General features: G+C 42.2%; 2 protein-coding genes across 2 annotated transcripts; one reads left to right on the top strand and one right to left on the bottom strand.

The window, feature by feature from the left end:
* The first annotated feature begins 2,298 nt into the window (after positions 1–2,298).
* On the top strand, positions 2,299–7,278 carry LOC131312671 (uncharacterized). The gene is made up of 4 exons (XM_058340591.1): positions 2,299–3,130; positions 3,265–3,381; positions 3,486–6,536; positions 6,581–7,278. The coding sequence occupies exons 1-3, from the start codon at positions 2,819–2,821 to the stop codon at positions 6,333–6,335; spliced, it is 3,279 nt and encodes a 1,092-aa protein (XP_058196574.1). The 5' UTR covers positions 2,299–2,818; the 3' UTR covers positions 6,336–6,536; positions 6,581–7,278.
* A 6,703-nt stretch (positions 7,279–13,981) lies between these two features.
* Positions 13,982–36,641, bottom strand: LOC131313429 (C-type lectin receptor-like tyrosine-protein kinase At1g52310). The gene is made up of 5 exons (XM_058341728.1): positions 36,440–36,641; positions 36,259–36,322; positions 16,194–16,619; positions 15,325–15,895; positions 13,982–14,734 (listed from the first exon to the last, which is right to left on the bottom strand). Exons 1-5 carry the CDS (start codon positions 36,506–36,508, stop codon positions 14,203–14,205), a joined length of 1,662 nt encoding a protein of 553 aa, XP_058197711.1. The 5' UTR covers positions 36,509–36,641; the 3' UTR covers positions 13,982–14,202.
* Positions 36,642–72,089: the final 35,448 nt, after the last annotated feature.

Genomic DNA, 72,089 nt, shown 5'->3' with positions numbered 1-72,089 from the left:
CTCAAGTCTCTGAACGTTCTCTGAGAATTGTTAATTCAACTTGTGTTTTAGATCTGTGCCTTACTTCTGTGCATGTATTTGTGCAAAAATGAATACTTGATAAGGTGCTTGGTAAGAAGCACAGACACTTCCCTGGACCTCACGAATATGTATCCCGGAGTTGTCGGACATGGACACATATCCAACAAGTGGAATAAGGTGTCCGCATATTTTTTTTATTTTTCCGCAAGTCGGACATGTTTCGGACAAGCTCAGACTCATGACAGACACTTTTCAGACACGTTATGGGTCAAAATACAATTTTCAAAACTTCAACAGAGTAAAAACTATTATCTTTCATCCTAAACAGGATAAGGAAGTAATACTCAAACTAAGGTGTAAAACATGTAATAGTATACATAAAACATAAGCACAAATACGTTCTCTTCCTCTCTGGTATGTATCAATGTTAAACAAAAACCAGAAGCCCTAGATATCCATGGGGGAGAGAGCCATGGTAGAGATCGACTGAGAGAGACATAGGAGAGAGAGATTTCGATCATCAAGAACTTGAAATCAAGAAGAATCTGTTCGCTGCTTCTTTCTCATACAGTCATAGTAGAAGCCCTAGTTCAAGTTTGGATTTCGTTCTCTGTTCTCTTACATGGTCTCTGCTTTGTTTAGATCTTGATGGACTTTTTGTATCTTTAATGTGAAAAAATAAAATATTTCACATAATATTTGAACTTTATGCATATGTAAGTATTTATTTACTATTTTTACTATAACGTGTCCCCCAACGTGCCCATGTGCTAGTTTTTGGGAAAATCACATGTCCGCGTATCTATGTTGTGTCGGTGTCCCGAGTCCGTATCCGTGCTCCTTAGGGTGCTTGTGATGATGACTTCTCAAACTTGATTCCTTTGTCCTCATCCTATGCGGGGCTTCCTATGACAAGCCATGTGCTATCGTTCTGCATGGGCCTCCAATGGAAAGCTATATTCAATTTCAATCTGCCTGCATGGGAATGTATATTTCAATCTTCCTATCAAAGCCATAGCTGTTCATAAATTGTTCTTCTAAACTGATGAGGTCATATATTGGAATGTATGTTATTTTTCTCAGAATGGTAAATTCGATTGGTTGTTTCTCTCTCTCTCTCTCTCTCTCTCTCTCTCTCTCTCTCATCATCATCATCATCATATTCATATGGTTATAGTACACTGTTTATGCTGCTTCATGCAATTGGTGCAGCAAAAGGTTCAAATACTGGCAATTTTAAACCATGAAAAATCGATAGTTATTGCCAGAATTCGTAGACATCCAGGAACGGGTTTTGTCCTTTTGTTTTGGCTATGTAAAAGCTCAGATAGTGGCATGGGAGGCCCATGTCAGACATTCCATGCATGGGAATTATACGCATGTATTTATTTGACATTCTGCTTGCTCATTCACCAAGTAGGCTTGTCTAGTAATGTGTGAACTCTATAGCAACTCATAGTACTCTGTTGTTGGCTATGAAGCACGGATACTCCGAAACTAGTCACGTACGAGTATCGGATACGCGAGGGATACGGATACGCGCCCGATACGCCCCGATACGGCAAATAAGTATCCTGCATTTAAATTAAATATTTTTTATTTCGGATACATTTCGGATACGCGAGGGATACGTGGGGGATACGGCAGGATACGTTTAGGATACGGCGGGGGTTAAAATGAAATTTTTTAAAGAATCAAGTACAAATTAAAAGGGAAAAATTGTAATAATAGCATCACTAAAAATATAAAACTTGGGAAATTATGCACATCGATAGATCATTCCATGAACCGGTCAATATTTTCCTACCCTAGATCGCTTGAACCTTTGATCACAAGGTTCTCTCTCTATTTTACTGGTGTGGGTTTCTATTGTTTACATTATATAATAAATTATATCTAATACATACACTGGTACATAGATATATATGTGTATATATATGAAGTATATTATATGCATACCGATTAGTCTATTGCCTACTATCTGTATTTTTTTTTCTTTTTTACAAAATTCTAATCTTTTGGATGATAAGTTCCTACTCTTTTGAGATTGACATGTACTTCATGCTTGGTATTAGCAATTCAACTACTCTTTTATTTCTTATGACTTCACTTTTATGCCTAGGAGACTAATAATTATAAAAATGTATAATTTATACAGCCGTATCGCCGAAGTATCCGTATCCTATTTTTTTAGGTTTTGACGTATCGCCGTATCCATATCGTGTCGTATCCGTATCCATATCGTGTCGTATCCGTATCCGTGCTTCATAGGTTGTTGGGTAGTGTGGTTTATCTTAGTCTCAAGTTACATGGACTCGCCGGGTGGGGGTGCTGGTGCATGCCCAAGTTTTTGACCTTATACTCTCAGTTTTTGTCTAGTAATGTGTTAACTCTATAGCGGCACATTATACTCTCTTGTTGGATAGCATGGTTTATCTTAGTCTCAAGTTACATGGACTCGCCGGGTGGGGGTGCAGGTTCATGTTTTCAGTTATCGGAACTGTAATTGAAATCCAATGAGATTGTGAGAAATGTGGAGTTGCTATATTCTCATCCATGGAAAGACTATAACCAATTATTTTCTAGCTATCGGAACTGTACTTTCCATTCTTTCATCCTATAGTAGTTTGATTTTTGAGGAAGAATAAACATGTCTAGGATAGAATGCATACTATGAAACACCCTGTAAACTACTAGTACTATGGCCTCATTTATGTGTGATGATACAGTTTTTCTTTCTGTTTTGCATCGACTGCACTGAGATTTAAGTTACTGTTCATAGCGTTATTATCACTCGATGATTCTATGGCAGTGTGTAAGATTTTCAATGGAATATGAAGTGGAGTACGATGTTCTGGGAAGAGTTCCCGAGTGTGGTGCAATCTTCATGTCTAACGCTTCAACAAAAAGAGAATGTTTTAGACGGAAACTTTTAGGTCTTCCCTCTGCTCAGGCAAACTTTGTAAAACAGATTAAAGCAGGAATGGTTTTGTTTCTGTTTGAATATGAGAGGAGGGAACTTTATGGTGTGTTTCGAGCATGCTCTGATGGGTCAACAAATATAGTGCCCCATGCATTTACTTCGTTCGGGAAGCAGTTCCCTGCACAGGTATGGATGCCTCAACTCTTTTTAATCCAAATTTTTGTTTGAAGAGAAGTCAGTGGAATTAAGTTGCTATGTTGCATTAGGCATGGATTTTCTTGCCAATAAATTTGTAGATCTGAACCTCACACTCTTTGCAGGTTCGTTTTACCTCAATTTGGTATTGTGATCCGCTTACTGAATATGAATTTCAAGATGCTATCAAAGAGAATTACTATTCAAAGAAGAAGTTCAACTTTGGTCTGTCTGAAGATCAGGTTTGGTCCATCCCCACCAAGCTTGCCTAAAATTGTCTGAAATATTAGTTCCTGATATATTAATCTCCCTTTATTTTTTCCCTAACCCTGTTTTGCATGTGTAGGTTCGTAGGCTTCTATGCTTGTTTAGTTCAAGGAAATTACAAAAACCACACAGACCATTTCAGAGACAAGTCAGCAAATCAATGGGAAAAGAAAGGAGCATAGCTGGTGATGACTACTATTTTCTGAGAAATAGGGCAGAAAAGTTTGTTGAGGATGATAGTCTTGTCTTAGGCACTGATGCAAAGTATCCAGGGAACGCTTCAAGAAACAATGGAAGAAAACTAAATAGTAATATTATTAAGAATGATGGGATACAGAATGATCTTAATGGGAGCTGCTGTCAAGGGTATGATATCTTGACTGAGCCACCCAGTGTCTCTTTCGGTAACAGAAGAAATGATGATGATGACAAGTTTTTTATGCAAAATAGTATGGCATATTATCATGACTTGGACCAAGGACGGGTCATCCACATTAAACACCCAGGAGACTCGGTTAACTCCGAGAGAGTAGCTGAAGAAAGAAAGTTTTCACTTACGAAACATAATATGGGCAGCAATTCTGGTCCCATTGCCTCGCCCAAGTACTTTTGGGAATCTTTGGCTAAAGTCGGAAGAGCCACTGATAATGGCAGATTTTCTCAAGTGGGTATCTTAGGAGACAAGTATACTCCAAACCATGTTTTTGGGTTAGTCACATCAACGGGTCACCTTGAGAACTCTACAATTCAAGCAAGAGCATCTGATGATCGTGAATTTTTTGCGAATTGCGGAGTAGAAAATGACTATAACTTTGCAAATTATCCTGACCCAGCCATCTCTGCTGATCCCCCTCTATCGGGTAGACTAAGAACAAGTGATAAGGAAGTGTTCTTTGGGAATGATAGGAATGAGATTGGACAGTATTCGGACTATGGAATGGGTGAAGTGAGAAATGAAAGTAGTGATGGCAATTTTTTAAGGAGTAATAGGGTGGATGTTCCAAGTGAAAATTTTGCAAACCGTCTGGACTGTGCAAGTATAGCAAATGATCATGACCGGTTTTTGGCAAGATTGAGTATGGAAAATGGAAATACTATTTATTTGAGATATCCCTTGGACAAAACAAAGCGAGTTTCTGATGAAGGCATCCTCAAAAAGACTGACGGATTGGATAATGCGTACACTATGCAAAATTCTTTCCGACTTCCAAATTTTCAAGCATCAACCAGTGTATGTCAGTCTAGACAAAGTACTGCGATCTTTTCAAGGAATTTGGAGACTAAGAATTCATTCTGTCAAGATCAACCTAAGCTTCGGTCCGCATTACCTCCTTCAATGGAACAAAAAACCTTCGGTTTCTCTTGTCCAACATATCATGATGCAATGGTTACAAGGACTGTTCCCTACGATCCTGAGGTGGCCGGAATTCATTGTAGAAATCTATCGTCTTTTGCTGTTGATTGCAATTCTTGCTCAATCCAAGATATGCCTTTGCATCAGAATTCTAATGGGAATCGTCTCACGGCTTCCTTCATAGGGTCATTGCCGTATTTCTCTGAGGCAGAAGATTTAAGCCGGCGTCATGATGTTGCCTCTGGTTTTGGAAATAAACTTCCATTGCCTACCTCTCCCAACTATTACACTCATTCTGGCTTGCGGACCAACAGTTCGTTGTTAAGTGCGGAATGTCATGGAAAGATGGAAGCAAAAGCCGCTAGTCAAGAAGTCTACAATGGTTCACTATTCCCAGAGGCAACTTCAACTTCTCCACATTATTCAAGGAGCGATATGTATGAGAGGCAAAACGGGAGCCCTTTCTCCGAGTTTGATAACCATGCCCTTACATCGCAAGGTAGATATGAACAAAAAAGTCCACAGTATGAGAATAGTCAAGTATTAAGAGTCGATGATGCTTCCTTTAACAAAAACAAAGGTTATTTGCATTCTTGTTCTTCCAATGGAAAATCTAATAATTGGGATACCCAATACTACTACCAAAATGCCAAGGGCAAGCCCACTGATTCTAAGAGCAAGAGAACAAGTGTATTTGCTCGCTTGACTTCAGAAGTACATGCACGAGAAAGTTCCGACGTTTCCTGCTCGGCAGAAGAAGAAAGCAATTTTTACTTGCAATATGATGAGTGCGATATGGGTGCATCAGTGGATCAGGTTATGGACGAAATATTTGAGGGGAGAAAATCTTCATTAGTTAGAAAACGTGATATGTTGTGTGATAGGTTGAAAATGCCGACTTCGAAGATGGAAGATGACGTTGAGCATGTCATTGAAGTGAATTGGAACGAAATAGTTGAAGAGACACGAGTTGTGAGTTTTAAGCGCAGGAGTGAAACCAAGAAGATAAAGGACAATGCCTCGGAAAAAACTTCTGTTGACACTTCAGAGCATGAGAGAGAATGTTCTTTTCAGAAATCGGGGAGAGAGGGATCGGAGGGCACACAACATAAGAGGAGAAAGTTGGTTAGGCCAGTTTTTGGTAGAAAACTACAATTGAATAAAGGTTTGAGCAGTGATGGAAGTCCAAATTTGCAGGTATCATCTTCTGGTCACATTGATGGTACTGGAAACTTGGATGATTCAGCTAAAAGCCGAGATAATGAGGATTGTTCATCTCCAAACAGTATGTCAGTTCAGTTGACATCTCTTAGTGGTTGTAAAGGTAAAAATGCTTGCATCAAACAAAGTTTATACTATGGAGGGAAAAAGTATTTATATTACGACAGAAAAGAGTCATTTGATGGAGGCACTAAGAGAGCTAGCACTTCAAATTTGCAAGTATCGTCTCGTGAAGGTTTCAATGCCAAAGAGAATACAGGATGCTGCATTGGGTTGACTAGAAGCCATGAAAGTGATAACATATCATCTCAAGATGGTGGCTTGATATGTGTGACCAATCCAACCATTTGTTAAGCTGGTAATACCAATTCAGGCCCTGTTTCTGCTAAACTGCAAGTTGTAGACTACAATTGTGTTTTGTCCGTATTCAAAAAAAAATTCATGTTTTTTAGTTTTGCGCCAAACTTTTATGTATTATTGCTTTGTCTCAACGAGAGGAATCGGAAAAATAAAAAAATTATGACTTTTACCTATATTTTTTAAGGAAATATCCAGGTTTTTTCTTAGATATTTCCACAATTTTTTAAGGAAATATCCAGGTTTTTTCTTAGATATTTCCACAAATACTTGTGTAAAAGTCATAATTTTTACTTTTCCGATTCCTCTCATAGAGACAAATCAATAATATAAATAAAAGTTTTGGGCAAAACTAACAAACGCGATTTTTTTTTTGAATGAGAACCAAACAAAAAAGTTGTAGTTTACAACTTATAGTTTAGCGAAAACAAGGCCTCAGACTGTAGAGAAAGAAATGTTGTAACTTGTGGGGTATCAGGAGAAGTGATGGGGGCAAAAATGGGAGAATAGTTGTACCTGAAAGTGGAATAGAAGACCTAACTGCTTGAAGGATGGGAGCTGCGTAATACACACACTTTCTCCGTACACAGACCATATGCATAAGTATGGCTGTACTCTGGAAGAATTTTTGTCTGGTATTGGAGTGTATTTAGAAGCTCCCATGGTGGTGGTCAATTGAATCCTGAGGGAAAGAAAATTTTGTGCGCTCTCTTTCCAAGCATGCGGTGAAGAATAGAAATGGTAGGAACTTGATTCCGACCTTATGAGTTTTCAAGTTTGCTGAAAATTCTCTGCTGAAGAGAGGGCTTTGTGGTCCTTTCTGTGAACAAATACTATTTGTAATGGGTACTCACTATACGTACTTTCTAGTTTTTGTAATTATTCAGGTTGTTAATTTGATTTCACCTTTTGTCGGAAATGGGAAAGGAATTCTAAACTCTCATTTTTGTGTTTGTTGGTAAAAGAATATATTGACATGGATGTTTTGTTATGAGGTATACTGTACCAAAGTTACGAAGTATTGTGTTGTTTACTGACTATGACACTCTGTGTGGCTATCTTAACTTAGTTATGAGGTTTTATGGCTGGTTACGAATCGTTATAGTTTCTTGTTTTGAGGCTTTTGTGATGCTTTTTGTTATGAGATTTATGGTGTTTATGTCATGAGCCTTGGTGTTTTTAGTGATAGACCGTGTGGTAAACTTGTTACAGAATTGCTTGTGGTGCAAGCCGTTTTTGAGGTGTGTGGGATAGGCTTTTTTCTATCCTATCCTTCAGTTATGAATTTCTTTTTCTAAAGCTGGCAGGGATTTTACCGGTTTGTATCCTTCGTAAATTAAGAACAAATTTGCAAATATGGTGCAAACATTTTTTGAGGAGCGTAACATAAGCTTTCTTTTTCATATTGATGGTTTCCTTTCACTAAAACTGGCAAGTACATGCTACACATTCACGAGGTTTCTGAATTTATTCACCAGTCTTTTGTTTCATTATTTCCTTACAGGGTAGAAAGAATCTGGAGTAGATTTTGAAATTCTTAATAATTTATTGGAAGCAAAACAACTTACTCATTTTTGAAATACAAATGAAGGCAAACAAACGAATTTTTTACAGTAGCACACACCCACTGTTAAGTTCCATTTAATAGGGTGTGGGGCTGTTTGGGAGCTCTATTTTTGGATTATGCATTGTTACTTTTCGCCATATTTACAAATTTGTCCCTAACTTATGAAGGATACAAATCGGCAAATTCGCTGCCAGTTTTAGAAAAAGGAGTTCATAACTGAAGGAAAGCCTATCCTACACACCTCAAAATGCATTTTGCAAGATGAACAATAGAACGTAAAATTCAAAAGTGTTCTTTGGATGGGCGCTTCGGTTGTGATGCTTCCAGAGTGGTTTGGGAGCATCATACTCCCAAGTCGTTTTTTTCTTATTCTATGGTAAGTGTTGTCAGTAATGTGATAAGTGTTGTCAACAAGTATAGAAAGTATTTCTTAAGGAAGTGTAGCCATGTAACATAGTAAGTGTTACCTTAAGAAATGATATATAAAACATGTTTATGTGCCTTAATACTACTTTTTTTAGTCAAATTCCTAAAACTATCTCGTTTTTAGCAAATTCACCCTACTTTTTGTGTGTGCTTTTGATCTAAATGTTGTAATTTACCTACTTTTCAATCTAAGGGTCCATAAAATACCACTTCGGAGCATTGTAGAAGTTTTGCTTCGGATGAGGTTTTTGGATCCTGATTTTGTTTTCACATACAAATTCTTCTATATAATTATTATGCACGTATTCTACTACTACTTTTACAAATTTTGATTAGAATTCAATTCTACAATCTATGATCTATGATCTAGAATTCAAAAAAAAAAAAAAGACTTTCATACACTATGCTATGTACGGGCCTAACCTTTTTTTTTATTAAAAGGATACGGACGTAACGTGTGAATAACAACATTGATACAGATTAATATGGTGAACTTTTACACACACAAGAAACTACAAAAGCTACAAGGATTGAGGATTCTAAGATCAAAACTAATAAAAAATTTACAAAGGTGATTTAGGTTCGTAGATTTAATAAGGGGTATGTAAATATCCATCATTCCGATCACTTGGACTTGTGTTCTCATCCCAGTCACTTTTGAGGGTTATGTTTTCATCCCCAAATTCAAATAAACCCAATTTTACCCTTGTTTAAACTAACATGATTACTATGCATATATAGCAAAGAATTACCTGAGACATCCTACGGCAATTTTAAGGGATTTTAAATCAAAATTAATTTGGAGCTCATTTCCTGCCAAAATCAAAAAAGATCTCTCTCTCTCTCTCTCTCTCTCTCTCTCTCTCTCTCTCTCTCTCTCTCTCTCACTGCATCAGTGGCGTCCCACATCGGTGCCATGCACCCAACGTGCCGGCCTCCTCACTCTACACACCCACAAACGCTCACTCAGGCCCACCAGGTTCTTGTTCCTTAAAAATTTTGTTTGGCTAACGAGAGCGTCCAGGATTTTTTCCCCCATGCTAATTTAAGACAGATTGTATCATACTGATAGTCTGATATTTTTCACCAACTGCAAAAAATGCAATTTTCCGTTGATGAAGTGATCAATGCATAGAGAAGGAAGAAAACGATGAAAACGCATTAAATGTGGAGCTTCGATCCAATTAAGATTTCCACAATTAATTCCTCTCTCTCTAGACTTCGATTGCTAAAGGGCTAATGAAGTTTAGATCCATGGAATTAAAACTCTGGTTTTATATCGACATCGGTATCGTCATCGCCGTCGCAATCCTCCATCTAACCTCCATTGCCAAGACCCATTTCGCATCCTCCATTGTTGTTGAGAAGAAAATAAAACAGTGGAGAAGAAGACAATACAAATAGAACGGTGGACAAGAAGATGATTGATGAAGAAGACAATACAAATAGAATGGTGGACAAGAAGATGATTGATGAGGCTCGAGCACCAAAAACTCTCGCCAGAGCCTTTAACCACTCGTCGGACATTAAGAGCGGATTCATGGTGTATTTTGAATAGTGTGATCGCCGGATATCAGATGCAGATTCAAGGTGTATTTCGAATAGTGAAATTTTTGTGTTCATGGTGTGTTTTATTACCATGGTGCATTTGCCAACTCAAATTTGTATTTTATGATCATAGTGTATTGCGAATAGCGTGATTCATGATTCATTATCAGATTATGGTGCATTTTCCAACTTAGATTTGTCTTGTCAAATGTAGGGTTACCAAATCAATCATGATTGTTTTGGTTTGATTAAATTTGAAACATAAAAGTAATTAATCATACTCAAATTTACCATGAAAATGTGTGAAAATACCATAATTGTTGGTAAGGTACATCCATTCCCAATCATCACTTTTTTTAATATTGTGCATTCCTTCCATTTTGAAATCACCATTAAATATTATTAGAAATCAAATCCCACCAAGATAGGGGACAAATATACAACTACACCTACATATATTCATCTCAATCCCCTTAAATTAGGAAACACTAAATGTGTATACATGTAGATATCACCATAAAGGATAATCAAGGTAATTCACACATTGAGAGGATGGAAACATAATTATGAAAAGTGGACGGGATGAATACTTAAATGATATGACTGATTGGGATGAATGAGAAGAAAGGGTTATGGTTTTTAGCCAAATCACTTATTTTGATTGAATATTTTAGTAAGAAATGGAGAGAAAAGTAAAAAACTAAAATGTTTTGATTAACTTCTTCCCTCTCTCACTCTAATCTCACCAGTGGCGGAGCCAGAAATCTCATTCAAAGGGGCACCTTTTTGCAAGAAATAAAAAAATATTATTGTAACATATAATAAAGAAATAAAGCTTCTAAACATAAGCAAAAGAGTCTAAATATACATTACTAAATTTCTTTCCAACTAACCTGACGAGTGTTTCATCTTGAAGCTCTGCATGATGGCTTCGTTACTAAATCTATTAAAAAAATCTCGCTCTGTGTATCACCAAGTCATTGCTTAACCATTGATTATTCATTCGGTTTCGCATTGATGTATTGTACAATTTTTACTTCAAAATGTAGAAAATAAGTTGGATAGATTCAAAACATACCGATTCGCTATTTGCCTCGATGAAACACGCATTTAATTCTTGAAGAAAACTATTGTTTTCGTTTGAAATCCACAACACAACACAGTAGACAAACAATAAATCCAGCACCCAAAATTTTCAATTCCTCAATGTTTTTTGAGTAGGTTGTAGAAAAAGAAAAAGAAGTTGTAGGTAATGAAAATCCCGGGGGAGGGGGGCGCACACATTCCCTCCATCCTGAATCTCACAAAAAATGGTGAGATTTGGAAAGAAATGACTCTTTTCTTATCTCACCATCCAAAAGGGCTGTAAACTTGAACTGATTTCTACACATATATATTATGAATACCAAAGAGAAGTCAAAGAAATCTAACATGGAAAAGTCTATTTTAGCATGCAATTTCTCACAATACAAAACGACCTACCCAACCATCGATCTCTTTATATATGCTAGGATAACACTAACCTTAAAAAGCCGGCTTCAGCCAATTGTAAAGCTTCCCCTTAAAGTTCCACGCAAATTCGAATCACGCAAACCACCTTTGGAGAAATTTAGTAGAAGTATAACTTTGTAAGTGTCGTCTCTTTCCGACTTGGCCTAGTGAGAAAGCCGGCTGTACGTGTACTGAATGTCTAACACAGAGCCCTCTGTTTATACGAATGAATGTGTAAATTAAAACAGAGCAACATTTGTTGGAGATATGAGAGATAATGATATGATGATGATGGAGAAGAATGATTTTCAGAAACGGCAATTGATGAAATGAGTGATGATGGGTTTGAGAGGGTAATTGCAGAGGCAATATAAAAGTCAAGCTCAAGTCTTCTCTTTATGGTCTTTCTTTACCTTTTGCAATAAATCGTCACTGAGAGAGAGTTGACGTGGACCGTCTACACATGTTGCTTGCAATGGGCTCGGATCCAGTCCATTTCCTCCTATCAGTTCAGGCCATTTGGGTGCATTCAAGCCATTCAAAACAATCCAAAAGTGTTTTAGACGGTTCAAATTTAAAAAAAGTTATTTTTATTTTTATTTTAAAAAACCTCTTTAAATCTAAGCCGTCCAAAACATTTTTGGACGGTTCAAATGCACCAAATGGACTGAACTGATCCAGAGCAAATAGACTAAATCCGGCCCCGCTTGCAACGACATAGTTTTGAAGCCCTTCTCTGTAATTTTTTTAGAATTTTTTTGGGCCGTTCCTCCCTAGTGTATTTCACGGCTCAGCAGATTCTTTTGAAACCTTGTGTTGTCTAGGTCCAGTTTACTATTTTACCCTATAAAGTACAATCACAAATACTTACACAAATTCACTTTCATTCATATTAAATATATGTGTAAGTATTTTTGGTTGAATAATAATTGATTACCCTGTCTCTCTCGTCTCTCATTTACAGCATTGCAGTCCACTTGTCCGGCTCTCCCTCTCTCATCTGGCAATATTAAATGTACTCTCTCTTCTCCCTCCCCAGGTGAGTTCTCCCAAACTTTTGAAAAATAAGTTACAACAGGAGAGTCTCGGCGAAGTCTCTCAAGTGCTTCTCTCTACTCTAGACAGAGAAAGCCCTTCTTTTCTTTTTCTTCTTCTGCCGTCTCCCCCTTCTTTTTCCCCTCCTCCCATGGCGGCTCCTCCACCTCCTTCCTTTCCATTTTCTTCCCTTCTCCTCCTCTCTTACTTCCATGGTTGTGAGGTTTGAGACTCTCTTCTTGGAACTAGTTCAACAACGACGATGACGGTGTCTGCAACGGCTTCAGCCTTCAGTTTGCAGCGGGAACGAGCTCAAGTTGATGCGACGCGTCCATCCAGGAAAGTTTGCTCTGTGTCTATACCTGACTACTCCAACCCCCCTTCACGTGTGTGATCGACGGGTCTGACTCCAATTTTTTGGCTCCATGCGGTTTTTTCTTTTTATTTTTTGTTTTGTTTTGTTTGGTGTATTTTGTTTTGTTTTTTATTTTTTGTACTTTCGGACCGATAGTGTCCGCTTTTATTATACTGTGTTTTTCTTTTGTTATATATAATATATAAATCAAGTTTAATTATGGTCAAAAAATGAAAAAAAGAAATTAAGCTGATTTTGTCCTTATTTGAATTTTTTTTCACATTTGTTAATTTTGTGCCAAACTTTTGTAAATTATTGATTTGTCTTGACAAAAGGAATTGAAAAAATAACTTTTTTTTACTTTTACTCAAATATTTTGAGAAATAACCATTTTTTAGCAAAATAACTCAACTTATTTCACCTATTTTGCTAAAAAGTGATTATTTCTCAAAATATTTGAATAAAAGTATAAAAAATAAAAAAATTACTTTACCGATTCCTCTCGTCGAGACGAATCAATAATTCACAAAATTTTATTTGCTTAAAACTAACAAATGCAAAAAAAATTCAAAATAAGGATAAAATCAACTTAATTTCTTACAATGAGTTTGGAAGAACTCACCAGAGTAAAATATTTTTGTTGTACATATTTGCTTTTAAGAAAAACATATACTCCCTTCGTCTCCTTTTTAAAGTTCAGTATTTCATTTTGAGTTGTCCTTTAATAAGCGTCCATTTTGTAAAGTTAATGGGTGTTAGTGTATTTTCTATTTTGCCCCTAAAAGCAGATTTCATTTTGAAAAGTTAGTAAGTAAAAGTGTAATGATGATGTCTCCATAGAGGGTAAGTAGGAAAAGTGGAGGTAAAAGTTGATGTGAAAAGTGTAATGATGATGTTTTCTTAATAAAATGGAATTACGAAGCGGAACACTTAAAAAGGAACGGATGGAGTGGTTTTTTATACCTACTTGCAATGTGTGCAGCGCCCACAAGTCAAGAGACCCTGCCGTGCAACTCACAGCAGGGGTGCTGACCTCTAAACAGCGCCGTTTTGGTCCATAGATTTGCACACAACTGCCCACTTCACGAGTTCACTCAGTGTCAACTCAAAATGGAATCCAATCTGTGACCTACACAGGATGGGTACGTGAACTCGTCCTACGGGTTGGATATTTTTTTATTCCAACATGAACAAAGAAAGATCAGAACACTTCCAAAGAAATTTAGGGTTACCCCCGGAATAAGATTTGCATAATTAACTTAGCAGTACAATAGGTTCAGATGAAAGTAGTATTGATTTCTCCAACAAGCAAGTCCATCATACAAAACTAAATCAGCCGTAGAACTATGTTAGCAAATAAACTAATCTTGAGTTATTCGAATCAACATCAAACCATTTTTCAAGGAATAGAAAGCACAGGAGCTCATGAAAATGATTGACGTTTAGTTCAAAATCGAAGGCTGAGCCAACTGTAGCTGATGAACAACATGAGACATTCTAGGGCGCATCGATGGGACATGTTGGGTGCAAGCATAAACAAGGTCCACCACTTTTTGAATGACTCCAGCTTCAGGAATTTGAGAAGAAGTAGAAGATGAAGAGGATATAAGAGGATCCAAGAGCTCTGGGTAGCGGTGAGCCTGCACCAAAGGTGTGGCCCACTCGAATATACTTTGCCAACCCACAGAATCAACAGCCTGTGCTGGTCTACGCCCACTAACAATTTCAAGTAGAAGCACTCCGAAGCTGTAAACATCGCTCTTTGTTGTAAGCTCGTTTCTGTACACAAACTCTGGAGCGAGGTATCCGTATGTGCCCCCAGCCATTACTGTCCTCTCATGCATCACTTCCCATGGCACAAATTTGGAGAGACCAACTCCCATAAGATGGGCCCCAAAATCTTCGTCAAGCAGCACGTTACTTGCACGGATATCACGATGCACAACCTGAGGTTTGACCTTGTCATGCAAGAACCTGTTTCAATACATCAAATGAATCAATGAAGTAAGTACTGCTACACAGAAATTTTCTCAAGTTTTGTTACCCAAGTATACATTTAAACATTAATGCAAGATAGTATTATATAAGTACAGGTCATATCTAAGACTGAATCTGCAATTTTAGTCATTACAGAGACAAAAGATTTACATCCAAAAGACAGAGATAGAAACCTCTTATTGTTTTCATGAGTTTTCAAGGGCATGGGCTTCAAATAGCATTGAAATACACCTAGACACAGTCACAAAAGAACCGCGGCAATTGGATGCTCGAGTGAGAAAACTTGTTTTACAAGTCACCGTATTGCCTTGTTTTAGCTATGGTCATGTGTTAAAGAGGATAATATTTTGGAGAATGATGGGCACCACAGCAAGCACATCTTTTCAGAATATATTTACCGTCTGTGAATCTCCTCTTCCAAATAGGGTAATATGGCACTATGGTTGAAACATATGCCTGAAAAGTTTTTGCTAACCAAATTTTCTCAGAGAAAACATGTAGCTTCAAGAGCAAGATAAACATATACAGTACAATGAAGAAGAAAAAAGATGCAACATCCTACGTACGCAATTCCTTGAGCAAGAGATGTGGCAACTTTCATTCTCATGGCCCAATCCAAGCTTCTGCCCCCCCTAGGTATGTGATGTAGCCATCTATCCAAGGGCCCATTTGCAATAAACTCGTAAACAATGTATCGGTCACCGTGATCATAGCAGCATCCTTTTACAGCCACCAAATTCGGATGATGAAGCCTGGCAACTCTTCCAATCTCCGAATAAAATTCCTTTTTCCTCTGAAAACTAGACCTCTTCAACCTTTTAACAGCCACCCTTGATCCATCAGGGAGAAGACCGCTATACGTCCCACCTGTTTTGGCATCCCCAAGAAGACGGTTTCCTTCACTGAAATTCTTAGTAATAGACCTCAGTTCCTCACTGGTGAAAACTTTCCATGATGGCGGAACTAAAGCAGTTGCAGCAGGATTAGATAGTTTGCGAGATTTTCTGCGCCTCTTGCTCCGCTTATATACAAGGAGCCAAATAACGACAGCTAGTGTAGTACAGAGAATCAATCCACTTACAACAGCGAGGATAATGAGATAGTCCATATGGCAATGCATATGGTAACATTTGTCCTCTGAAAACAAAGGGACAAAAGAAGTTTCTCAAATTAATGAAGCAAATCCAGAGAAATCAACGTTTTAGAAGAATTAGAAAGTGGCATACCACCATGAATCGTACTTCCATATATTATAAAGACAAAAAGGAAATCAACCATTTAGAAGAATAAGATAATGCCCACCATGACCTGTACTCTCATATCTTATAGAGACAAAAACGATGAATAAAAACTGAAAGAAGGTGCGGAAAGCTTCAGTGAAAAGTTACCATGACGAACAGCAAGCAAAAATGTAAAAGGAAGAGTCATCACAAACCTATATCGAGCATGCATATGAAAGAATGAGTCCCATTGCATCTCTCAGCTACAAGTGATGCGGTTTCATTAGTCACCAACGTACACCACTCATTTGAGGTCTTGGCATAGCATGATAAATTGGTGCAATCAGAATGTAAAGGTGCTCTAACAATGATAGAGTCATTCCACTCTGATGTATTGTCAGACCATTTCCAACCCAAATAAGCTTGAGAATTGATGTCTCTCCCTCCAACCCAACAGCCATTAGCAACATCACCGCACATATTTTGAACAAAGCTTAGTTCCTGAAATGATGTAACAGCTGCCAAGTGTCCATGATAACCATTGCATTGGGTCTCCGACTCATTCCATGACTGAGGGCTTGCCATATATGCAAAGCAATTTGTCTTACTTGGGTTGGTAACCCAACCAGAAGGGCATGGTGCTGTTCAAGAAGAAAATTCTAAGATTTAAGCTTATTGAACATGTCCATAACTTTTACAAAGTATAAAGAAACCCAAAAACTGGTTCCCCTCACACATATTTTGACACAAGTTTTTTTGTGGGACCCATTTCGGAGTCTCATGCAAATGATCAAAACCGTTCAATTTGTTTAAAACCTATTCGTAAGGCTTCCTGTAAAAAATCAACTCATTTGGATATTGGTAAGTACTTAATCGGTTCATTCATTTGGTTCCTGTCAAATTGCCAAATTTTTCAGAATAAAATTGAATGAACTGATCAAGCCCATACCGATACCAGAATGAGTTGATTTTTTATAGGAACTCTTCAAAACCTATTTTCAAAGAATTGAATGGCTTTGATCATTTGGTGTTAACGGATCCGGCCCCGCATATATATACAGACCCTTCCTATGAGGGATCACTCATTTTGCTTAGGTGTGGACCTCCCATTTCTGGATCGTATTTTGATGATCTGAACCGTTCAACTTGTTTAAAATATGTTTTTAAGGATACCTCGCGAGAAATCAGCTCAAAATATGACTGGAAAGTGCTTGATCCAAATAGTTTTTCATAAAACTTGACAAGAACTGTATTATGAAAAACTATTTAGATCAAGCACTTCTTGGTCATATTTTGAGCTGATTTCTCGTGGATTTCCTTAAAATCATGTTTTAAACAAGTTGAACGGTTCAGATCATCAAAATACGATCCAGAAATGGGAGATCCGTACCTAAGCAAAATGAGGGATCCCTCATAGGAAGCGCGCTCTCTCTCTCTCTCTCTCTCTCTCTCTCTCTCTCTCTCTGTATATATATATATATATATATATATTCAATCAGGTAAGGGCGCCCTTACCTTGTTAAGGTAAGGACCTCCCATTTTCCGATCGAATTTCGATGATCCGAGCCGCTCAATGTGTTTAGAACGTGATTTTAAGGGTACTCGCAAGAAATCGGCAAAAAAAATGACCGGGAAGGGCTTTATCCGAGCAGTTTTTGTTTGTTTTTTATCGAACGGTTCAAATAAAAACTGTTCGAATGAAGCCCTTCCTAATATTTTTTTTTGCTGATTTCTCGCGGGTACCCTTAAAATCACGTTCTGAACACATTGAGCGGCTCGGATCATCGAAATTCGATCGGAAAAATGGAGAAAAAGGGAAGCCCTTACCTTAACAAGGTAAGGACGCCCTTATTTGAAGGGGACTGTATGTATATATATATATATATACATATGTATCGGGGCCGTTCCGCTCACAAAATAAATAACACAACAATTGATCAATTTCAGCCCTTGCTTTGGATGAGTGAAATTAGATCTCACAACACAAGTACCCTTCTCTCATCTCAACTCACGTGTTCTCCCCCTCTCCACCCATCGACACCTTTGTTCTCTCCCCCACTTTCTCTTGTACCCGCCAAATCGAAACCTCCCCAGCAGAGCATTCCAAGTCCGCGAGTGCCGAGTATGTCCGTGTGTTGAAGACTCAAAACAAATTAGAAACCGGTAGTACGCACTCAGCTATGAAGCACGGATACTCTACTTTGGCCTCCATATCACGTATCGTATCCGTATCGGATACCGACACTCTCGGATACTCTCCGGATACGTATCCGCTACGTTTTTTAAAGTATCCTGCTTTTAGATTATTTTTTGGTATCTCGAAACGTTTCGGATACGTGTTGGATATGCTCGGATACGTTTTGGATACGTGCGAGGGTAAATATGCTATTACTTAAAATATATGGATTAAAATAATTGCAGTTAGAACTATATTTTTCTTTTTCCCCCACCAATCGACACTAGAAACACACGGACGATATCCTCTCTTTCGTCTCTCATCGAGTCTCTCATCTCTCTCGACAACCTTGTAAGTCTCTCTCTCTCTTCTCTCTTCTCTCCTCTCTTCTCTCTCGTTGTGTGTATGTATATATATAAGTAGATGTAAATATCTCTCTTGGCATGTGAAATGGTGAACTTGTGTAATGGAAAACTTTAATCATTAATGAAATTTTAGAAATTAAAAATTATATATATATATATATATATATATATAATATATATTTTATTTACTTTTGTATTCAACGTATCCCCCAACGTATCGTATCCTTCTTTTTGGAAAAATCGCGTATCCGTATCACATCATGTCCGTATCCCGTATCCGTATCCGTGCTTCTTAGGCAGTCAGTTAGGCCCATCGCCCATGGATGATTTGTTCCAAAACTTGGTTTCTCACTTTCCTTCTCTCAATTCCCTAGATTTAATTGCTCCGGTCGTAGGTTTAACTTCCGGAGCAGTAACTCTCTACCTCTCTCGCTTCAAGTCCAACCGTAATTCTCAAGTTTCCGATGTCGGCAAGTGGAGACTGTTCTCCAGCCCGACACTTCTACGGTGTCTGTAGATGTCTTTCGAGGGAATTGATTAGCTTTTGAATGAGGAGAGGCATTTGGCGAGGTTGAACAGTGAGAGGATTCAGATGAGGTTGAACGGTGGTTATGATTTGGTGGATGAGAGAGAGAGAGAGAGAGACTAGTGTATCAAAGAGTTTGCGTGGGTACTTTCGTACTGAGGACGGTGGAGAGAGTGAAAGGAGAGTATTTTTGTTGTGGGATCTAATCTCAGCCGTCCAAAGCAAGGGTTGAGATCTATGAAGCACCGACACCTCTAGAAGTCGAAGAATCGCAGTGTCAAGACACGGGGACACCGCGGGACACCTTGGAGATACGTACGGGACACGCCACGTGGCGTGTCCCATATTTTAATATTAAATTTTGAGGGGGACACGGCGGGGACACCGATGGGGACACGACAGGGGCCAAACTGCAATTTTTTAAAAAATTTTGGGGGGCCAAACTGTAATTTTCGAAAAAATTGGGGGTCAAACTGTAATTTTTTTTTAAAAAAAATTTGGAGCCAAATTATTATTATTTTTAAATTTCTGGGTGCTAAACTATAATTAATTAATTATTTATATATAAATAAATATACACGTGGCGTGTCCCCCGCCGTATCCGTGTCCCCATTTTTTTAGAATTCCCGTGTCCCGGTGTCGGTTTTGGTGTCCGTGTCCGTGTCTGTGTCGGTGCATCATAGGTTGAGATTGAGAGTCAATTATTGTGTTATTTGTTTTGTGAGCGTAACGGTCCCGTACATATATACAGTCCGTCTCCCATGAAGGGGTCCGCATCTTAGATAAAATGCGGACCTCCCCATTTCTCTCATTTCCCGATCGAATTTCGATAATCTGAACCGCTCAATGTGATCAGAACATGATTTTAAGGGTACCTATAAGAAATCGGCAAAAAAAATGACCGAGAAAGGCTTGATTTGAGCAGTTTTTATTTGAACCATTCAATAAAAAATTGTTCGGAGGAAGCCCTTCCTGGTCTTTTTTTTTGCCGATTTCTCGCGGGTACGCTTCAAATCACGTTCTGATCACATTGAGCGGCTCGCATCATTGAAATTCGATCGGGAAAGGGAGGGTCCACATTTTAACTAAAATGAGAACCCCCTCATGTGAGCTTCCATTAAGGGATCCCTTAACTTGCTAAGTTAAGGACCTCATGAGTTTGACATTATTCCCGATCAAATTTTGATTATCCGAACCGTTCAATGTGTTTAAAACATGATTAAATCGGAAAAAAATATGACCGGAAAGGGTGATCCCAGCAGTTTTTTGTAAAAACGCTATAAATGCATTTTAAGAAAAACTGTTCAGATCAAGCCCTTCCCAATCAGACTCTCTCTCTCTCTCTCTCTCTCTCTCTCTCTCTCTCTCTCTCTCTCTCTCTCTCTCTCTCTATCTATCTATATATATATACTCATATATTAGAGAGAGAGAATAGAGAGTATATATATATATAGAGAGAGAGAGAGTATATATATATATATATATATATATATAGAGAGAGAGAGAGAGAGAGAATAGAGAGTATATATCTATAGACAAAGAGAGAGAGAGTCCCCTGCTTATAAGGGCGTCAGTGGACGTCCCATATTCTCCATTTTTCCGATCGAATTTTGATGATCTGATTAGCATTTCTATCAAAAACTGATCTGATCTATCCCTTCCCGGCCTTTTTTTTTTTTTTTTGGCCGATTTCTCACGGGTACCCTTAAAATCATGTTCCGAACACATTGAGCGGCTCAGATCATCAAAATTCGATCGAGAAAATAGGGCGTACTTATAAGGGTGCCCTTATAAGAAGATTTGTGTGTATACACACACACACATAGAGTCATTTTCAGATGAGGTCCTTACTTTAGTTAAAATAAGGACCTCCTCGTTTCTCCTATTTTCCGTTCGAATTTTGATGATCCGGGCCGCTCAATGTGTTTAGAATGTGATTTAAGGGTACTCGCGAGAAATCGGTAAAAAAATTGACCGGGAAGGGCTTCATCCGCAAACTAAATCGCAGCTGCAAGCAAATACATAAAGTTCCTTCTAGATTTTAAAAAAAAAGATGGTTTCATCAAGTTCCTTTTAGATGAGAAATTTTTTGGTCATCAGATTGGATTGGGTTCATGAAAATCTTATTTTTTGGCTTGTTTTCATGCCATAGAAAATAGTTTGCTAACACACCCGAGTATATAAAGTTTTTAGACTCTCTCCACACATCCACTCATGAACAAAGTTGTGGTTACCACTGGTTAACCTTCACTATTGTAGTTTTTTTTTTTTTTTTTTTTTTGGGGGAGGGGGGACTTATTTTGAGGTTGGCTAAATAATCCCGGCTTGAAGGAGTCGTATTGAATTAGTTGAGAGGAAAAATGATTCATTGTTAGCTTAGATTTTGTTTAGCTTTTTGTTGCGGAGTGCCTTCAAGCCCGTGCTCATCCACTAGTGTGTGTGTGTGTATATAGGAGCCGGTTCCCCTCACACAAAAGTTTACACAAATTTTGACACAAAATTAATCTAAGTTCCACGTAAATGTTCGGAGCCCTTCAATTTGTTTAAAATATGTTTTGAAGAGTTCCTATAAAAAAATCAACTCATTCCGACATCGGTAAGGGCTTAATCGGTTCGGTGAGTTTTATCTTGTAAAATTTGACAGGAATCAACTAAATGAACCGATCAAGCACTTACCAATAACCGAATGAGTTGGATTTTTATGGGAACCATTAAAAATACGTTTTAAACGAATTAAACGGCTCCGATCATTTGCATAAGACTCCAAAATGGGTCCCTCAAAAAACCTGTGTCAAAATTTGTGTGAGGGAAACCGGCAAATAGTGCATACTAGAATACCTCTTGCTAAATGCAAATATGTCATGACAGCATCAGACAAACCAAGGTTGTCAAATCGAGAATCAAAATGGTCCTTTTCCGAATTGTGAATCGAATTGAATTGTGATTTGCTCCGATTCAGTCATGATTTCTATAATGCATGGAAACATGTTTATTGTTTAGGGTAACGAAAATGTATGCTATAAATGGAAGTTTTAGACCTAAATTAGTAAAAAGCTTTCTTCTAAATGATGATTTGATAATAATGTGGATTAATAGGTAAGCTACTTCTATTGCAACTTCCAAGAGATGAAGATCCGTGAATCCTACTTATATATACATATATGTATATATACACACACACACAAAACTTCAGGTAAGGGCGCCCTTACCTTGTTAAGGTAAGAAACCTCCCATTTTTCGATCGAATTTCAATGATCCGAGCCGCTCAATGTCTCCAGAACGTGATTTTAAGGGTACTCGCGAGAAATCGGCAAAAAAATGACCGGGAAGGGCTTCATCCAAGCAGTTTTTGTTTATTTTTTATCTAACGGTTCAAATAAAAACAGCTCGAATGAAGCCCTTTCCGGTCTTTTTTTTTGCTGATTTCTCGCGGGTACCCTTAAAATCACGTTCTGAACACATTGAGCGGCTTGGATCATCGAAATTCGATCGGGAAATGGGAGAAAAGGGGTGGCCCGCAACTTAATACGGTAAGGGCACCCTTACCGTAAGGGGACTCTATATATATATATATTGTGAAAAAGAGTTAAAAGTACAAAACAAACCTTTAGAAGGTCTATAGGGTGGTTGTATTCCATTTTTCTTTGTTATCACTCTCGTAATAAATCTCCCCTTCTTATTACCTATAATGCTACATGAGGAGAAACATAGACTAAACATGGCATATAATGATACTAAAGACCTTAAAAAAAAGTTTGAACCCTTTTCCAACAACCAAAAGCAAAAAAAGAGTTGAAAATGAATTCGTGAAATTTTAAGCGAATCGAATGATTCACCGATTCAATACACCGATCCACAAACTTGGATCGCCAATTCACTTACGATTCACTGCTATTTCTAATTCACTCAGCCTATTCAAAACGATTACCCACTGAATCGTATCGAATCGTACGATTTTAACAACCATGCGCGCCAGACTAACAGGAAGACTTTATAGGACACAAATAAAAGCATAAGTTAAAGAACTGTGCTACACACACAGCAATCTGTGCACAGATTGTGCACAGATTTCATTGTGGAGCCCACCACAGGTCCCACACAAATCATCCGAGCCGTTCATTAAATGTAAAACATTTTTTCAAGGGTCCCCGTAAAAAATAAGCTCAATCCAATACCTATAGGTGCTTCATCCAACCATCTAACTTTTCATTCAGATTTCCGGATAATGAAAAGTTATATGATTGGATCGAGCACCTATAGCTATCGGATTGAGATTATTTTTTACGGGGACCCTTGAAAAAATGTTTTACATTTAATGAACGGCTCGAATGATTTGTGTGGGACCCGTGGTGGGCCCCACAACAAGATCTGTGCACAGATTGTATGTGTGTGTAGACTTTCTGTAAGTTAAAATCTACAAACCAGAGGTATGATAATTGATCCAGATCAATAAACCAAGTAAGAACCCAGGTTTTTTGAATCAATGACAAAGATGAAGACAAATTTAAGTCGGTCAAAGAATGCTGAGTTCAATGGGATTGACCGGGGGACACCATGCCTCAATGGAATTCATGATACGGATGTAGAACAAGTGGGATGCCACAAAGATTCACTTTTAGAACTATGTGACCCGTTGATCCTTGATATGAGCTCCTCTTTGATTGGTTTGAGTGTTTCCTAGCCATCTTGCCCGAACTTGCATAGTGAACGCACGATTAAGACCTGGCCAAGGTTGCCCGGTAAGGCCCTCCGGCGAGAGGATGAGATTGTGCAAAGAACCAAGCAAAAGACTAGGGGTTTAGAGATTGAGTAGCACGTACCTCTCTAGGGTTGTTTCGCTTGGTATTTATAGAGTCTTGACTTGCTCTCCAAGTACAGGCATGTGCCTTGCTCGGGTTGACTGACGTCACTTGATAAGATTTGGTAACCGTTTTTTGTGTGAGTTGGCACTCCCATGTGCGCCCATCATTATCTTTTGGCATAACGGCTTCAGCGCGTGAGGTGACATGTGATGCCGCGATTGGCCGAGCCCCATCCTTGGTCGAGCCTGAGGGCAAGTGACTCGAAAGAGGGATGACACCGACGGAGTGGATGGTCCTAACGGTGGCCGAACCTGAAGACCTTTCCCCTTAGCCGAGGCGTCGAGTACGTGTGGAACGATCCTTCCCCAGGCCCCGGTCATTGCTGAACCTGAGCGTGGATACAGCTGACTCCCTCGAAGTTAACCTCAGTCTATGCCTGCTGGACATGGGGGCCGAGTCATTAAGTTCGGCCAACTACAATAGCTCCTCAATCTCTGACGACGCCATTGTTTGGTAGGGATTGAATATGAGCCTGGCTGAGCTTCAGAATTCGCCGAACCCAAATGATTATGGATGTGACGGCCATCTAACCAAACCTTACCACCTCTTGTCTCCTTGGAGAAGCAGCAACCGCCAGAGTCAAGCCCCAATGGAAGGGCGCCAGGTGTCATCTCTCATGTGGGTGTAGCAGATGAAAAGAAGTCTGGCATGCGCTGGGTAACTGCATGGTTGTCCCATCAAGGCCACGTGTTAGACGTTGATTGGTCGTCGGTTCGATGGTGTAATAATGAGCAGGAAATTCGAAACCTCTCCCCTTCCTCTATATAAGGGACGATGGGAGGAGAGAGAAAGGTTACAACTTCTTCCTCTCTCTAGAACTCGAACTCACAGAGCTTCTTCAGCTTTCCAATCCTCAGATCCAACTTTCACGATCGAATCCGCTCGAAATCTTCAGGTATGTCTTCGATTCATGTTATTCTTCACTTTTCTGCAATTCACTTTGGTTTTCATCGTTCTTTAGCGTTTTCTTCGAAGTTTTTGTTCTGAATGAACAGTATGAAGACAGAGATGAACAGTGATGTTCATCCCTATCTTCAACTTGTTCTTCATGGCCCCAGTTCTGTTGGTTGGCTCTGGCCGACACTGGATAACGCCGAACCCCTTAATCTAAACTTCGAGAGATTCCCGAGCCTGTGTCTGTAGAGTAAACTAGGGTGAGCCAGTACGGTAGCTGAACTTAGTGAGACCCATGTCTTTTCGCCGACAATGAGGTTCCTCATTTGATTTCCTTTTTGCTTTGTTAGGTCTAGCTCACCCGGTGATTGTAATCTCTTTAGACTCCGAAAGCTCAGGAGATGATTCCAGCGACACGCAGATCCGAGAGTGGTTGGATAGGAGTAGGAGTAGGAGCCGACACCAGAATTCCTCCACAGCCTTGAATATGTCCATTGACTCCAACATTCGAACGCCGAGTGCGGTTATGAATACGGGGGTGATGAGTTCCTCACCGAGCCTGAGATCTTGTTCACACAGCCACACCATCCGAGGCCGAGCCCTAGAGAGGAACGAAAGCTGATTCGAGGTTCCACTTTGGAGCCGAGGCCTCGACTTCTGCAAATTCTGGGTGTGGTGCTGCCCTTGCTGTGGATAAAGAGGTCGCCGACCTCTACGAGAGGGGTCAAGTTTGCCCCCCACGCCCATTACTTTAGCGGTGATTCTGGAGAATACGAGAGATTCTGTCGAGCGTATAATATTCCTGATGACTTGGTCGTTAGCCGAGTGGCTAGTGATCAAATCAAGGATAAAGGTATGCACAAGCCCGAGCATATCACCGTCACCTTAATGGCCATTTGTGAGGCTGGGCTACAGTTCCCTCTCCATCCGTTCCTTAGGGAGCTCTTGGCTCGGTTTAGCCTTGTTCCTCATTTTTTTGCCATCAATAGCTTTAGGATTGTGATGGCCATTATTGCATTAAAGGAGATTCATGTCCTGGAGTTTACTGTCACCGACCTTTTCGAAACTTACATCATGTCTCGGCATGGTCGTACCGAGCTTAGATACCTTTCGATGCGTAGGGGTAAGGAGCCGTTGGTGGATAGGCTGCCCAATACTGATAAGTGGGCAAATTTTTATGTGGAGGTACACAGTAATTACGAGTTCGGTGACCAAACTTACCGTAAGGATCACGTACCAAAGATAAAAGACTTCAAAGGTTTCTTAACTTTCTTCTTTCCTTTATTTCGCCGTGCCAAATTTCCATTTATTGAATTGGTTCGTACCCACTATGTATTTTCACCTTTTTTACAGATCACCGAGCCATCACCAAGACCCTGCAATCTCTATCTGCAATCTCTATCCACTAAGAAGAATGTTGACGTTTTCAGGTCGCAGGCTTGTCGTGACGCGCCGACGCTGCTGAGTTACGTCCCTACGTACAAGGGCAAGCTCAAGAGGAAGGATAATGAGGTAGGGAAGCCGAGCAAGAAGGCTGGGACTTCGAAGAAGAGTGGAACAAGGGAAAGGAGCCAAGGTTGAAGTTCCCAACTTTCAGGAAGCCGGCCTCGTCTTGGTTTAGCCAGAATCAGGAACTGTGCTCCCGGGTATTGACGTACCTCTCTAGACCATCGTACCTAAATTCACCAAGGAAATGTCAAGGAGGAACACCGTGCGTGTCAACCTGAGGGGAAATGTGCCGGCGTCGCCGAGCGGATCCAATCCAATCGAGCCCCAAGAAAAAAGGCAAAAGGTGACACATGACTTCTTCCCCACCAAGCCTCAAACCCCAGGCCCGTCAAAGAAAGAGAAACCTAAAGCATCAGCTGTTGGTGGCTCGAAGGTGGTTCAAAAATCAGTCAGTACCGTGGGGCACGTGGTTGCTCAGGAGTTGCCCCCTCCTACGCTTTGGTAGATGGGAGGCTGGTGACAGTTGAAGACAGCGTCAAGGCCAACCCCGGTCTTGCTGTTACAATGCTTCAGGGACTCGTCCTGCCGAAGGATATGGAGAAGGTTCCTCAGGACCTTTAGCTGAGCTTGGTCCACGCGAGTGCTTATCTGGTGCAGGTTTGTCCGAGCCTCACCTTCTTTGTTTTTGTTCTTTTTATTATCCCGAGCTTGACGAGTCTTCCTTTTTTCAAGTTGGGCAGGTTTTGCTTCATGCCTCAAACAAGGCCTTACTTGCAACTGCCGAGAGGTCTCGCTACCGCAAAGACTTGAAAGCGGAGCGTGACAAGGTCAAGGCATTGGAGCAGCAGCTGAAGGTGGCCGAGGCCAAGACGGGGGGATTGGAGGAGGAGAGAGACGAAGCTCTTGGTAGGGCGAAGGCCGCCGAGTGTGAGTTAGGGAAGATGAAAGAAGAGAAAAAAAGAAGCTGAAGGAGGCCGGCGCCAAGGGCTACCAAGCTGGCCTTGATTGAGCGGGTGAGGAATATAAAAGGGATGCAAGAAAGATGGTGAACAAGGAGGTCATCTTGAGGTTGCCGATCGCCTATAGAACAGGGTACAAAGATGGGGTGGTTGCTGCAACCAGAGTTCCTCAGCTGGAGGCTAACATGAATCTGACCAAGCAGATTCCAGCACCTGTTGTGCCCGAACTCAACCTTCCGTATATGGACGAAGAGTGCACGCCCCTTCCCCCCGAGGAATTTCCCAAGAGCGATGAGGAGATTGAAGATGTTTCTGGTTCGGATGCCGAAGGTGGATAGAGGGCCCAGGCAATTGCTGTTGCTGATGATGCTGGAAAAGAAGCTACGGATGCCAATCCAAACGCCGAGGCGGAAAATGTTGAGCAGATCTGAAGATAACACCCGCAGGTGCCGACTTTGGGGTGGTCGGTTACCGTAGGTAGCAACCCTTTTCTTTTTAGAACTTGTCTCTTTTTTTTCTTGAATTTTATGGACTGGACGGCTCCTTACGCTGGAGTTTGTCGTGCCAGATTGTAATAGTTTGTGGAGGTCGGTATCAAACGGTTTACCGCGCCATACCTCCCTGCTTAGGAAATTTTGCAACTCTTTATTGTGAATGAATGCCTTGATTGAATTCCTGTTTGCAATGCTCTACTTTTATTTATGCCTTGGAAAGGTTTTGGTTATGCTGTTGCTTTGAATATTATGATTGTAGCCCCCACTTTGATTTGAGTTCAGCTTAGAGCCGAGCTTTGACCAAAGTATAGAAAGCTTACCAAGTCGAATAAAGGTCCCTGCATTTGGTTGGAGCTTCGGCCAAAGTGCCAGCCCCTAGCCACGGTGCAAAGGACTTAAATGTTTGAAGTTTGTGGGTGGTTTGCTTACCGAACCGTGAGTGTAACCGAGCTGTGGCCGACCTTTTTGTCTTGCCAAGCCAAACCGTAGCCGAAGTTCCAGCCGTAATGTATGCCTTAGGCTTGATGGACCATATGTCCAGGGTGCTTTTAGGGCATCATAATGGCCAAAGCGGTGGCGCAAGCGCCGTTTGTGGGTGTGACCGAAGTCATCGTTTGTTGTTGTCAGCAAGTGCTGATGTGGGTTAAAATTTAGTAAACTAGGAAAAGTGAAAGTGGAGAATTTCATAGAGAACATAAGTTGCCGAGCAAGACGTTGTACTTGTATTAAAAACGAGGACGAAATACAAGTTGGAACGAAGTTTCCCGAACTACAGTTACACTGTCATGAACATAGATAAGGGCCGAGGCTGACGCAACACAAAAAGAAAAACAAGGCTTGTGGCCGAAACAAAACATAAGTTAAGATAGATAGTGGCCGAAGACATGGCACACTAGTGGGGTTTATCACATGTATGCCTTTTACAAATTCTGGGCATTCCACGGGTTGGTGAGGACCTTCCCAGTTATGTCCTCCAAAACATAAGCTCCTTCGCCAACAATCCAGACCACACAAAATGGCCCCTCCCAGTTTGGTTTAAACTTTGTCTTCTTGCTGGCTTGCACAACATTCCTTCGTACTAAATCGTCTGGCTTGAAGATCTTGGTCCTCACACTGCGGTTATAGCCTTCGGCGGCTTCTTGTTGGTTCTCTGCAAGTTTTAGCCGAGCGTCATCACGCTTCTCCTCTGCTAGAACCATCTCTTGTTCGACAGCTTCTTCATTGGTTTTTGGGTCGAAATGTTCTATTCTCAAGGTGGGAAATCTTGACGCCAAAGGGATTACGACCTCCATGCCAAACGCCATGCAAAATGGTGTCTGGCCCGTCGATCGCCAAGGTGTGGAGCGGTAAGCCCACAGTACTCGTGGCAGTTCCTCAGTCCATTTTTCTCTTTTGGAGTTAAGCCGGCGCTTAATCCCAACACAGACTGTCTTGTTCATTGCTTCGACTTGTCCATTTCCTTGAGGGTATGCAAGGGTAGAGTTGAACAAGCGTATTCGAAATTCTTCACAAAGGCTAATGAGGTCCTTATCGACAAATTGGGTCTCGTTGTCCAAGGCGATGGCATAAGGGACACCGAACCTTGTGACAATGTTACGCCAGACGAATCTCCAAACGTAGGCCTCAGTGATTGTGACCAAAGGCTTGGCCTCAACCCACTTCGAGAAATAATTTGTTGCCGTTATGGGTATTTGAAGCCATCTAGGGCAGTTGGCAACTTTCCAACAATATCTAGCCCCCATTGAGCGAAAGGCCAAGGGCTGGTTATTAGGGAGAGATTTTGCGCTGGCTACTTAGGGATGGGGGAGAATAACTGGCATGGTCAGCATTTGCGAACAACTTCTTCGCAATCCTTCTTCATGTTCTTCCAAAAATAACCTTGACTCATCGCGCGTTGAAAGAGAGAACGACCGCCAGAGTGACAGCCGCAGCTACCTGAGTGAAGCTCGGCAAGAATTTGTGGTACTTGTGTTATGTGGATAACGAGGAGGTACGGCCCAGAGATGGATTTCCTGTAGAGTTGGCCGCTCTCGGAGAGCCAGTAGTAGGCGACCTTATTTCGGATACGGTAAGCTTCTTTTTTGTCTGTCGGGAGAGTGTCATCTTCGAGGAATGCAACAATCTCGTCCATCCAACTTGGACCGAGCTCTATGTTGACTACTTCTGGAGTTGTATCGAAAGTTGGGTGGTCAATGCTGCCGAAGTTAATGGTTCGGAATTCAGAAGCTTTGAATGCCGAAGCGAGGCTGGCGAGTGCGTCGGTGTGGGCGTTATGTTCGCGGTTGATTTGCTCAATCTTGAAACTCTTGAAGTGTTGGATGAGCTCGGCCACTGTTGCTTGGTATTTCAACATCCTGGGGTCCCGAGCTTTGTAGTCCCCCAAAAGCTGATTGACTATAAGTTGGGAATCACAGAAAACGGCCATGTCATCGACCTTCATCGCTATTGCGGAGCGCAAACCAGCCAAATGTGCCTCGTACTCGGCTTCATTGTTTGTGGCGGGGAAGTCGATGCTGATAGAGCTTTCGTGAAGTGTCCCGCAAGGGGAGGCCAAGACAACTCCTGCCCTCGCTCCATTGTTGTTTGAAGCACCATCAACATGGAGGCACCATATGTCGCCTTGGAAAAGGTGCCAAGGCTGTTGGGCTATTTCTTGTTCGACTACAGGTTGGGGTGGTGTGGGGGTGTTAAGGATGTTCGTGTCTTTTGGAGTCAATTCAGCTATGAAATCGGCGAGAATTTGCCCCTTAATTGCAGTCCGTGGCTCAAAGCGAATGTCAAAGTTTGCCAATTCAACAACCCACTCGGAAACTCTGTTGGAGAGGTCGGCTTTCCGAAAAAGGCTCTTGAAAGGGTGCTCCGTTAGGATGGTGATTGTATGGGACTGGCAGTAGCTTCCGTGCAGCTGAGGCAAGTGCAAGTGCAAGTGCTAACTTCTCAAGAGGGAGGTAGCGCGTTTGCGCGGGTAGGAGCGTTTTGCTTGTGAAATAGATCGGCATGTCGTCGGCGCCTTCTCGCCGAACCAATGCTGAACTGACAGCGTGAGCCGAGATGGCGAGGTATAGGTAAAGAGTCTCAAATTCTTTTGGTTTTACCATTAGTGGAGCCGAGCTCAGGTAGCCTTTAAGTTCAGCCAATGTTGTATCGCAATCTGGAATTCATTCGAAATTGCGCCAGCTTTTGCCTTTCAATGCCTGGAAAAATGCATGGCACTTGTCTGATGATTTGCTGATGAACCGGTTTAGAGCCGCCACCATGCCTGTTAGTCTCTGGACTTCTCTAATTGTTCGTGGTGGTCTTAAATCTGCAACGGCCTTGATTTGGTGGGGGTCGGCTTCAATACCACATTTGGTGACCAAGTGTCCAAGAAATTTTCCCACCTTACGCCGAACGCACACTTTTTTGCTCTTAAGTGGAGCTTGTGAAACTTTAGAATTTCAAAGACATCGGTCAACTCCCGAGGATGGTTGTACTCCTTCTGGCTTTTGATGACGAGGTCGTCAATGTATGCTTCCACAGTGTGGCCGATCTGGGCGTGGAGCATTTTGAAGATGGCCCGGGTGAATGTGGCACTGGAGTTTTTAAGCTCGAAGGGTATGACTCGGTAACAGTAGATGCCATATGGAGTTATGAACGCCGTCTTTTCCAATGCAATCTGGTGGTAGCCTCGATAGGCATCTAGAAAGCTTAGCCGAGCATGGCCGGCCGTGGCATCCACCAATTGATCGATTTTTGGAAGTGGGAACGAATCCTTAGAGCAGGCGTCATTCAAATTGGTGTAATCGACGTAAACTCGCCATTTGTCAGTTCTTTTTCTTCACAACCACAGTGTTTGACAACCATGTGGGATATTGCACCTCCTGAATTGCATTGGACTCCAATAGGCGGTTGACTTCGTCCATGATGGCCTCGGTGTGTTTGGGAGCCGAGCGCCTTGCCTTTTGAACAATAGGTTTGGAATCTTTCTTGATGTTGAGTGAGTGGCTAATGAAGTCCGGATCGACTCTTGGCATCTCGTAAGGGGTCCATGCAAACACTTCGATATTGTCCTTGAGGAATTGAAACATTTCTTCGCGCTCGGCGTCACTGAGAGAGGACCGAAAAAAAAAAAGCGCGAGCTGTCCTCGTTGATTGGCATGGATACGAGGTCTTCGATTGCTTTGTCCTCGGCTTTTTCGCCAACATCTTCAATGACTGTCGAGTCTGGTACATCGACCCATTGGACTTGCTTTGCTTGAGTGGTGAACGGCCGAGACGTAGCATTTTTTGGAGGCGACTTGATCGCCACGTAGGTCTTCTTGTCTTCTGTTTGTGCCAATAAAGTAGACAACCTGGTGGTAAGTGGAAGTGGTGGCTTGCATATCGTGAAGCCAGGTTCGGCCAAGGATGGCGTCGTATGGGCTCGGAACGTTGACGACGATGAACTTGACGCTCAACGTTTTTGAACCATCGACGACAGGAAGGAAGATGCGGCTGAGCAGCCAGACGGGGGTGCCATTAAAGCCAATGAGGGGCACCTCCGCCAGCTATAGGGCCGACTCTGGGAGATTTGGTTTCTTGAAAAGGTCTTAATACTAACCTCCGCCGAACTGCCTTGATCAATAAGGACTCGTTTAACATCGTGAACGCCAATCTGAACGATAACTATGAGGGCGTCGGAGTGAGGGGTTTGCACCATTTTGAGGTCACGCTCGGTGAAGGTGATCGTCCACTTTGGTAAGTCTTGCAGGCGTGGTTGCTTTGACCCAGAGCCCATCGAGAGTATCTGCTTAAAAGTGGAGGCACGATCAAGATCGGCGTGAAGAGTGTCCTCGGTTTCTTTGGTTACTGGGCCATGGATGACATGGATCGTCATTCGCTGCTCACTGGGGTTTGGGTTGGTGAGAGCCTGGCAGGCGGGTGTCTTGGCTTGGTCAATATACTGGTCAAGGTGACCTTGAGACGTAAAGCGCTCCAAGAGTGCTTTGTATGGGGCGCAGGCTGTGGTATAGTGGCCGAGCTCATTGTGGTAGGAGCATTTTCCTTGGGTTTTGATATGGCTGAGCCGTGTCGGTGCCAAGCTTGCCCGTCGGCCATTCAAACCAAGGTTGTCTCATGATCTCTTTGAGGAAAGACCAAATTGGTTCCTTGAAAACTGTTGATTCGGCTACATAGTCGTGTTCCTTCGGTGGACGTTTTTTTCCTTCCTAGATGTTTTTGACGTGCTTCTTGGGCTGGGATTGCGTGATGGGGATTGGTGCTGGTGGCTGAGGAGTGATCGTGGGCAAAACAGCAGCTGGGTTGGGAATCCCCTGAGCTGCTCGATCTGCGTCTGCGTAGAGTTCTTCAAGGGCACAGAACCTTTCCACAATCCTCATTAGTTCGCCCATGCCGTGTGGAAGACGGATTGCAGTTCATCTACGATCTTGCTGCCAGACTCCAATCTGTTTTTGAAAGAACGCACGACCCAATACTCATCAATCCCAAGGATTTCGTTGAAAAGTTGCCAATAACGTTTGGAGTACTACCTGAGCGTCTCCGTCAGGAGCTTCCGCATTTGAGATAGGGATTCAAGCTCCTTGGTCGTTCTGTTGCTGGTGATGAAGCGGGTATTAAATGCCCGTTCAAGGTCGGGCAAGTTCCAGATGGATCCAGCGGGCAATTTGTTGAACCACTGGAGTCCAAGGGAGCCGAGGCTGGCGGGGAACGCTTTGCACTTGATTTCATCCTTCGTGGTACATAGTTCAATGGTCTGGCTGAAATGGATCAGGTGCGTGTAGGCTTTGCAGGTGTTTGGCTCAAATTTTGTGAACTTCGGCAAATGGAAGGTGGGTTCGGCCGTTGTGCTGATTATGTGAGCTGCGAAGGGTGAAACACCGAGGTCCTTCAGTTGCCATTCAAAACCTGGGCGCGGTGGCTTGTCGTGCCCGTCGGTTCTTGTCTATCTTTGGAATCTCTGTCTGAGGGTTTTTCGTGGTCTCTGTGCCGAGGCTTCTCCTTCATCTCGGTATCTGCTTGGTGAGGTTCGTCAATAGACTTTTCTCTTTCACGGCAGACCTTTGGGTCGTCATTCTGTCCTCCGACGCGGAGGCCTTTCCCATCTCTCCGAGCTCTCTTCTCATTTTCCAAGTTTTCAAATGGAATTTCATCGAGGTGCTGGGAAACACGGCGCCTTGTCTCAAGGGAGGCTCGGCTCCGCTCCTGGTGGCTTTTCGAGCGATGCGTCGCGGAGGTTGTTGGCTACCGATAGAGGATTAGTTCCCTTGCGTCGCCCTTCTCGGATGTGAAGCCAATGCGGTCTTTCACGAAACCGCAGTAGCCCGTTTCGAAGGGCTGCTCCTGCGACGGTGGAGGAGGTGGTGGGGGAGGGGTTTGCCTTCGTCGCCTCCTATCTCCAGCAAATCTGAACGTAGCAGATCTGAACGTAGCTGGTGCGACTTCTTGCATGTGTTGCTTCATTTGAGCCATCTCCGCCCTTAGAGCCGCGTTGTCTCTTTCATCGTCCTGTCGCTGCAACAGGCGGATGTAAACCGCCGTTACATCGTCCTGAGCCGGAGACAGCCCAGAGCTAACGGGAATCGAGATGGACATGTGCCTTTCCAGGGGTGGAATGATTGGATTTCCGTTGGCATCTTTGGCCCCCGAAATGGTAACGTCCGTCAAATCTCCGCCCATCGTGGCTGAGGCTATGGTTCTTGGGAAGAGGAAGGTGGTACGAAGGAAATTCGAGCCGCTTTGAATCAGAAGTGTTTCACGTCGGGTTCACCAATTTGTGTGGCCCGTTGATCCTTGGTCTGAGCTCCTCTTCGATTGGTTTGAGTGTTTCCTAGCCGCCTTGCCCTAACCTGCACAGTGAACACACGACTAAGACCTGGCCGGAGTTGCCCGGCAAGGCCCTCCGACGAGAGGATGAGATTGTGCAGAGAACCAAGTAAGAGACTAGAGTTTTAGAGATTGAGTAGCATGTACCTCTCTAGGGCTACTTCGCTTGGTATTTATAGAACTTGCTTGACTTGCTCTCCAAGTACGGGCATGTGCCTTGCACGGGTTGGTTGACGTCGTTATGACGTCACTTGATGAGATTTAGTAACCGTTTTTGGTGTGAGTTGGCACCCCCATGAGCGCCCATCACTATCTTTTGGCATAACGGCTTCAACGCGTGAGGTGACATGTGATGCCGTGATTGGCCAAGCCCCTTCCTCAGCCGAGCCTGAGGGCAGGTAACTCGAAAGAGGGATGACACCGACGGAGTGGATGGTCCTGACGGTGGCCGAACCTGAAGACCTTTCCCCTTAGCCGAGGCGTCAAGTAAGTGTGGAACGATCCTTCCCCAGGCCCCAGTCATCGCCGAACCTGAGCATGGATACGGCTAACTCCCTCGAAGTTAACCTCAGTCCGCGCCTTCTGGACATGGGGTCCGAGTCATTAAGTTCGGCCTACTACAAGAACTAATCTAGGAACTTAATAATCCTCCTCATCCCATTTTGTCTTCATTTGCTTTTTGATGCCCAGTGTGATAGAAAGATCAACTTATTTTTGCAATGACCTACGTAGATTCCACCTTCAACAATAACATTTTAGATGAATTCAGTAGCAACTCAAACCTAACACTCCTAATTTGGATGACGATTCTTCAGAAGTGGAGGATTCAGCATTCTAATTTTCTGCGGTTACCATCAAACCTCATACACTCAAGAGACTGAGATGGCTTGTCCTTTTGGAAAAGAAACAGCATTCTAATTGGATTGCTTTTTTTGAAAAAATAAACCAAAGGTACTCTTACTTAGAAGAAATTCCTGGAAACCACGTCATGGTGGTGGAATAGCATGGAGCTCTGAGTCCTGCTATAAAGTGATCTTCCTAGGTTAGCTCACTTTCACATTAAAAAAAAATTTGAAAAGAATCTACTAAGTTTTTACCATAGGGTTGTTTATAAATTCAAAATCTACGTCAATAGCATACACCTCAACCTCACCCTCCCAGACCACTAGAACTCACGCCTTCGATGTTGCTTCACTATTAATCACCCTTATTTTTGTCATCCCTGTAAGATAGACGTACTACTTGGTTTGAACATTGATTTGCTGGAAGTTGAAGATTGACCTCTTTCGTCTGCAGCGCATGTTCTACTACCAAGTTATATACTGATTCAGCTACCGTGTTTATGTGCGCATGCATAAAATAGGTCCAATTTTTTGTTTATAATAAAGCTCCCACATTTCTTGGGTTATACTTTTGTTTCGGAAACATCTCCATTTTCAAGCAGATCGTAATGCAGCATCGAGACAAACACCCCCAAACCCCGCGCGAAAACTACCCCACTTGAAATTCCCATAGTTATGCCACTAAGCTAAATCAACAAGGAAGTTTAACTACTTTTACCGGAACATCTCACCCTGGAAAAATCTGAAGAGTCACCTACTTTCTAAAATTGGGACAAACAAAAAACAAAATTTTGAGTTCCTAATTCCTATACACAATGGATTACATTTGGGCAACTAATTTTTACGAAGACCGAATGTAACTACGAGAAATCGCGTTCAAGGAAGAAAATATCAGTGAAAGAAATGGCGCACCTTCACTGCGGTTTTCTCTGTCAGAAGGGGCAACAAATTGCACACTAACTGAATTGTTGAGGACCTAGAGTAAAACCATAACATTTATATTCGTGTATGCTTAAATGAGACCAAAAACAATGAAATCAACTCAAAATCGCACGAAATAGTTGAAACACAGGTAATGAGTCGGACTACTCACGGAGCTGGAAGCGCTAAGGGGAAGCACAACGCAAGCAATTACAAGCAGAGAGAGAAGACTTTCTCCCATCGCCGAAGAAATTAGTATAACGATTATGCTGTTAGAGTACTCCGAGAAGACACAAAACCCTAAAAGTGTTGCATTTAGAGAGAGAGAGGGGCAGAGAGAGAGAGAGAGAGAGAGAGAGATGTTAATATCTGGCGGTCAGACTGAGTTTTGGGCATTAAATTCGTAGGAAGGAGTGTTGGTAGTGGGTACCGTTGGTCGTTGTTTTTCCTGACAGGAGAGACTGATGCATTCATTTGAGGTCCCATTCAGTTAAGATTATTATTATTTTATAACTTATTTTTTATTTTACGAAATTTATTAATCTCTCATAATATATTTTATTTAATTCAAAAATTTTATAACTTATTTTTTATTTTACGAAATTTATTAATCTCTCATAATATATTTTATTTAATTCAAAAAATAAGTTTTAAATAAATACTTATTTTTAGTTAAGGCCCCGTTCAATTAAATAAGTTAACTGGCTTATTTTGTTGTCCTTATTCAATTTTTTTTCGTATTTGTTAATTTTTTGTCAATTTTTTAAAAATTATTGCATCGTCATGACCAGAGGAATCTAAAAAGTAAAAAATTATGATCGAAACCTAATTTTTTTTAGCAGAAACACACCATGAATTCAACTTCTCCAAACAGACAGCAGTTTGGCTTGAGAGATTTCGTCGGTGAGAAATTGTAACAATATGCAGGCTATTTGGGGTTAATTAGATTTTTGGAACTCGCAATGCTGAGGGTGGGTTCCAGAAACTTTCTTATATTATAAGTACTTATTTTGAAATTTCTCAAATAAAAATGAAAAGGGTTGTTTCACAAAGCCCAAATAAGTTCGTAATTCACATTTTCAAACTCTAAAATAATGTAAATGAAAATTAATTTTTCAATTTTTTTTGCACCGTATTAAAGATCTCAATGAGATATATCAAACAACATACATATTGATAGGAAAATTATTTGCGTAAACACATAATTTTTGAGCTTGAAATTATTTTTTTTAAAAATAAATACTTATTTTCCTTTTGTGAAACATGCCTTACCATTAAACAAAAAATAAGTACTTATATACGTTCTGGAACGGGGCCTAACTGTACCGACACTAGTTGGAAAAACGGTCATATGTACCAGCTCGAGATTCAAAAACATATTCCACTTGTTTTGTTTCAAACTAGACTCGTAGAGGTTTCTAACGATGGTTTCTAACGATGCAACCCGTGCACCATGATTATGTCCGAGCGATAATAGATTTGCATTTAAAGTTGATCAAAAATCTGTCTTTGCACCAATTTTGCTATTATTCTAAGTTATAATCGCGAAGTCGTAGTAAGATTATTTGAACTCAATTTTAATTTATGACCTATCAATTCGAAGAGGAAGAAGTCTACTTTTCAATAGTTTAAGGCTGCATTCTCTTAGACTTAACTTAAATTTAATTTAAATCTGAAAATTTTGTCCTTATTTGAAATTTTTTCGCATTTTTAGTTTTGCACCAAACTTTTGTGAATTATTGATTCGTCTTGATGAAAGGAATCAGAAAAGTAATTTTTTTTTACTTTTACCCAAATATTTTGAGAAAGTGCCAAAATTTTACTTTTCTGATTCCCCTCGTTGAAACAAATCAACAACCCACAAAAGTTTGTAACAAAACTAACAAATATGAAAAAATTCAAATAAGACCAAAATTTTCAGATTTAAGTTAAGTTCAAAAGAACGTAGCCTAAGGGTCATTCTTAAATTCACGTTACTTTATTGGGTATAGTCAAAACAATACACCTTGGCCACAAACTTGGTCTCTATTCTTGGGAATTCTTGTATCTAAATCTCATTGAGTCATCTTTGGAGCATTGAAACACATCATCTACCAGTTTTATTGCATTGGTTGCATTTGATTTCATATTAGGAATGAAGATTAAGAATTAGGAGGGGATATTAGACTTATTCATGCATTTTACTTGCATTACAACATGAATTGGAGCATGAATTATACTAAGTGTAATGTCATTTATATCCTAGGTTTGGGGGATATGTCTCCACCTCAAGATTGAGAAGGGGGCTTCTGCTTGTATCTTTTTGAATTTATAAGGTGAGTGTGATGTTACATTGGAGTGGTAAGCCAATATTAAGCCTATACTTTTTTATGCAATGTTGGATATGGATCAAGTTGCTTGAAAAGTGTTTTTATTTCAAGAGCATGCCATAACTTTAATGTTTGTTGGATTCGTTTTCTTCTTAATGTACACAAGAAGGGTACATAAATCGTCTGTTTGTTGTACACAAACAAAATATATAAATTGTTGGAAGTCCCCTGTTTACAAAGTCACGGTACCATCATAACTCCCGGTTGCGATGGAAGCGGGGGCTCTGATGTGCTTCATGGCACAGCACCCCCAACCTACACCCCCAAACGGTACCGTTTGGGATTAAAAAAAATCTTAAGTTTTCAATTTGCAATCCTAAAGAGCAGAAACGTGATTATGAGAGCCTTAGAGATAAAATTTAATTATGCCTCTTTAAAATAATATGATCAGAATAATAAGATCTTCACACTGATTCAAACTGATTGAAAATTGGAGCAGTAAATTTTTTAACCATATTTTTTAATATATAAACGATCTAAAAAATTAAGTGCTCTAATTTTTAATTTATTGAACAAGTGCGAAAATTTTATTATTCTGATTATATTATTCTAAAAAGACATAATTAACTTTTGTCTTTAAGACTCTAATAATCACGTTTTTGCTCCACAAGATCCTAAATAAAGAGCAGATGCTTAATTATGAGAGTTCTAGAGACAAAAGTTAATTACGATCCTTTAGAATTATATGTTCAGAATAATAAGATCTTCGCACTTGTTCAAACAGATTAAAAATTGGAGCAATTAAATTTTTAATTTTTTAGACCATTTTATATATTAAAATATATGGTTAAAAAATTTACTGCTCCAATTTTCAATCAGTTTGAACCAGTGTGAAGATCTTATTATTCTGATCATATTATTCTAAAGAGGCATAATTAAATTTTATCTCTAAGGCTCTCATAATCACGTTTCTACTCTTTAGGATTGCAAATTGAAAACTTAAGATTTTTTTTAATCCCAAACGGTACCGTTTGGGGGTGTTTGGGGGTGTGGGTGGGGGGTGCTGTGCCATGAGGCACAGCAGAGCCCCCGCGTCCCGGTTGCGATGGAAGCAATCCTATGGCTTCTTGAAAAATTGTTGCTTACTTTATGGTTTTGTGAAAAGTAGTATGTTTCTTGCTATATATGATTGGAAGTATTACTCGATCCATGTTTGCGCTTGTAAACTGTTTTCATTCTTTCTGCATGAATGGAGCAGTAACACTCACTAACTATTTCAGGTGACTGAAGTAGAGGTTTAGTCCACTACTGGTCTGAGAAGCTGTAGGAGTTGAGATGAGAGTCAACTTGGTGTTCTTTTTGGCTTTGTACACTTTGTGATATTTTTAGGGAGAAGTTTGTAACGTGGATGCAAAACTGATCGTGTATAGTTCTCTTTTGTTGAGTTTGTCTTAGAAGCTAGATGTAATCTACTTAGGCCCCGTTTCGGAATGATAAATAAGTACTTATTTTTTAAGAAGACAATTTCAAGCTCAAAAATCATGTGCATACGCAAATAATTTTTCTATCACTATGGATCTTGTTTGATAGATCTCAATGAGATCTTTAATACGGTGCAAAAAAAAATGAAAAATTATTTTTCATTTATATTATTTTTGAGTTTGAAAATGTTAAATAATTACTTATTTTTTAAGAAGGTGTTCTGTAACGGAGCCTTAGTCGACTTTTGTCATGTGTTTGTGGAAAGAGCTTTATTATGGATGATACTTAATCTTCATCGAGACAGATTATGCTAACCCTTCTAGGACGGGTCGTTACATCATGTGAGAGGAACATTAGAAATAACCGCTGTAACTAAATTTTTCTCCAAGAACAGACATTTCAAAGACAAATTAGACGGGGGATGAAAGAAAATGAAAGATGGATTCTAAAAATAGGGTATGTTTTCCTCCAAAAAAATTATCTACATCTTTCTGTCACCATTAGATACTCCATGTGGAAGTTTTTGGTTGAAAAAATTAGTTATTTGAGAATGAATCAATTTATAACTTTTTTTTGAAAGGCAAAAAAATTTCATTAATCTTTAAAATTATTACAAAGATTAATAGGAATAAGAAATGATGGTATCAAATTTCTAACTCGAGACCCAAACAATCTTCAACGCTAAGAATAATTCTATACCCATTCCCCAAGTTTGGCAAGCAACCAAACACGAAAAACTTATTGGGACAAAGTTCACACCCGTGGGCCTAAAAGCCCAAATAATTAAATGAAAGATCAAACACCTAAGGGTCTAAAAGCCCAAATAATAGAACAAGCCCAACCAATATAGCTCAAACAAAATCCTAGCTACTGCCGACAAGATCTGCCGTTAACACCTCCACCATCCACTGCCAGCCACCATGGCAAAAGGATAGCACCACCCCAACCACCACACTAGATAGCCCGAAGAGCCACCTAAAAGTCGTCGCTGCCGCCGCCCCACAAGCCATTAAGCTAGAAACCAAGTGAACTCAGGAGAAACACCAGCAGAAACACGCGAACCAAAGCAACCATGCCGAGACACGCGAATCAATTTATAACTTGTCAGCTAATTAACGTTGAGAAAATATAACAGTGTGAAAGCAATGATCTTTGGGCGACCAATTAAATAACTCGCAATTAACAAGTCGTCTTATAGTGACTGGATAAATAATTCGTACTAATCAGTAAAAAGAAATAAAAAAAATAGCTACGATTGCCCACAATCTTTGTTTTTAAATTGGGCAAAAAAATTGGAAAAACAAAAAGTAAAATGAACTAATTGGCCAAACGAAACGTTTACAGCTGAACCAACTGGGGCTAACTCAGTTGGTCAGGACTCTTGCATCTCACTAGGAGGTCAGGAGTTTGAGTCTCTCCACCTGCGTGTGGGTGTTTTTCTCTTAGAGGACTTTTCTTCTTACCATATAATGGGTTTATTTCTTGAATTGCTTGACTTGTCAGATTTTGTTGTTTCGTGGACTCTCTCACAATTGATGTAGTATCCCGGGTTTGTACTATGTACTACATATCTAATGTAAAATGATCTTTTTCTATCGATTGAAAAAAAAAAACGTTATAGCTGTAAACCGGCTCTCTCTCTAGAACCCTTTCCCCTTCCCCTTGGTTCACAACTGCTAAGGTTTTTGCCGGGGGGTGGGCGTCCTCCTCCTCCTTTTTTTCTATAGAGACCCATAAAATTTTAATTATCGAAATGTTCTATAAATGTCGAAATTGAGAAAAAGGTGAATAGTATGATGATTAATTGATGTGGGGTTTAAAGCGATAGAAAAAGTGGAGGATGTGTGTCTGTGATTTGCATATGTGTTGGTGTATATAGGGGTGAGTGTGTGTAGGAGATCACAACACCCACCCATATCTCTCTCATCTCTCACGGCTCCTGTAACAACCCTGATTATCTCTCACGGCTCCTGTAACAACCCTAATTTTTAGTAAGTAAAAATTTCGTTAAAAATTTGAATTTTATTTTAATACTTGCATTTGCTTCCAAAAATTCCTTTTGTATTTCTAATAATCCGGCAAGTATAGTTAGATTCTAACCAATTAGTTAGAGGGACCTAACTACCAATTCATCTAGTTACTTCCTCCTAACCCTAGATGAGCCTTTTAAACCTCCTTGAACCTTTTGAACCTTTCAAACCCTAATGAGACCTTTTGGACCTAAGTTATTATTACACACACACACACACACACACACACACACACACATATATATATATATATATATATGACTAGTCAATCAAGTCATGCTTGTCATCTTGGATCTTTACCCATTGGACGATAAAAGTTAGGGAAACTTTTATCCATTCATGCTTGTCATCTTGAATCTTTACCCATTGGACGATAAAAGTTAGGAAAACTTTTATCCATTGGACAATATAGACTTTCCATTAAAAAGATATCCATGCTAGATTATTAAGTACAAAGATATAGTTATATATAGGTATATATATACACATACCTAAATGACATATGGTATTATTCTAGTGTATATAGTACCTCACCATTTTATCTATTAGTCAATAACCACTAGGGAAATTATTACCCGTTGGATATAGCATTAGTCTTGCCAACAAATACAAGGATTATTTAATTAAATCATTTCCTAGATTTCTCATGGGATGATATACTTATATATATATATATATATATATGTATGTACTATATAATATATTACCCTAGGATATCCTAGGTACATAATCTAATATTTTAATGGAGCATGTGCCTAATAGGACTATTTTAATAGGGAATTTAGATCTTATAATTTTTTTATTGGATATTGGAAATCTACTGAAGGGGGATGAAAACAATTGATGCTTCGGATCACCTTGGATTGCAACGGCTTATTCGTGCCTCTTCACCGGAACCCTAATTCGTCGTCTGAACCCTAATATGCAAAATAGACAGGGGGTGAGTGCACCTTTGCCTCTCGTGGCAAATGCCCTCCGAAGCCTTAGTTAGTATCACGTACTAGCAATCAAACCCTAATTATCAGTAGGAAAGCAATAAGAATGCAGTGTATTGCGTACGTTTTACCTCTAGGTTTACTCTGTTTATATAGACATTCGTATGCTTGGCGCCCAAGCATCCCTATTGCCATAGGATTCCCAATTCGTATAGGAAACCCAGGATATCAAGGATTCTCGTTTCCTTTATCAGCTCATTAGAAAAGAGTCCTTTTAGGATTCTTTTCCATTATTGACCGAACATCCCATTCTCGTTGGGTTTCTTTCTCAGACCCTATATTCTCGGGATCTTATTCCTTAACGGAATACCACTGTTTTCTGGATTCTTCCAGAATGTTCCCTATGCTCCAATACTTGACTGAGGTTCTTTCTTTTGTTCGGCCATCTCGTTGCCGAACAGAATTCCTGGACCAGATACTTCACATGTAACTTGGTCCTAACATAATCAGAATGTCTCTAACTGCCGAACAGTTTAGTTTACACCACTGACTTCTCATGTCAATGGCCTTTAATTAGCCATACAGACTGCATGGATCAACGACTTTCCATATCATTGGTCCATATCGCTGTTCACCGAACTGATCGGCGATAAGTCCTATCGTACTTACCATGTGCTCCCAAATATCACGTGTTCGGCAACTAAATGTATGTGCTCGGGAATACCTCCTTACAATTGCTCCTCAGCTTCATCTTTTTACCACTGTTCGGGGGCAATATATGAAGCTTAGAAACAAAATTTTATTCAGACCTGACTCTTCTGATCCCATGCAGTCATAAATTCAATATTTCATTGATGCCTTTTGGCGCCTCCGTCATTATACCATTTCGGGGTAATGACTCCACGTGGCACGTTTCGTATGCCTATCATTAATTTCGAACTGACGTTCTTTGAAACGGCGTCAGAACAGACTTTGCTATCCGTTACTTTAACCTGTAACGGTGTAACAGGAGACGTTTCGTCTCCGTCACTCGCCCTTAAACCCCTGAAAGGGCTCCTTTTGGGTTTTCACGCAAAACACTCGAACTTTCAGTCTTTCTCTCTCTAAGCTTTCCGCCATCTGCAAATTCGATTGCTTTCCAGGAAATCGTCACGGTATCTTTGTAAGATTCTCGTTCTAACTCCATTTCTTCTGCTTAGGTGTCCATCTGAGATTTCATTCTCAGATTTTAGGCCATTTCTAGGGTTTCAGTCACGCCCATTCTTACTTTTACGTTTCCTTCGAGTATATCCATGGCGGATGAACATGACAACCCTCCTAGACCTAGTAAGTTTAGAAAGTTCTGTGATACCCCCACCGCCATGGCGGCTTTTAGGACGAATTATAACGTTCCTGAGAACGTGGGGCTCGAACTCGCCTCATTAGGTGCAGACAGGGATGGCGGTTCATGGGATAGAATGTGTATCCCAATTGTAGCCATTGTCGAAGGCGGAGTTCGTTTTCCCCTTCATCCACTACTTCGTCAGATCCTAAGCTGGTACCGTCTAACCCCTATGCAAGTATCAACAAATGTGTTTAGGCTGATAATGGGAGTAGTTGCTCTGAATAGGATTTTAGGGACCCAGCTAGGAATTTGGGATATTCAGTGGTGGTACAGTATTGTACTAAACCCTGAGTACAATACCTACTATTTCAAAGTTAGAAGGGCAGAAAAGCGTCTCGTGCTCAACCTGCCAGACTCTGCTCGGGATCATGAGATTGATTTCCTTTATGTCGCTGGAGCCTTTGAGCCACTAGGAGAGGATGGCCAAGTGCTAGGGCTCCATTGCCCCCACATATGGGGCCATCCACGTATGCTCTTGCTTTTTAACTTTTGCAATTTTTCGTTTACTGCTCTCTCATAGCTTTTCTATATGTCTAACTTTGGTTGTTTTCAATTCGGATCTCGCAGCTGAAAACGCTAACCATCGTCCCAGACGTGTACCGAGCAACATCCGAACAGAGGACATTAACAAGGTCCTTAAATATACAGGAGAGCCGGGTACCCGAACAGCTGGTCGGGGTCGAGACGCTGACATATTACTGGGATACGATCCCGCGTACAGAGGCGTGATTGACAGGAGGCTTGCCCACCCCAGCACCAGTGCCGCCTCGACTTCAACTGCTCCTCAACCAAGAAGTCAAAGAGCCAACACTAGAGTAACGGTAGCCGGTCAGCTGGGTGAAGTCCCTATTTCAGAAGGCATTCCACTACCACGCTTGATACTCAGAAGATCTACGCGTGGAACTGTTTCTGAACAACTGCCCGAACAGCTGGTTTCAAATCATGATACCAGCCAATCCTCTTCTTCTGGCTATTCTCAATCTCCTCGAGAACCAGGTACTATGACTCGTCAACCCTTTAATCTCAGTACCCTTCTCACTGTCTCCACTAGGGGACGTGGTGGTGCCCAAAGGGCGGCCTCAACTGGTGCCCCCCCCACGATCTCGTCGTACTAGGGGGGATCAATCCGATCATCTTCCTCTCCTCGGGAACAAGACAGTTCCCTCGAGGCCGTCGATGCTCACCGGGACAAACGTCCTAGGAGTGAAGAAGTTGGGGATGCTTCTGCCCAAGCCGCAGCCTCACTTCAACAACCCTTTTCTCCAAGCACTCAAGTGCTTCCACAAAACTGGGCACCCCAGCTTATTAGGGGTGATCGTCCAATCCACATTGGCGATAGTGCCAGCTCTTCAGATACAGCACTTGCACTCGCCCAAGGACTTCTTCTCCCCGTTGATATGCAAAAAGAGAATGAAGCCACACCTGACCGGCTTGTCTCCACTGGTCTCGTCAGTGGGATCAAGGTATAGTGTTCTCGTCACTAATAGGAATACTTCAAGTTCCTTTCGTTTTCTCTCAATATCACCTTGTTGATTTCCTTGCAGTTTATTCAAAAGATGATCACATTGGGGCAGAAGTTCCAAGATGCTGACACTGAACGGGTCTCACTGTTAAACAACAACACCAGGTTGCTCCGCACTATAACCAGACTAGAGAGGGAGAGAGACAAAGCCAAGGCCGACTTTCAAGAGGCTAAAGACAAACTTGGGACTGCCGAAGACAACCTTCACCAGGCTTTGGTAGAGTTTGAGAAAACAAAAGCATCTGTTCATGAGGAAGGCTACCAGAGAGGGTTTGATGCTGCAACTGCTAGCTATGTCGAACAGATGCCTGCTATTCAAGACCAGATCTGGGCTGCTTGCTGGGAAACATGTTTAACGAAAGTTGGCATTGCAGATGACTCTCCTCTCTGGATTGAGAACGAATTGCCAAGCAGCCAGGCTGCAGCTCCCTAAAATCTTGAGGTGCCCTTGGAAGATGATGTTGAGCAGCAAATTGAGGATTTCGCTGGCACAGAAGAAGATATTCCATCTGGATCCCAACCAATCCAGTCTCCTGTTCGTGATTCAGTTGATGAACCTATCAACCTCGAAGAGAATCCAACTGGCAGTGTTGCCACTGCTGATGTTCATGCAGAGATTCCGAATGAAACCGCTCCTGAGGTTCAGAATCTAGACTAACAAGTTAGTTTTTGGCATAAATAGTTTGACTGGTCCTGTGTGACCATAGTATTTCAACCCTGTGTGGTATCAGTACTGTCTCTTAGTATGGTTCTTCTTTGGATAATACAGGTATTCGGCCCTTCGTGGCACAACTATATGACCTGTTCGGCTCCCCTTGTTTTTGTGCATCTATCCGGATGCTGACTAGTTTAATCTTAAGTATTTCGTACTTTGATCCTGTTTTGCTTTCAATACGTAGCAAATTTTGTGAATCATCATCGCCCGTACTTTGTCAGGTACTTTTTAAATGCTCTAAGTATCTCGTACTTGAGAACGGCAGTTAAGTTTCACGTACTCAAAAAACTTCTAAGTATCACGTACTTAAAAATACTTATGTTTTGATAACGTTTAAGTTTCACGTACTTAAAAATCCATACAAGTGTTTCATACTTGTTAAGTGTCACGTACTGATAAAATGGTCTAAGTTTCTCGTACTTCAATAGTTGTGGCCAACATATACAAGCCAATTGTTTTCCAAGTGTCTCGTACTTTAAATTCCATACAAGTGTTTTCATACTTGTATTCGTTAAGTTTCACGTACTTAAAGAATCATACTTGCGTTTAAGTTTCACGTACTTAAACAAGGCATACAAGTGTTTAAGTTTCACGTAGTTAAATATATACCCTGCTCCCCAATACGAATGAGGGAAACTAATCTCGTAGTTCGTATTTTTCAAACAAATACCAAGAACACAACAGTTATACTAAAAAGTGATTTTACTCATAATCTGTAAAAGTCAAAAGGGCGTTATGCGTACCCCTTGCAACTAGAATAATCAAAACTAGAACAAGGGAATTATATTCGTAATCCCGACACAAGTACGTAGTGCAAGTCTAAAACAGAACTTAATGCTTCTTTAAACAAAGAATTTTCGTAGATTATGGACATTCCAAGGCCTCGGAAGTGGATTACCATCCAAATCTGCCAATTTGTAGGCCCCTATACCTACAATCTCGGTAACTCGATAAGGGCCTTCCCAATTGGCCCCCAACTTGCCTTCATTGGCCACATTGGTGTTGTCGAGCACTTTTCGTAGTACGAGGTCCCCAACACCAAACTCTCGAGGGTGAACATGCTTGTTATAGCTCTTCATTAGCTGCTCCTGGTAGGATGCCAGATGGACTAATGCCCTTTCTCTCCTCTCCTCGGCGAGATCAAGCTCGATTTCAAGGGCCCTGTCATTATCTCCACTTTCAACTAAAACGGTCCTGTTGGTCGGCAGACCAACTTCCAGAGGTATAATAGCCTCTGTTCCATATGCCAATGAATAAGGGGTCTCTCCCGTAGACCTCCTGGGCGTTGTTCGGTGAGCCCATAAAACTAACGGTAACTCGTCTGGCCATTTCCCTTTGGCTTTGTCCAGCCTTTTCTTGATCCCATCAAGAATTGTTTCATTGGAAGCCTCTGCATGTCCATTACTTTGAGGGTAGGCTAGAGTTGAGTAATAATTCCTTATTCCATACTGAGCACAGAATGCTTTGAATTTCTTTTGAAATTGTGATCCATTGTCTGTAATCAATGAGTAAGGACCCCAAAGCGAGTGATAATGCTTTTCCACACGAACCTTTCTATCATAGGTTCAGTGATTTTGGCCAGTGGTTCTGCCTCAATCCACTTAGTAAAATAGTCAGTTGCCACAAGCAGGAATTTTTGATTCCCAGTCGCTTTGTGTAGTGGACCCAAGATGTCCATCCCCCATTGAGCAAACGGCCAGGGACTTGTCAAAGGCACCAAATCCTCGGGCGGGTGTTCGAATCATTGGTGAGAATTTTTGACACTTCTCACAAATCTTCACATACACCTTTGCATCTTCCTGCATGTGTGGCCACCAGTAGCCTTGGGTAATTGCTCGGTGGGCAATGGATCTGCCTCCAGCATGGCTCCCACATGTTCCCTCGTGGATTTCATGAAGAAATTTCTACACCATCTCAGGATGCACACATAGCAATTATGGCCCTGTAAAGGATTTCTGTATAACTTATCCTCTGGGGACAGCCAGAACCGAGCAGATTTGATTCTTATCTTGTGAGCCTCCTTTTTGTCAGAAGGGAGTATCTCGTCTCGTAAGAACTCCATGATTGGGTCCATCCAACTTGGTCATTGGTTCACGTCCAAGACCAAGTCTACGTTCCTCCCGATGCTCAGCTCCTTCAGATATTCTACTGCCACTTTCCTTTTGAACTCAGTTGGGACAGCTGTAGCCAACCAAGCTAATGAATCGGCATGAGCATTCTGTCCAGAGCTTATCTGTTCAATATATACTCTCTCGAAGGTATCAAGCAAGTCCTTGGCTGCCTGTACGTAGGCCATCATCTTTTCATTTCGAGTTTCATATTCGCCGGACAGCTGGTTCACCACAAGCTGTGAATCACAATACACCCTAACCCGTTCTGCTTTTAGGGTCTTTGCACTCATCAACCCAGCCAAGAGTGCCTCATACTCAGCTACATTATTTGATGCACTGAATCCAAGCCGAACAGATAGTTCAATCAGCACTCCTTCAGGAGGAAAAATGACAATCCCAATCCTTGACCCTGTGTTACATGCTGATCCGTCAACATACAGTTTCCATTCCGAGGGATCCTGTTCAGCTGGGGGTTGATTCTTTATGGGTGATGTCTCTGTTGCCTGCTCCTTTCTCGTAGGAGGCAGGGGAGCTACAGTGGGAGAAAACTCTGCCACAAAATCAGCCAATACTTGGCCTTTGATTGCCGTGCGTGGCTGATAATCGATATCGTACTGGCTCAATTCAACGGACCATGTCGAGATCCTTCTCGAGAAGTCTGCTTTTCGTAGCGGTGATTTCAATGGAAACTCAGTGTAAATCATAACCTTGTGGCTTTGGAAGTAGTGTGGCAGCTTCCTTGTGGCTGTCCTAAGTGCCAGGACAAGCTTTTCTAAAGGCAGATATCTCGTTTCCGCATCTAGCAATGTCTTGCTAACATAATAAATAGGGATTTGTTCCATCCCTAACTCCCTTAACAAAATTGCACTTACTGCATGCTCGGAAACAGCTAAGTACAGAATTAAAGACTCACCTTGTTGCAGTGTTGACAAAAGCGGGGGTTCGGCCAGGTACTTCTTCAGGTCCTAGAAGGCTTGCTCACATTCCGCTCCCCATTCAAATCCCTCCCTCTTTTTCAATAACTGAAAAAAGGGTCTGCACTTGTCACTTGACCTGCTGATAAACCTATTAAGTGCTGCAGCCATTCCAGTCAGCCTCTGGACTTCCTTAGTGGTTCTGGGACTTTGTAGCCTCTGTAGGGCAGCAATCTGATCGGGATTAGCTTCTATCCCTCTCATGGTTACTAAATGACCCAGGAACTTTCCTGAACCAACTCCAAACGCACATTTCGAGGCGTTGAGTTTCAGTTTATATTCCCTCAAGATTTCGAAGACTTCTTTTAAATCAGTAATATGTCCTTGCTTATCTTGGCTTTTTACCACCATATCATCTATGTAACTTCCATAGTCTTTCCAAGCAGCTTCTTGAACATGATGGTTGCAAGTCTTTGGTATGTTGCCCCAGCATTCTTTAGCCCAAACGGCATAACACTATAGTAATACAACCCTCGTGGTGTGATAAATGAAGTCTTCTCTTGATCAGGCCCAAACATGGCAATCTGATGATACCCTCGATACGCGTCGAGAAAACTCATCCGCTCGTAACCAGCGGTTGCGTCAACCAATTGGTCAATCCTGGGCAGAGGAAAACTATCCTTTGGACATGCGTTGTTTAGGTCTGTGAAGTCTACGCATACACGCCACTTCCCATTCTTTTTCTTCACTACAACGGTGTTGGATAACCATTCCGGGTAGTAGACTTCACGTATTGCTTTAGCTTCCAGTAATCGATCGACCTCCTCAATTACTGCATCCACATGCTGCACGGCTGCCCTCCGTTTTTTCTGAATGATCGGCTTGTGCTGAGGATCAATGTTTAAATGGTGACAGATCACACCTGTATCCACCCCGGGCATTTCCTCAGGCACCCATGCAAATACATCTATATACTCCTTCAGAAATCTTATTGATTCAGCCTTTTCGTCTGCTGGTAATGATTCTCCAATTAAGAAATATCTTTCAGGATCAGTCTCGTTGATCTGAATCTTCTCCAAGCCTTCAACCACCTTTTCAGCCGGACTTCTCCCAACATCCTAGATGGTTGGTTGATCTGGTACTTCTAACGTATGAACATGGTGGACCTTTGGGGCTGTTTTGATGATGGAAATCAAACACTGTTGTGCCACTTTCTGGTTGCCTCTAAGTACCTCAATCCCATTTGATCCTGGGAACTTCACCATCTGATGGTAAGTCGAGGAGACCGCCCTCATCTTGTGCAACCATGTCCTTCTTATAATCGCGTTATAGGAAGAGGGAACATCGATTTCTAAAAAATCTGTCCTCAACACCACTTACCCAGCCCGAACAGGTAGTGTTACCTTTCCAAGGGGCCAGACTGCTCCTGCACCGAAGCCGATCAGGGGTGTTGTAGATTGCTCTAAATCTGTTTGGGCCAACCCCAGCTTCTTGAACGCATCGTAGTACAACACCTCTGTACAACTTCCTGAGTCCACAAGAATCCTCTCAATGTCATATTCCCCAACTCGTAGGGTTACGACCAATGCATCGTTGTGGGGTATTTGGACCTCTCCCAGGTCATCATCACTGAATGCCAAGCTCTCATTGCAAACATCAGTCTCTCGCCCTCTCTTGTTTCCCAGTCGCATCACGTGCTGATCGTGCTTGACTTGCCTTTGTAACAGCCGAACCTCATTCCTTGTATAAGGTGTGGCCAATCCATGTATCATATGGATTACTCCTTTAGAGTTCTGCTCGTAACCCAGCTCCATGGCTTTTCCTTTCTCTTTTGGATCCTCCTGGATAAATTCCTTGAGATAGCCCCTAGAGACCAAATCATCAAGGTGCCTCTTGTACATCTCACAATCCTTGGTCATGTGGCCCCAATCTTTATGGTAACTGCAGTGCTGATTCGTAGCACGTTTTGCATCTTTGTCTCCGCCTAGACTTGGTGGCCATTTAAAATATGGCTGATTCTTTATTCGATAAAGAATCCTATAAATTGGCTCCTTCCAAACTGTAGTGATAGAAAAGAAGGATTTAGGGTCGGGAGCTTGCTTATCCTTGTACGGCTCTTTCTTGGCCTGCCCATACTCTCTTCTCTCTCTATAAGTCTTGGGCTCTGGCTTATCCACTTTTTTGGCAGATACCTTCGGCTGTTCGGCAACCGTCCTGCCATCCTCACGGAGTATGTCATCCTCCATTCTGGCGTGTTGCTCTATCCGTTCCATCAATTTGGCCAGAGTGGCTACTGGATGTTTATTCAACGAGCGACGCAACTCTCACCGAACAGGAAAACCAATCTTGAAGGTAGCAATTGCGTACTCCTCACTGCAACTTTCAATCTCGTTGAAAGTCTCCCAGTACTTCTTTGCATAATCCCTGATCTGCTCGTTCTCCTCCTGTTTCATGGTGGAAAGACTCTCAAAGGTCTTTGGGGCTTTTCTGCTTGTCAAGAACCGAGCAGTGAATTCCTCGGCCAACTGCCTCCATCCTCGTATGGATCGTGGGGCCAGTTTATGAAACCAGGATAAAGCCACATTGCCAAGACTGGAGGGAAACATCTTACACAAGATGGAATCATCCCCTTCATGCATAAGCATAGCCTGTTGATAATGTTGTATGTGAGCCACGGGATCCGTATTTGTCTCGTAAAGTACGAACGCACCGTGCTTCACTCTGCTCGGCAACCTAGCCTCTTGTAACCTCTTTGTAAATGGGGAGGCCGCAATATTACTTAATGCTTTCTGTGCTGCTTCTCGTGCAGTCACAGCTCTATCCTCGAACTCCTTGGACTTGTGAGCCGTGGCTTTGGCCCAATCAGCATCAGGTCTCTCGTACCTGTCTCGATGGTGTTTCCTTGTTTCCTCCTCTTCGGGGGTGGAACTTCTGTCTCTGCTCCTCCCTTTTCGTGAAGAAACCCTTCTCTCGGGTGTTCGGGTCTTGCTCCTCTCTTTACGTGGAGAAGCCCTATGTCGCTTTGGGGTTGGACTTCTGCTTCTGCTCATTCTTCCTCGTGAAGGAGCTTTTCTGTATTGTACCACAGCATACCCACTGCCTCTAGAATTTCTCCGAGATAGTCCGGAATCCTCCAGATGTTCCCTGATTCTTTCCAATTCCCTGATCTCATGCTCTCATTTTTTAATCAGACGAGCATACTCCTCGACTTCTTGCCTCTTTTTATCAAGAACGTCGTCACTACGGTGCACACTCCTGGAGTGCGCGATTGATTCATCCCTTCGATGGGATTTACTCCTTCTCGTGGATCTCGAAGCCGTCTCTCCATCTCTATTTTTGGAGTTGTAATGGACGGTAAGGGGGCGGTCCTTACTCGTGGTCCTCCTGTGCCCACCCTGGGGCTTTCTCGGAGCCCCAGGTGGTGATTTGTCCCTTCCTTCATCTAACACATCTTTTGGGTCGTGCGGTGTTGCTGGATTTACCTCCACCATGGTCATATTTCAAAAGGGAACTCTTTCGTTTCCCACAGACGGCGCCAATTGTAGGGGGATGAAAACAATTGATGCTTCGGATCACCTTGGATTGCAACGGCTTATTCGTGCCTCTTCACCGGAACCCTAATTCGTCGTCTGAACCCTAATCTGCAAAATAGACAAGGGGTGAGTGCACCTTTGCCTCTCGTGGCAAAGGCCCTCCGAAGCCTTAGTTAGTATCACGTACTAGCAATCAAACCCTAATTATCAGTAGGAAAGCAATAAGAATGCAGTGTATTGCGTACGTTTTACCTCTAGGTTTACTCTGTTTATATAGACATTCGTATGCTTGGCGCCCAAGCATCCCTATTGCCATAGGATTCCCAATTCGTATAGGAAACCCAGGATATCAAGGATTCTCGTTTCCTTTATCAGCTCATTAGAAAAGAGTCCTTTTAGGATTCTTTTCCATTACTGACCGAACATCCCATTCTCATTGGGTATCTTTCTCAGACCTTATATTCTCGGGATCTTATTCCTTAACGGAATACCACTGTTTTCTGGATTCTTCCAGAATGTTCCCTATGCTCAAATACTTGACTGAGGTTCTTTCTTTTGTTCGGCCATCTCGTTGCCGAACAGAATTCCTGGACCAGATACTTCACATGTAACTTGGTCCTAACGTAATCAGAATGTCTCTAACTGCCAAACAGTTTAGTTTACACCACTGACTTCTCATGTCAATGGCCTTTAATTAGCCGTACACACTGCATGGATCAACGACTTCCCATATCATTGGTCCATATCGCTGTTCACCGAACTGATCGGCGGTAAGTCCTATCGTACTTACCACGTGCTCCCAAATATCACGTGTTCGGCAACTAAATGTATGTGCTCGGGAATACCTCCCTACATCTACCTAGATTACATGGGTACATATATATATCATATTATATAAAAGCCTAGATTTCCTAAAGTACATAATTTATTTGTTTAATGGAACATGTGCCAAATTGGATTATTTTAATAAGAGATCTTGATTTGGAAATCTAGTACTTGTGTACTTTTATATACTTAGTCATATTTATATACATACTTATATATGTACTTGGTACACAAGAGAGAGAGAGAGAGAGAGAGAGAGAGAGAAAGAGAAAGGAAAAGAGGGAGAGATTGGATTGTACCTTGGCTTGATCTTCCATTGTACTTTGATTTGATTTTAATCCATGGTTATTTACTTCTTCAAGCAAAATCTATCTTTCAAATGTCCTTATGTGTACAATTACCAATATAAAACCTTGTACCATTCTACTTTCTCCACCAATTGTAGGGAGGTATTCCCGAGCAGATACATTTAGTTACCAAACACGTGATGTTTGGGAACACGTGGTAAATACGACTGGACTTATCGCCGAGCAGTTCGGTGAACAGCGGTATGGACCAGTGATATGAGAAGTCATGGCTATAAATAGACTGTTCGGTTATGATACAGCCGAACAGATGTTGTAAAGAACCTAGCACGTGATACGAGTGATCACGGGTTGAAAGCAATGCAATCGATATCCGAATAAATGGTACGTGGGACCATAGTTTGAATATAGACAGGACAGTCATCATGCTAAACAAGTGTTCGGCAATATGGACCAGTGACATGAGAAGTCAATGGTCCAGGAAGGTTGTACGGGCTCAAGGACCAGTTACATGTGAGGTAACTGGTCCAAGCCGTCTGTTCGGCTATGAGACGGCCGAACAAATATGGAACTCCAATCGAGAGTAGGAGCAGAGAGAATAACTCTGGAAGATTCCAGAATAGTCATGTCTCATATAGGGATAAAGATCCCAAGAATATAGGATCTGAGAAAGATACCCAACGAGTATGGGATGTTCGGCTCTTAAAGGAAAAGAATCCTAAAAGGACTCTTTTCCATAAACTGATAAAGGAAACGAGACTCCTTGATATTCTGGGTTTCCTATACGAGTTAAGGAATCCTATGGCAATAAGGATGCTTGGACAGCAAGCATCCATAAATCTATAAATATGAGGAAAACCTAGAGGTGAGAGGTACGCAATACATTGCATTATTATTGCTTTCCTACTGATAATTAGGGCTGAGTTTTCTAGTACGTGATACTAACAAAGGCATCGGAGGGCCTTTGCCACGAGAGGCAAAGGTGCACTCACCCCCTGTCTATTTTGCAGATTAGGGTTCAGACGTCGAGCTAGGGTTCCGGTGAAGAGGCACGAATAAGCCGTTGCAATCCAGTTGATCCGAAGCGTCAATTGTTTTCATCCCCCTACAATTGGCGCCGTCTGTGGGAAACGAAAGAATTCCCTTTTGAAATACGACCATGGTGGAAGTAACTCCAGCAACACCGCATGAACCAAAAGACGTGTTAGATGAGGGAAGGGACAAATCCCCACCTGGGGCTCCGAGAAAGCCCCAGGGTGGGCACAGAAGGAACACGAGTAAGGACCACCCCCTTACCGTGCATCATAACTCCAAAAATAGAGGAGATGGAGAGACGGCTTCAAGATCCACGAGAAGGAGTAAATCCCGTCAAAGGGATGAATCGATCGCGCACTCCAGGAGTGTGCACCATAGTGACGACGTTCTTGATAGAAAGAGGCAAGAAGTCGAGGAATATGCTCGTCTGATTAAAAAACGAGAGCATGAGATCAGAGAATTGGAAAGAATTAGGGAGCATCCGGAGGATTCTGGCCTGTCTCGAGGAAATTCTAGAGGCAGTAGGTATGCTATGGTACAATACAGAAAAGATCCTTCACGAGGAAGAAGGAGCAGAAGTCCTGTCATAGGGCGTCATGAAGCTTCTCCACGGAAAAGGGGAAGAAAAAGTAGAAGCCGAACACCAGAGAGAAGGACTTCTTCACGAAAAAGGAGGAGCAGAGACCGGAGTTCTACCCCCGAGGAAGAGGACACGAGAAAGCATCATCGAGACAGGTACGAGAGACCTGATGCTGATTGGGTCAAGGCTTCGGCCCATAAGTCAAAGGAGCAAGAGGATGGGACAGTGACTGCACGAGAAGCAGCACGCAAGGCCCTGAGTAATATTGCAGCCTCTCCCTTTACAAAGAGGCTACAAGAAGCAAGGTTGCCGAGCAGAGTGAAGCACGGTGCATTCGTACTTTACGAGACGAATACGGATCCCGTAGCTCACATACAGCATTACCAACAAGCCATGTTTATGCATGAGGGGGATGATTCCATCTTGTGCAAGATGTTTCCCTCCAGTCTTGGCAAGGTGGCTTTATCCTGGTTTCATAAGTTGGCCCCACGATCCATACGAGGATGGAGGCAGTTGGCAGAGGAATTCACTGCTCGTTTTTTAACAAGCAGAAAGGCCCCAAAGACTTTTGAGAGTCTTTCCACCATGAAGCAGGAGGAGAACGAGCAGATCAGGGATTATGCAAAGAAGTACTGGGAAACTTTCAACGAGATTGAAAGTTGCAGTGAAGAGTATGCAATTGCTACGTTCAAAACTGGTTTGCCTGTTCGGGGGGAGCTGCGCCGTTCATTGAATAAACATCCAGTAGCCACCTTGGCTAAATTGATGGAACGGATAGAGCAACACGCCAGAATGGAGGATGACATACTCCGTGAGGATGGCAGGACGGTTGCCGAACAGCAGAAGGCACCTGCCAAAAAGGTGGATAAGCCAGAACCCAAGTCTTACAAAGACAGAAGGGAGTACGGGCAGGCTAAGAAGGAGGCATACAAGGACAAGCAAGCTCCTGACCCCAAGTCCTTCTTTTCTATCACTACGGTTTGGAAAGAGCCAATATACAGGATTCTTTATCGAATAAAGAATCAGCCATATTTTAAATGGCCCCCAAGTCTAGGTGGAGACAAAGATGCAAAACGTGCTACGAATCAGCATTGCAGTTATCACAAGGATTGGGGCCATATGACCGAGGATTGTGAGGTATACAAGAGGCACCTTGATGATTTGGTCTCTCGGGGCTATCTCAAGGAGTTTATCCAGGAGGACCCTAAAGAGAAAGGGAAGGCCATGGAACTGGGTTACGAGCAACACCCTAAAGGCGTGATCCATATGATACATGGGCTGGCTGCACCTTATACGAGGAGTGAGGTGAGGCTGTTGCAAAGACAGGTCAAGCATGATCAGCACGTGATGCGGTTGGGAAAAAAGAGAGGGAGAGAGACTAATGCATGCAACGAGAGCATGGCATTTAGTGACGATGATTTGGCGGAGGTCCAAATACCCCACAATGATGCATTGGTCGTAACCCTCCGAGTTGGGGAGTACGACATCGAAAGAATTCTAGTGGACTCGGGGAGCTGTACAGAGGTGTTGTACTATGATGCATTCAAGAAGCTGGGCCTGGCCCAATCAGACTTAGAACAGTCTACAACGCCTCTTATTGGGTTCGGTGCAGGAGCAGTCTGGCCCCTCGGAAAGGTAACGTTACCTGTTCGGGCCGGATCAGTAGTGCTGAGAACAGATTTTTTGGTGGTCGATGTCCCATCTTCCTATAACGCGATTATAGGAAGGACTTGGTTGCACAAAATGAGAGCAGTTTCCTCGACTTATCACCAGATGGTGAAGTTCCCAGGATCAAATGGGATTGAAGTCCTTAAAGGAAACCAGAAGGTGGCACAGCAATGCTTGATTTCCATCATCAAAACAGCCCCAAAGGTCCACCATGTTCACACACTGGAAGTGCCAGATCAACCAACCATCGAGGACGTTGGGAGAAGCCCGGCTGAAAAAGTGGTTGAAGGCCTGGAGAAGATTCAGATCAACGAGATTGATCCTGAAAGATATTTTTTGATTGGGAAATCATTACCAGCAGACGAAAAGGTTGAGTCGATAAGATTTCTAAAGGAATACATTGATGTTTTTGCATGGATGCCAGAGGAAATGCCCGGGGTGGATGCAGACGTGATCTGTCATCATTTAAACATTGACCCTCAACACAAGCCGATCATTCAGAAAAAACGAAGGGCTGCCGCGCAGCATGTAGATGCAGTGATTGAAGAGGTCGATCGTTTATTGGAGGCCAAGGCAATACGTGAAGTCTATTACCCAGAGTGGTTATCCAACACTGTTGTGGTAAAGAAGAAGAACGGAAAGTGGCGTGTCTGCGTGAACTTCACAGACCTGAACAAGGCATGTCCTAAGGACAGTTTTCCTTTGCCTAGGATTGACCAATTGGTTGATGCAACCTCTGGCTACGAGCGAATGAGTTTTCTCGATGCATATCGAGGATATCATCAGATTGCTATGTTTGAACCTGATCAAGAGAAGACTTCGTTCATCACACCACGAGGGTTATACTGTTACAGTGTTATGCCCTTTGGACTAAGGAATGCTGGGGCTACATACCAAAGACTTGCAACCATTATGTTCAAGAAGCTCATCGGGAAGACTTTGGAAGTTTACATAGATGATATGGTGGTAAAGAGTCGAGAAAAGGGAGGGCATATTTCTGATCTAAGGGAAGTGTTCGAAATCCTGAGGAAGTATAAGCTGAAACTCAACGCCTCGAAGTGTGCATTTGGAGTTGGTTCAGGAAAATTCCTGGGCCATTTGGTAACTTTGAGAGGGATAGAGGCAAATCCCGATCAGATTGATGCCTTACAAAGACTACAGAGTCCCAAAACTACCAAGGAAGTCCAAAGGCTGACTGGAATGGCAGCAGCACTTAACAGATTCATCAGCAGGTCAAGCGATAAATGCAGACCCTTTTTTCAGCTATTGAAAAAGAGGGAGGGATTTGAATGGGGAGCAGAATGTGAGCAAGCTTTCCAGGATCTGAAGAAATACCTGGCCGAACCCCCACTGCTGTCAACTCCACAGCTAGGTGAGTCTTTAATTCTGTACTTAGCTGTTTCCGAGCACGCAGTAAGTGCAGTCTTATTGAGGGATTTGGGGACCGAGCAAATCCCCATTTATTATGTTAGCAAGACATTGTTGGACGCAGAGACGAGATATCTGCCTTTAGAAAAACTTGTCCTGGCACTTAGGACAGCAACCAGGAAATTGCCACACTACTTCCAAAGCCATAAGGTTGTGGTTTATACTGAGTATCCATTAAAGTCACTGCTTCGAAAGGCAGATTTTTCGGGAAGGATCTCGACGTGGTCCGTGGAGTTAAGTCAGTATGATCTTGAGTATCAGCCACGCATAGCAATTAAAGGCCAGGTGTTGGCTGATTTTGTGGCAGAGTTTTCCCCCACTGTTGCTCCCTTGCCTCCTACGAGAAAGGAACAGGCAGTTAAGACATCATCCTTGAAGGATCAACCCGTAGCCGAACAGGATCCAAAAGAATGGAAGTTATTCGTTGATGGATCAGCGTGTAGTACTGGTTCTGGAATTGGAGTTGTCCTCTTTCCTCCTCAAGGAGTTCTGATTGAACTCTCTGTTCGGCTTGGATTCAGTGCATCGAATAATGTGGCTGAATATGAAGCACTCTTGGCAGGATTGAGAAGTGCGAAGACCCTTAAAGCAGAACGGGTCAGGGTGTATTGTGATTCCCAGCTTGTTGTGAATCAACTGTCCGGCGAGTACGAGACTCGGAATGAAAAGATGGTAGCCTACGTGCAGGCAGCAAAAGACTTGCTTGATACTTTCGAGAGGGTATATATTGAGCAAATAAGTTCTGGACAGAATGCTCATGCAGATTCTTTAGCTTGGTTGGCTGCAGCAGTACCAACAGAGTTTAAAAGAAGGGTGGCAGTAGAATACCTCAACGAGCCGAGCATTGGGAGGAGTGTAGACTTGGTCTTGGACGTGAACCAAGGGCCAAGTTGGATGGACCCAATAATGGAGTTCTTACGAGACGAGATACTCCCTTCTGATAAAAAGGAGGCCCACAAGATAAGAGTCAAATCTGCTAGGTTTTGGCTGTCCCCAGAGGGTAAGTTGTATAGGAAATCCTTTACGGGTCCCTATTTGCTATGCGTACATCCTGAGATGGTACAGAAGTTCCTTCGTGAAATCCACGAGGGAACGTGTGGGAGCCATGCTGGAGGCAGATCTATTGCCCACCGAGCAATTACGCAAGGCTATTGGTGGCCACACATGCAAGAAGATGCAAAGGTGTATGTAAAGATTTGTGAGAAGTGTCAAAAATTCTCACCAATGATTCGAACACCCGCCGAAGATCTGGTGCCTTTGACAAGTCCCTGGCCTTTTGCTCAATGGGGGATGGATATCGTGGGTCCATTGCACAAAGCAACTGGGAATCGAAAATTCCTGCTTGTTGCAACTGACTATTTTACAAAGTGGATTGAGGCAGAACCACTGGCCAAAATCACTGAGCCTATGATAGAAAGGTTCGTGTGGAAAAGCATCATCACTCGTTTTGGGGTCCCTTATTCATTGATCACAGACAATGGATCCCAATTCCAAAAGAAATTCAAGGCTTTTTGTGCCCAATATGGAATAAGAAATTTTTATTCCACTCCGGCCTACCCTCAGAGTAATGGGCAAGCAGAGGCATCCAATAAAACTATCCTAGATGGGATAAAGAAGAGGTTGGACAAAGCAAAGGGAAAATGGCCTGATGAGTTACCGTTAGTTTTGTGGGCTCACCGAACAACGCCCAGGAGGTCTACGGGAGAGACCCCCTATTCGTTGGCATTTGGAACAGAGGCTGTCATACCTCTGGAAGTGGGTCTGCCGACCAACAGGACAGTTTTGGTTGAAAGTGGAGGCAATGATAGGGCCCTTGAAATTGAGCTTGATCTTGCCGAGGAGAAGCGAGAAAAGGCCTTGGTACATCTTGCTTCTTACCAAGAACAGCTGATGAAAAGCTACAACAAACATGTTCATCCTAGAGAATTTGGTGTTGGGGACCTTGTGCTACGAAAAGTGCTCGGCAACACCAAGGTGGCAAATGAAGGCAAGCTGGGGGCCAACTGGGAAGGCCCGTATAGAGTAACTGAGATTATAGGCATAGGAGCCTATCGATTGGCAGATTTGGATGGTGATCCAATTCCAAGGCCTTGGAATGTTCATAATTTACGAAAGTTCTTTGTTTAGAAGTATTAAATCCTGTTTTGGATTTACACTACGTGATTGTGTGGGAATTACGAATATAATTCCTTTGTTCTAGTTTTGATTGTTTTTTAAAAAGGGTACGAGTAACGCCCTCTTGCGTTTTACAGATTATGAATACAATCACTTCTTTCGAATAACTGTTGTGGTATTTAAATACGAACTACGAGTTTGGTTCTCCTTATTCGTATTGGGGAGCAGGGTATACCTTTTGAGTATGTGAGACTTGGGTATACATTTGAATGCAAGTATGAACACACTTGTATGTCTTTTCTTAAAGTACGTGATACTTAGCAAGTATGAAAATACTTGTTTTCTTTTAAACAAATACAAGTACGAAATACTTGTATGGACGTTCAAAGTACGAGATACTTATATGGTATTTTAAGTACGTGATACTTGAGAAACTATATTGGCTTGACTTATATGTAAGCCACATTTAGTTTAAGTACGTGAAACTGATGTTCCTAAGTATGTGAAACTTGAGGAAAACCTTTATGTTCAAGTACGAGAAACTTAAAAACATTAAGTACGTGATACTTAAACACAAGTATGAAACACTTGTGTGATTTCCAAACGGTTGAGTACGTGACACTTAAACACAAGTATGAAACACTTGTGTGATTAAGTGAGAGCACACTTATATGCCTTAAAAACCATTCAAGGTGGAACGCTTTTTAGTACGTGAAACTTAGAATTCAGAACAGCAAATCTTGTGTGAAAGATTTGCTAAACGTACGAAATACTTATGCAATCAAATGATGCTTAAACAGTACGAACTACTTAGATTGAAAATTGCATACGAACAGATACAGCAAACATGGACGCCGAGCAAAACATAAAAGTTATGCCACGAAGGGCCGAATACCTGTTTTAAAAGTAAAGTATTGATAGTACTGGTACCACGCAGGGTTTAAAAGCTACGGTCACGCAGGACCAGCTCAACTGTTTTAAAGAAAGTCTTTTTTCAAAACTTACCAAAGGTTTAGTCCAGGTTTTGGACATCTGAGTTTGCCCTGACAGGTTCTTCAGTCGTGACATCTCCTACAGTCACATTCTCCTCCAAGTTGATAGGTTCAGGATTTGAATCTCGAACAGGAGACTGGACAGTCTGAGATCCAGAGGGAATATCTTCTTCTATTCCAGTAAAGTCTTCAATTTGTTGTTCAACATCATCTTCCAGAGGAACTTCTTGCTCTTGGGAAGCTGCAGCATGGCTGCTCGGTAGTTCATTGTCAATCCAGAGAGGAGAGTCCTCAGCAACGCCAACTTTTGTTAAACAAGTTTCCCAGCAAGCAATCCAAATCTGATCTTGGATAGCAGGAATCTGTTCAACATAGTTAGCAGTTGTGGTGTCGAATCCCTTCTGGTACCCATCTTCATATGCAGCTTTCTTGGCATTGTCAATCTCTGATAGAGCTTGGTTGAGACTCTCTTCGGCAACTTCAAGTTTTTCTTTGGTTTGGTTGAAATCAGACTTGGCTTTGTCTCTTTCTCTTTCCAACCTGGCGATTGTTCTGAGCATTCGGGTGTTGTCATTCATCAGCCTGACTCTTTCAGCATCAGCTTCTTGGTATTTTTTACCCAGAGTAACCATCTTTTGAATAAACTGACAAAAGAATTAAATAGTCAGAAACAATTGTAGCAATACAAGTTCGATAGCAAATACACGTATCGACCTTACAAAGGAAAAAAAAAAAAAAACAAGTACCGAATACCTTGATGCCGCTGACAAGTCCAGTAGAAACGAGCCGATCAGGTACAGATGCATTTTCTTTTTGCATATCCACTGGGAGCAGCAATCCTTGAGCTAGGGCAAGTGCGGTTTCAGATGAACCAGCACTATCCCCGACGTGAACGGGACGGTCCCCCCTAGTGAAAGGAGGAGTCCACGTCTGAGGGAGGACTTGAGCGGTTGGTGAGATGGGATGATGGGTTTCGGTATCTGCTTGAGAAGCAGTACCATCTTGATCATCTACCCTTGGGCGTTTGTCTCTATGAAGGTCAGCAGCCTCTGTGGTGGTGTCCACTTCTCGAGGAGAAGATGATGATCGTGCGGATCCCCCCCTATTACGACGAGATCGTGGGGGAGGGGCTCCAGTTGAGGCCACCCGCCCAGTCCCACGTCCCCGAGAAGAGACGGTGACGAGGGAGCTGAGATTTATGGGCTGGCGTGTCATAGTGCTCGAGATAGGAGGAGATAGAGAATAACCTGAGGATGAGGATTGGCTGGTAACACAGATGGGCGCTGGCTGTTCGGGTAATGGTAGAGAGGAGGCCTGACTCCGTGAGGATCTTCGAACCCTTATTCGTGGTAAAGGAATTCCTTCGGAAATTGGGACTTCACCCGGTTGGCCGGCTACTGTCACTCCAATGTTAGCTCTGGTACTCCTAAGTTGGGAAGCAGTGGAGGTGGAAGCAGTACTGGTGCTGGGGTGAGCGAGCCTTCTGTCTATAACCCCTCTATACGAAGGATCGTATCCCAGAAGAACTTCTGCGTTGCGACCCCGACCAGCAGTAGGAGTGCCAGGTTCGCCTGTATATTTTAGAACCTTGTTGATGTCCTCTGTTCGGATGTTGCTCGGAACGCGTCTGGGACGATAGTTAGCGTTTTCAGCTGTCGGATCACAATTGTAACATCAAGGTTAGACACATGTAAAGGCTATGAGAAAGCGGTAAACGAAAATATTACAAACTTATTGAAAGAGGAGTATTACGTGGGTATCCCCATATGTGGGGGCAGTGGAGTCCCACCACTTGACCATCCTCTCCTAATGGCTCGAAAGCTCCAGTAACGTATAAGAAGTCAATCTCATGATCCCGAGCAGAATCCGGCAGGTTGAGCACGAGACGCTTTTCTGCCCTTCTTACTTTGAAATAAAAGGTGTTATATTCAGGGTTTAGTACAATACTGTACCACCACTGAATGTCCCAGATCCCAAGCTGGGTCCCTAGAATTCTATTTAAAGCAATTACTCCATTTATCAGCCTAAAAACATTTGTTGATACTTGCATAGGAGTAAGGCGGTACCAATTTAGGATCTGACGTAGGAGTGGATGTAGGGGAAAACGGACTCCTCCTTCGACAATTGCAACGATAGGGATACACATTCTGTCCCATGAGCCACTATCTCTATCTGCTCCTAGAGGGGCAAGTTCGAGACCTACGTTATCAGGAACATTGTAATCCGTCCTAAACGTCGCCATTGCGGCGGGAGTATCACAGAATTTCCTAAACTTACTGGGTCTAGGAGGGGTGTCATGTTCATCCGCCATGGATATACTCGAAGAAAACGTAAATGAAAGAATGGGCGTGATTGAAACCCTAGAAATGACCACAATCTGAGAATGAAATCTCAGATGAAAACCTAAGCAGAAGAAATGGAGTTAGAACGAGAGTCTTACAACGATACCGTGATGATTTCTTGGAGTGCAATCGAATTTGCAGATGGCGGCAATGGCGGAAAGCTTAGGACTGAAAGTTCGAATGTTTTGGATGAACAACCAAAAAGAGCCCTTCTAGCGGTTTAAAGGTGAGAGACGGAGACGAAACGTCTCCTCTCACACCGTTACAGGAAAAAGTAACGGAAAGCAGAAACCGTTCTGACGCCGTTTCATAGAACGTCAGTTCGAATTTAATGCGTGGCATATGAAACATGCCACGTGGAGTCATTACCTCGAGATGGTATAATGACAGAGGCGCCAAAAGGCATCAATGAAGTATTGAAATTATGACTGCACGGGATCAAAAGAGTTTGGTCTAGATAGAATTCTGTTTCTAAGCGTCATATATTACCCCCGAACAGTGGTAAATACATGAAGCTGGGGAGCAATTGTAGGGAGGTATTCCCGAGCAGATACATTTAGTTACCAAACACGTGATGTTTGGGAACACGTGGTAAATACGACTGGACTTATCGCCGAGCAGTTCGGTGAACAGCGGTATGGACCAGTGATATGAGAAGTCATGGCTATAAATAGACTGTTCGGTTATGATACAGCCGAACAGATGTTGTAAAGAACCTAGCACGTGATACGAGTGATCACGGGTTGAAAGCAATGCAATCGATATCCGAATAAATGGTACGTGGGACCATAGTTTGAATATAGACAGGACAGTCATCATGCTAAACAAGTGTTCGGCAATATGGACCAGTGACATGAGAAGTCAATGGTCCAGGAAGGTTGTACGGGCTCAAGGACCAGTTACATGTGAGGTAACTGGTCCAAGCCGTCTGTTCGGCTATGAGACGGCCGAACAAATATGGAACTCCAATCGAGAGTAGGAGCAGAGAGAATAACTCTGGAAGATTCCAGAATAGTCATGTCTCATATAGGGATAAAGATCCCAAGAATATAGGATCTGAGAAAGATACCCAACGAGTATGGGATGTTCGGCTCTTAAAGGAAAAGAATCCTAAAAGGACTCTTTTCCATAAACTGATAAAGGAAACGAGACTCCTTGATATTCTGGGTTTCCTATACGAGTTAAGGAATCCTATGGCAATAAGGATGCTTGGACAGCAAGCATCCATAAATCTATAAATATGAGGAAAACCTAGAGGTGAGAGGTACGCAATACATTGCATTATTATTGCTTTCCTACTGATAATTAGGGCTGAGTTTTCTAGTACGTGATACTAACAAAGGCATCGGAGGGCCTTTGCCACGAGAGGCAAAGGTGCACTCACCCCCTGTCTATTTTGCAGATTAGGGTTCAGACGTCGAGCTAGGGTTCCGGTGAAGAGGCACGAATAAGCCGTTGCAATCCAGTTGATCCGAAGCGTCAATTGTTTTCATCCCCCTACACCAATCTTTCCATAATCCAATCCAAAGTACCAAATCTAGCCTTGCATGCCTAAGAACTAGGTAGGAGTTGTACAAGCAACCCATAACCTAACCTATCAAGCTTGACAAGTGAAAGAAATCAAAGATAGGAGAGAGAGAGAGATTTGGATGAGAGAGGGGAGGGAGGAGAGCCTTGGCCTATAAATAGCAAGTCATTCCAAGCTTAAACTCACACCTTCACACTTTGCTCCAACTTCTCTCTAGAATTTCCAAGCTTTCCAAGTTCCAAAGTTCAAGTTTCTTAAAGTTTTCTTGAAGTTCTTGAGAGCTACCACCAAACCACCTCCAAAACCACCCCTAGATCTTTAAAGTAGCGTAGTTTAGTAAGCAAAGTTGTTTCTAGGAATAGCAAATCTAACTCTCTTCCTTTCGAAGCACTTCGGAGCTGTTACGCCGTCTATTCGCAAAACCGACGACCTATTTTCAAAAACTGACCAACCGCTAAGAAAAAAAGGTAGAATCTCTTGTCCCTTAACTCTACGTATAAGAACCGTATGTTAGAAAGTAGAATGTTCTTACTCTTTAGTTCAAAGTATAACATGGAATATGTCTAAGTAGATAAGGTTATCTATCTTTGCGTTTGCAACAACTTATTTTCGCTAAAGAAAGTATGAACATGATGAATAATCGATTGTTACTCTATTAAACATATATTGTTTAGAACTCTCCACAAAGGAAGAAAGTATGGACTTTTAAAGATTGGAATATTATCGCTTGACCAGAAGTATTCGTATTTTGATCTTTAAAATGGTTAGGAACATGCATACATGAATTGCTTGTATTACTTGTGATATAATATTGAGTTGGATGATCTTGCTAGTTATGTTTCAAGATTACAATGAATGATTTATGTATATGTGGAAAGTCCTACCGCGGAGTCAATGCATGAAACGAGACACGGAAATCGAGAAAGTAGAAACATGATACCTAGGGTGTGGTTAACGAAAAGGTGTGTTTTGACTTGGATAAAATATTTTTGAAACTACATAATGGCCGGACGTAGTAGCCATTATGTGGGTGTGTTTTTCGAAAACCCAATGGGAACCCGGAGCGGCGGAACCATTGTGGTATACTCGGGAACCTGGAGCGGCAGAACCGAGGGTTTTGAATTGTGGATTTGGTTATCCGTGGAGAGAAGCCAATGCCAAATTCAATGATTTTGTGTGCCAATGGGAACCCGGAGCAGCGGAACCATTGTGAGGTTGTGTGCGTTCCCATGGGAACCCGGAGCGGTGGAACCATGGTGAGGATCCTCGGGAACCCGGAGCGGCGGAACCGAGGTATGGCTTGGCTATCCGTGGAGAGGAGCCAATGCAAATTTTGTGTGCCAATGGGAACCCGGGCGGCAGAACCGAGGTTGGGTGTGTAAAAACGATTTTGAAAATGATGATTTGGAAAATGAAAAATGGGAAATGGTGACACAGTCCACGACGAGTCGCGTAAGAGAAACTCAGAAAAACATGGACACAAATGATAGTTGATTAGCGAATGTGAATTTGTCATTGTGAACTGTTTTGTTAAATATGCATGTATTATGTGGAAATCGTTGGTATTATGATCTACTGCTTGTAAGTTAAGGGTTAGTGGGTATGGGTTATTCTATTGAGCATTTGTAACTCATGGTGTTACCTTTAGTGACCCTGACATATTATATCGGTGGTGACGCTGGTATAATGTATCAGACTTTGTAGATGAACAGGGTGAGCTGTACACCTTGGAGGCTTTTGGAGCCGAAGAGCTAGCTAAGATGGAAGAACAGGCGGAGCTGTAGTTAGAAACCTTAGTTTCCCTTTCCTTGTGTAATGAAAGTACTTTTACGGACGTTGTGATGTAATAAAGAGCGAGACTCTATTTTGAAATTGCAATAAAATTGTCTATTTAACGTACCCGAAATTGAGGGCGTTGCAGCTCCCCCTCTTGTAGACACCCCAATCTGGGCTTCCAGATTAGTTTACTTACGGTATTTGATTCCCCGATGATGAAATGGATCAAGAACACCCCGGGAATGTCGAGTGTTTGAGCTTTGAGTGTTTGAAAAACCCTTGAACCTAACCTGGCCTAAACCACTTCAAAAAGCCAAAAACCCTACTGATGCGCGCCAGGGCGCAACCATCCCGCGCCAGGGCGCACCCTCGCGCCAGGGCGCACCCTCGCGCGATAGACTCACTCCATCGCGCGATAGAGCGCCAGGGCGCACCATCGCGCGCCCGACTCACTCCATCGCGCGATTGTGCGCCAGGGCACACCATCGCACGACAGACTCACTCTGTCGCGCGACGGTCCAACCTACCACCAACCTTTCTGAAGGAGAACAGTTGGCCACCAATGCAACCTCAGCCAGGCCTCGTGGACTGGCTGAACTCCTCTGTTTCCAACCAGATTCACCCCTTCTCCCTATATATACCCCCATGGGTCTTTCATTCAAGGGGTTCCAAAAATTGGAAGGCTAAGCACAAGCTCTAGTGCTTTTCTTCCAAACTCACAACCCTCCATTTTCACGCTTCAACCATCCAAGAACAAAGCTTGTTCTTTGCTTCTACCACTCAAACTCCTCAATCAAGCCTTCAAACATCAAAGTTCAAACACCTTTCAAACTCAAAACCGAAGGTATAGCTTACCTTTGTTCTGTTTTCTGTTCTGATCCCTGAGGGGGGCTGGCAGGGCCAAGGCTGGTAATCAATACCAGTTCTGGTCCTAAAGCTGGCAAGGTTTCAAAAATCGTCATGGTAGGAACCAGCGCGCGATGGTCCCACTCTCTCGCGCGACACTCCGGTGCTGCATGCGATGGATCGCGTGGGGATTGGTGTCCTATTGTTTCATGCTTTATTTTGTATATAGATCACTGTTAAGCATGTTAAAAACCAGTTTACTGCTTTCCTTTGTTAGAAATTGCTAGCCGTAGTTCAATTTGCATGTCTTCTGTTTTGGAGTACCCCTGGGATCATTCTGGACCTGTCCCAGAACCCAAAAATGTGTAAACCAAATACTGGTCCGCGCTAGGGCACACCATCGCGCGCCAGACTGGCTCCATCGCGCGACAGTGCACCAAGGCGCATCCTCGCGCGCCGGACTGGCTCCATCGCGCGATAGTATGCCTCTGACCAGTGAGTGGCCTTGCACGGGTAGCTTGGTTTTAGGTCATTATTTTGTCCCCACACTGTTTATGAGGTGTTTTATTAATTTGTAGGGCTTTACAACCTTTAAACTGTATATTATGCTGCCTATAAACTGCGTGGTTTGTCCTGGGTGTGCACTGGTCCTTCCAGAGCCCAGATGGTTTGAGAACAAGAGCTGTGGGTTGGAGCTCACCGGCGCGCGCGTGTCTTGGAGTTGTGCGCGCAGGAGTAAACAGCATGCAGTGACTCGTTCAGTGCATGCTGGTTTCTTCCTGCGCACGTCACTCCAAAACAGGGGCCTTCCAGTTTGTTTAAACTCCCACAGCAGTCTGTTCTCATCCTATACTAACTGCTCATCCATGCATACTATCTATCACATCCTGCAAACATGTTACAGTATTAATCCCCGATTAACTGTTCCCCCGCCCTAATTGGCTAAAAAATTGATTAATCAAACAGAATCGCAAACAAACATTTTTGCAAATGCCTAAGTAGAGACCGATCTCCGGATTGGGCGAGAGGGGTGCCATAAAACCCTTCCCCTCTCGTAACCTGGCTCCCGAACCCAGATATGGTTATGACGGACTGGTTCCGTAATTTTTTCAAATCAATCAGCGCGGCAAGTGCTTCGAAATACGGTTCCTTGGGTGTCGAACCTTCAAAACCCGAGTGGCGACTCTGTATTTTCGCGAGCGCTTGCTTCCCCGCTCGCACTCCCTCGATCTGGGCCCTTGCATCTTGGAATCCGAAAATTCCAAAGGGCACGCTGCCCACACCTCTCTCCTCTCTCTCTCGGCTCACTCTATCTCTCTCCATCCCTCTCACAAAACCTCACTCAATCACTCCAAAACCCACAAGATCAATCTCCATTCCACTTTACACTCACGATTTTGAGCTTGGGTTTTGCTAGGTTAAGCTTGAAGGAAAGCTTTCGGTTGATTTCAAAGTTCTTGGAGCTAGGGCTCGTTCGAATCGCATGGATCTTGGTCTTTGTTGCGAGGTAGAGACTTATTCTCCTTTTCTATGTGTTAATGTGTTGATTAGGTGTGCAATTCGAGTTTGGATCATCGCCCTTTGCATTGTTGAAATCTGTCAAAAAGTTGTAGAAATCATTGGAAAACTGCGTAGGTATCAATACCTATCAAGGGGTATCGATACCCCATCTATCTCTAGACCAGCTGTTTGCTGGTATCGATACCTTTCTCTTGGGTATCGATACCCTGGATGTTACTAGTAACATCAGACTTCACTGGATGTTACTGGTAACTTCAAGCTTCGTTTAAAATGTTTCTTCTCTCCTATTGCTTTTAACCCCGATCTCCTCTAACACCTTATGACACCTTTGAATCTTTTCAAGCATGGTTATTTGAATTTCCTCGGTTAATCTTAATCATCCTTGTGCCGTTAGGCTTTCGTTATTGAAAGGATTGGAAGGTTGCTCGATTAGAAATTATATCGGAATGTCACGTATGCACTAGATTGTGTGTGTGGATAATTGTGGCACATATATCTTGTTAGTTTGATGTTGTGAATGACTTGTGAATATTGGAATGTGCTTGCCATGGCTATTGAGTCGGTTTGGCATACATGTGTAAGGAAATGGGGTTTTGGGGTCCCGTAACGCAATGTGTGGTAATATGGAGACTCAAGTGGGTCCCGTAATGCAAGGGGTGGTAATACAGTGACCAAAGGAGTTAGAGTTCACTGTAATACAATGGGTGAAAATACAATAACTCTGGGAATGGTTATACTATAACGCAAGGGATGGAAATACAATCAAGTGTGACATGAGATAGATTGTGGTATAGTGGGTGTCAGAATTACTTGTTGTTTCTTGAACTAAATGTCTATTTGAGATTGTGACATGCCATAGATTGAAACGGGATGATTGTTGACTTACTTGTTGCATCTTAATCTCTTCTCTACCATGTCATCGTGGGATTTGCTTAACTTTGTCGAACGTACTATCCATGCCATCATAGAAGGAGTTGTGAGTTGGTTGCGTCTCTTTCGATTAAACTGTATTCACCATGCTTACCATTCTATTACACTTATCTTCAAATTTGTATATAGAATTGGTAGAAGATTTTTCTACTGGGCTAATGTAGCTCAACCCTTCATCATTTTCAGGTACAAACCTCGGTCAGTGTCCCGCATGTATTGAGTGCTTGGATGAAGAAGAACATTTTTTGGAAGCTAACTTGTGTCGTTACTTAAACATCTTTGTAATGGTTTTCTTTGGTTAAAGATGCGTTTGTAATCTCTAAACTTATTCGTATTTGTACTTAAGTAAATTTGGACAGGAGTTGCCACAGCTGTAATCTTTGAAACTTAAAAAGTTGGATTTTTAAGTGGACCTTATGAGAACTATGAACTCTTTGGGTATTATGCGAAGTAAATGCAAGTCTCTCCTTTTGAAAGATTTATTTATTTATGTTGAAAATCGATAGCGTGACATTTTCTCTTTTCCCTTCCGTGTCTTCTCCTTTCCACCTCTCTACCTCTCTATTTTGTAGCCCGTCGATTTCCTTCCCTAGTTGGATATAAGGCTGCAAACAAATCGAATCAAGTTGAGTTATGATATAAGGCTGCAAACGAATCGAATCAAGTTGAGTTTTGCCTTGCTCAAGCTCAGCTTGCCTTAATATTATTCTTGGACTCAAGCTCAAATCAAGCTCAAATAAGTTGGCTCGAGCTCAGCCCAAAAATAATTTAGACAGCTCAAGCTCGGCTCGCATGGCTTGCTCGAAGTTGGTTGAAGGCGTTTGCACACAAAGCGTAGAGAGAGGGCTGGATTCTTTGTTTATACTAGTACAGTGCTTGTAAGTTCTCCTGGCTGGGCTATGTGGGGCTAAATTTTTTCTTCTCACAACGTGCAGCCTTCCTCAACACCAGACCCACATCGGCAAAAGACTTGCAAGGAGTATCCACCCCTCCCCT

Source organism: Rhododendron vialii, chromosome 13a (assembly GCF_030253575.1).
Source record: "Rhododendron vialii isolate Sample 1 chromosome 13a, ASM3025357v1".
Lineage (NCBI taxonomy): Eukaryota > Viridiplantae > Streptophyta > Magnoliopsida > Ericales > Ericaceae > Rhododendron > Rhododendron vialii.
This window is presented reverse-complemented; position numbering and strand designations above follow the sequence as displayed.

Excerpts from the sequence above, each read along its gene's own strand:
- LOC131312671 (XM_058340591.1), top strand. The coding sequence starts at position 2,819 with ATGATTCTATGGCAGTGTGTAAGATTTTCAATGGAATATGAAGTGGAG. Across the intron at positions 3,131-3,264 it reads GGAAGCAGTTCCCTGCACAG|GTTCGTTTTACCTCAATTTG; the intron begins GTATGGATGCCT and ends CACTCTTTGCAG. Across the intron at positions 3,382-3,485 it reads TTGGTCTGTCTGAAGATCAG|GTTCGTAGGCTTCTATGCTT; the intron begins GTTTGGTCCATC and ends TTGCATGTGTAG.
- LOC131313429 (XM_058341728.1), bottom strand. The coding sequence starts at position 36,508 with ATGGGAGAAAGTCTTCTCTCTCTGCTTGTAATTGCTTGCGTTGTGCTT. Across the intron at positions 16,620-36,258 it reads CAGAGAAAACCGCAGTGAAG|CACCATGCCCTTCTGGTTGG; the intron begins GTGCGCCATTTC and ends CTTCTTGAACAG. Across the intron at positions 14,735-15,324 it reads TCTCTTGCTCAAGGAATTGC|GTTCTTGCATGACAAGGTCA; the intron begins GTACGTAGGATG and ends GTATTGAAACAG.